This window comes from Mustela putorius, unplaced genomic scaffold (assembly GCF_011764305.1).
Source record: "Mustela putorius furo isolate JIRA1106 unplaced genomic scaffold, ASM1176430v1.1 tig00000698_pilon_pilon_pilon, whole genome shotgun sequence".
Lineage (NCBI taxonomy): Eukaryota > Metazoa > Chordata > Mammalia > Carnivora > Mustelidae > Mustela > Mustela putorius.
Window position 1 is genome coordinate 10,518,419 of NW_025421449.1, and position 72,089 is coordinate 10,590,507.

The following is a 72,089-nucleotide window of genomic DNA, read 5'->3' on the forward strand; positions in this document are numbered from 1 at the left end:
AGATAACAATGGGCAAATTAGATCATAACATTTCCTACATGGCCTCCACTTTGGAAATTAAGAAACACTCTGATGATTATTTTTATTATCTTTTGTTGTTTCATTGTTCTCATTCACTGGCTGCAGATACTATCAGTGAAATTATAAAATACTGAGATCTCAGTGTTGTGAAGGAAAAGGGAGTGGGAGGGAAATTAAAAGAAATAAATGATTATTTATTAAGTAACGCCTATGTTCCAGGAACTGTAGGAGGCCTTTTTACAAATTAAATTCTCATACTTGTGAAGGAGATGTGGAACACTGTACTACCTATTCCATATATTTCTTTCTTTCTTTCTTTTTTTTTTTTTTAAGATTTTATTTATTTATTTGACAGACAGAGATCACAAGTAGTCAGAGAGGCAGGTAGAAAGAGAGAGAGGAGGAAGCAGGCTATCCGCGGAGCGGACAGCCCGATGCGGGGCTCGATCCCAGGACCCTGGGATCATGACCTGAGCCGAAGGCAGAGGCTTTAACCCACTGAGCCACCCAGGTGCCACCATATATTTATTTCTTCTCCCCCTCCCCCGAGGCCAGTCTCTGCAGGACCCTCCTGGACCTTTCCAAGGGAAGAGTCTTCTTGACTGGTTCTCTTGTTGAGTTAGGCTTGATCATATGACTTGCTTTGGCCACAGGAACTTGAGTGTAAATGATGTGTGCCTTCTTCTAGCAAAAGCTCTGCAAGTCGTTCTGCCCTCACTCTTTCCATCTGTCTTAGAGTAACAGGTTGCAGATATAAGACCTGTCCTTCAGCTTAGATCCTAGAATGAAGAAGACTTGGGGAGCAGAGCCATAGTTGATCTGCCACCAACATGAGCATGAATGAGAAATAAACCCTAGCTGCTGTAAGTCCCTGGGATTTGCAGGTCTGTTATAATAGGAAAACTTAATAAAACTTTGCCCAGTATAAAAATTAGTACCAGAAGAGCGGTGCTGCATAACAGCAAAAGCAACATAGAATCTAAAATATATGGCAATGCTAAAACACTTGGTAAAACTATTGCCTACAACAGATTGACTTGAAGGAGGTCATTGAGAAGATGGGACCACTGCCTGGGAGCTGGATTCTGGCTATTAGAGGATCCTCATCCCTTCTCTGTCCTTGAAATGTCTGTTCTGCTCACAGTTCCCACAATAGGAGCCCTCTCAAGGATATGGTTGGAAAGAACAAGGTCTTGTTGTGACCAACTGGGTGATACATGTGCATGAACCCAGGGGAAGCCTCCATATAAACTTGAAGATTGTGACAGGAAGTGTAGACTTCTGTTCCTCTTCAAGTTGTCCAGAACAAGCTTTGTAAGTTAAGTTCCCTTGCTCTTTAAACCTGCCACCTACCCATCTAGAGCGGCTTGCTTCTATCTTCACTCTCTCTGTGTATGGGGACCAGTTTGTGAACTAATAGCTTAGAAAGTAGATAATGAATGAAATGGACTCATGGTTTTAGGAGAAACTGGGAAAACAGAATGTGAGTTGGCTGCTCTTGGAAATGTGCAGAAGCAATGAGGTTAGCTCAGAAAAGAATTGGCAAATCTGTAAGCAGAATCGAAAGGGAATATGATGTCTAGAAATTCTAGGATGTTCATGATTGAAAGATGCGTTTAATTTTCATTTAAGAAGTTGAGACATGCTTTGGTATGTCTCAAAAAAGACTTGTGGGTGCCACTTATATGTGTTGTCAACCGAAGAAATGAATAGCTATGTTTTTGAGAGAGTGTTATTGCCAAAAAAAGATATCATCTTGGATTAAAGAGACTGAGACCTTTAAAGACTTATTTATTTATTTTTTTTAGATTTTATTTATTTATTTGACAGAGTGAGAAAGAAATCACAAGTAGGCAGAGAGGCAGGCGCAGTTGGAGGGTGGGAGCAGGCTCCCTGCCGAGCAGAAAGCCTGATGCGGGACTTGATCCCAGGACCCTGAGATCATGACCTGAGCCAAAGGCAGAGGCTTTAACCCACTGAGCCACCCAGGTGCTCCACATTTAAAGACTTACAATGGCCTTAGGACACCTAATTTTCTATAAGAAGAAATAATTTTTCAGTCCACAAGAGGGTCATATTCTCCAGCACCATCCTCAGAGGTGCAATTGAAAAGGGAGGATTTTCAAGAGGGCACAGCTATGAGGCACAAAGAATTCCCAATCTCAGGTTAAAGGGTGTTTTAGACATCTGTCCCATAGGACTTCAGAATTTTGTGGACCAGTGACTAATGTGTGTCTATCCTTTCCCTTTCCACATGGGAGTATTTTTTTTGGTTACCCTGTCCTTGACCCATTGTGTGCCACTTGTAGTTGAGCAGGTGTATGTGTGGTCATGGTGGTGCAGGTGACTTGTCTCTAGTTCATAGTTTTCCATGTCAGGAGGAGCCACACAGACTGGGTGCAGAAGTACTTCAAAAGATATTTTGGACTTTGGGTCTGAAGCCATTATTAGATAGGACTTTGGGAGAGACTTTTCCTTGATGTTCAGAGGTGGGTATATTTCATGCAAAAGGGAAAAAAGTGAATATTTGTGATCAAGAGAGAAGATCATGAAATATTGTATAATTTGTGCATAGTATTTGCTCTTCTCCTTTCAGATGTCTATATGAGCCCTCTCTTTGTACTCTTCTATTCATTTATATCAGGCTTGGACACATGACTTGCATTAATCAATGGAGCATGACTAGAGGTGGGTGTGCTGCTTTGTAGCAGAAACTTTGAGAACTGTTGCTGTTTCCAGTACTGGGCTTTTCTTGATGACAGATAGCAATACATCCCTATTAGGAGTATGGAACCCAGAGGGTGGAAATGTGGAGCAATGCCATGGCCAAGTGCACAGGCTGAAATGTACCAGGAGTAATAAACCTTAATTGATGTAAGCCATAGAGATTTAGGCATTGTTTATGACCACAATACGACCTAATGAAAGCTGACAGACAAAGAAAATGAGACTCATATATGTGACAGTTTTAACTGCCAAGAGCAATGTGAGAAGGCACTGATGGAACTGCACTCTTGCCAACCTTGGCTTTCATTCCATTTGTTTTCGTATTTAACATCTTGATAGCCACACAGAATATTTTATCCCAGTACTCTCCAATTCCATGACTATTAGAGAAGTCAACAGCTTTCCACATACTTACACTTGAATTTGGGGAACTTATTTTCTTTGCAGACCATCCATGTCAACTCCCCATTTTCTATTACTATTCCTTTCCTCATGAATCATAAGATTTTTTTTTAGCTTATTAAAGATATCCTTTCTTTACCACAGACATTGCAAATAGCTTTTTCTAGTTTGCTTCTAAATATTGCATATGATGACTTTCTATATACAGACGTTTCAACATCTCATGTAGCTCCAATGCATGCACCCGGTAGTGCCAGTAAACATTTGTTTAATGAATCAATGAATCAATAAACAGCTTATTTCTTTGCTTTTATGTATTTAAAATGTCCCCCTCATATTTACATGAGAAAATTTCACCTGAATTTTCCTCTCATTTTATTTCATATGTTTTGTTACAAACTCTGGATTAAGAGTTCCAGCTCGAGTTGAATGTTGGTATCAATAATAGTTGGGGAGGGGAGGAGTCAAGATGGCGGAGAAGTAGCAGGCTGAGACAACATCAGGTAGCAGACATCAGCTAGATAGTTTATCAAACCATTGGGAACACCTACAAATCCAACAGGAGATTGAAGAGAAGAAGAGCAACAATTCTAGAAACAGAAAATCGACCACTTTCTGAAAGGTAGGACCAACAGAGAAGTGAATCCAAAGCGACGGGAAGATAGACCACAGGAGGAGGGGTTGGCTCCTGGCAAGTGGCGGGACAACAGAGCACAAAATCAGGACTTTTAAAAGTCTGCTCTACTGAGGGAGATTGCTCCAGAGGCTAAACCGGGGTGAAGCCCACGTGGGGTTGGCGTGGCCCCAGGTCCTGTGGGGTCACAGGAGGATTGGGGGTATCTGAGTGTCGCAGAGCTCACAGGTATTAGAGCAGGGAAGCTGGCAACAGAGACAGAGCTGAGGAGTGAGCTCTCAACTAGGGGTTACCTTGAACCGGTCACAGGCTACGTGAACTTGGAGTGTGGCTGGAGGCCAGGAAGATGGGAGTGATTGAGTACTTTTCTCTGAAGGCGCACTGAGGAGTGGGGCCCTGAGCTCTTGGCTCCTCTGGGCCAGAGATTGGGAGGCTGCCAATCTCTACGTCCTCCGGAACTCTACGGAAAGTGTTTAGGGAACAAAACCTCCGGAAATTGAACCCGAGCAGATTATTAGCCCGGCCCCTGGTATGGGCGATGCAATTCTGCCTTGGGCAAAGACACTTAAGAATCACTACAACAGGCCCTTCCCCCAGAATATCAACAAGAAATCCAGCCAATACCAAGTTCACTTACCAAGGAGAACAGCAGAATTCCAGAGGAAGAGAAAGCAAAGCATGGAATTCATGGCTTTCTTCCCATGTTTCTTTAGACTTGCAGTTAATTAATATTTAAATTTTTTTTTCTTCTGCTAATTTTTTTTAACTTTTACCCTTTCCTCTTTTAATGTTTTTTAACTAGTTTATCTTAATAACTTTCATAAAAAATAATCTTTTATGAACCTTCATTATTATAGTCATATTTTATCCTTCATTGTATCTAACTTTAGGGTTTTTTTTCTAAAGAATTTGGGGTGCAACTTCTTCTAATAGATCAACATATACCCTAAATCTAGCTCCAGGCTTGTTCTAGTCTCCAGCCTGAGCAAATTCTACCTTCTTTTTCTTTATTCTCCCAACCAACTAACTTTATCAACTCTTTTTTTAGAAATTAAAAAAAAATTTTTTTTTTCATCTTTACAGGCATATTCCATCCCTTTATTGTGTTTACCCTTATAGATGTTTTTCATTTTTTAAAGCTTTGGGAGGTAGTTTCTTCTAAGAGACTAAAATATTCCCAAAATTAAGAGGGTGATCCTGTTCTAGTCATCAGTCTAATCTATCTGTCTATCTATCTATCTATCTATCTATATATTTTTTCTTTATTTGTTTTCTTTAAAAATTTTTTTTCTGAACTTCTTTTTATCCCCTTTCTCCCTCCCATGATTTGGGGTCTCTTCTGATTTGGTTAAGCACATTTTCCTGGGGTCTTTGCCACCCTTTTAGTATTTTATTTGCTTCTTCATATATTTTTATCTGGACAAAATTACAAGGCAGAAAAACTCACCACAAAAGAAAGAACAAGAGGCAGTACCAAAGACTAGGGACCTAATCAATATAGACATTGGTAATGTGTCAGATCTAGAGTTCAGAATGACAATTTTCAAGGTTCTAGCTGGGCTCGAAAAAGGCATGGATGATATTAGAGAAACCCTCTCTGGAAAGATAAAAGCCCTTTCTGGAGAAATAAAAGAAATAAAATCTAACCAAGTTGAAATAAAAAAAATCTTTAAATGAGGTGCAATAAAAAAATGGAGGCTCTTACTGCTAGGATAAATGAGGCTGAAGAAAGAACTAGTGATATAGAAGACCAAATGACAGAGAATAAAGAAGCTGAGCAAAAGAGAAACAAACAAATACTGGACCACAAGAGGAGAATTTGAGAGATAAGTGACACCATAGAACAAGACAACATTAGAATAATTGGGATCCCAGAAGAAGAAGAAAGAGAGAGGGGAGCAGAAGGTATATTGGAGAGAATTATTGTAGAGAATGTTCCTAATATAGCAAAGAGAACAAGCATAAAAATCCAGGAGGTGCAGAGAACTGCCCTCAAAATCAATAAGAATAGGTCCACACCTGTCACCAATAGTAAAATTTACAAGTTTTAGTGACAAAGAGAAAATCTTGAAAGCAACCTGGGAAAAGAAGTCTGTAACATAACAATGGTAAAAATATTAGATTGGCAGCTGACTTATCCACAGAGACCCGGCAGACCCGAAAGAACTGACATGATATATTCAGAGCACTAAATGAGAAAAACATGCAGCCAAGAATACTATATTCAGCTAGGCTATCATTGAAAATAGAAGGAGAGATAAAAAGCTTCCAGGACAAACAAAAACTGAAAGAATTTGCAAACACCAAACCAGCTCTACAGGAAATATTGAAAGGGTCCTCTAAGCAAAGAGAGAGCCTAAAAGTAGTAGATCAGAAAGAACAGAGATAATATACAGTAACAGTCACCTTACAGGCAATACAATGGCACTAAATTCATATCTCTCAATAGTTACCCTGAATGTAAGTGGGCTAAATGCCCCAATCAAAAGACAGAGGGTATCAGAATGGATATAAAACCAAAACCCATCAATATGCTGTCTACAAGAAACTCATTTTAGACCCAAAGACACCTCCAGATTTAAAATGAGGCAGTGGAAAGCAATTTACCATGCTAATGGACATCAGAAGAAAGCTGGGGTGGCAATCCTTATATCAGATCAATTAGATGTTAAGCCAAAGACTATAATAAGAGATGGGGAAGGATACTATATCATACTCAGAGGTAGTATCCAACAAGAAGATCTAACAATTTTAAATATCTATGCCCCTAACATGGGAGCAGCCAATTATATAAACCAATTAATAACAAAATCAAAGAAACACATTGACAATAATACAATAATAGTAGGGGACTTTAACACTCCCTTCACTGAAATGGACAGATGATCCAAGCAAAAGATCAACAAGGAAATAAAGGCCTTAAATGACACACTGGACCAGATGGACATCACAGATATATTCAGAACATTCCATCCCTAAGCAACAGAATACAGATTCTTCTCTAGTGCACATGGAACATTCTCCAGAATAGATCACATCCTGGGTCATAAATCAGGTCTCAACTGGTATCAAAAGTTTGGGATCATTCCCTGCATATTTTTAGATCACAATGCTCTGAAGCTAGAACTCAATCACAAGAGGAAATTTGGAAAGAACCCAAATACATGGACACTAAACAGCATCCTTCTAAAGAATGAATTGGTCAACCAGGAAATTAAAGAGGAATTGAAAAAATTCATGGAAACAAATGATAACATTTGTTATCAGTTCAAAATCTGTGGGACACAGCAAAGGCAGTTCTGAGAGGAAAATATATAGTGATACAAGCCTTTCTTAAGAAACAAGAAAGGTCTTAAATACACAACCTAACCCTACACCTAAAGGAGCTGGAGAAAGAACAACAAAAAGCCTAAACCCAGCAGGAGAAGAGAAATCATAAAGGTCAGAGCAGAAATCAATGAAATAGAAGCCAAACAAACAAACAAACAAACAAACAAAAAAAACAAAAAAAAAACCCAATAGAACAAATCAACGAAACTAGGAGCTGGTTTTTTGAAAGGAATTAATAAGATTGATAAACCCTGGTCAAAAGAAAAGAGAAAGGACCCAAATAAATAAAGTCATGAATGAAAGAGGAGAGATCACACCAACACCAAAGAAATACAAACAGTTAGAAGAACATACTATGAGAAAATCTACATCAGCAAATTTGACAATCTGGAAGAAATGGATGCCTTCCTAGAGACATATAAACTACCACACCTGAACCAGGAAGAAATAGAAAACCTGAACAGACCCATAGCCAGTAAGGAGAATGAAACAGTCATCAAAATCTCCAAACAAATAAAAGCCCAGGGCCAGACAGCTTCCCAGGGGAATTCTACCAAACATTCAAAGAAAGAATTAATTCCTATTCTCCTGAAACTGTTCCAAAAAATAGAAATGGAAGGGAAACTTCCAAACTCATTTTATGAGGCCAGCATCACCTTGATCTCAAAACCAGACAAGGATCCCATCAAAAAGAATTATACACCAATATCCTTGATGAACACAAATGCGAAAATTCTCAACAAAATACTAGCCAATAGGATCCAACAGTACATTAAAAGGATTATTCACCATGACTAAGTGAGATTTATTCCAGGGCTGCAAGCTTGGTTCAACATCCGCAAATCAATCAATGTGATACAATACATTAATAAAAGAAAGAACAAGAACCATATGATACTCTCAATAGGTGCTGAAAAAGCATTTGACAAAGTACAGCATTTTTTCCTGATCAAAACTCTTCAAAGTATAGGGATAGAGGGCACATATCTCAGTATTATCAAAGCCATCTATGAAAAACCCACTGCGAATATCATTCTCAATGGATAAAAACTGAAAGCTTTTCTGCTAAGGTCAGGAACACGGCAAGGATGTCCATTATCACCACTGCTATTCAACATAGTACTAGAAGTCCTAGCATCAGCAATCAGACAACAAAAAGAAATTAAAGGCATCCATATTGGCAAAGAAGAAGTCAAACTATCACTCTTTGCAGATGATATGATACTTTTGGAAAACCCAAAAGACTCCACTCCAAATCTGCTAGAACTTATACAGGAATTCAGTAAAGAGTCAGGAATCAATGCACAGAAATCAGTTGCATTTCTTTACAGCAACAAGACAGAAGAAAGAGAAATTAAGGAGTTAATCCCATTTACAACTGCATCCAAAACCATAAGATAACTAGGAATAAACCTAACAAAAGAATCTATACTTAGAAAATTATAAAGTACTCATGAAAGAAATTGAGCAAGACACAAAGAAATGGAAAAATGTTCTATGCTCATGGATTGGAAGAACAAATATTGTGAAAATGTCTATGATACCTAAAGCAATCTACACAATTAAGGCAATCCCTATCAAAATCCCATCCATTTTTTTTCAAATAAATAGAACAAATTATCCTAAAATTTATATGGAACCAGAAAAGACCTCAAATAGCCAAAGGAATATTGAAAAAGAAAGCCAAAGTTGGTGACATCACAATTCCGGACTTCAAGTTCTAATACAAAGCTGTCATCATCAAGATGGTATGGTAGTGGCACAAAAACAGACACATAGATCATTGGAACAGAATAGAGAGCCCAGAAATAGGTCCTCAACTCTATGGTCAACTAATCTTCAACAAAGCAGGAAAGAATGTCCAACGGAAAAAAGACAGCTTCTTCAACAAATGGTGTTTGAAAATTGGACAGCCACATGCAGAAAAATGAATATGGACCATTTCCTTACACCACACATGAAAATAGACTCAAAATGGATGAAGAACCTCAATGTGAGAAAAGAATCCATCAAAATCCTTGAGGAAAACACAGACAGCAATCTCTTCGACCTCAGCCACAGCAACATCTTCCTAGGAACATTGTCAAAGGCAAGGGAAGCAAGGGCAAAAATGAACTATTGGGGCTTCCTCAAGATCAAAAGCTTTTGCACAGCAAAGGATACAGTGAACAAAACCAAAAGATAGCTTACAGAATGGGAGAAGATATTTGCAAACAACATATCAGATAAAGGGCTAGTGTCCAAAATCTGTAAAGAGCTTAGCAAACTCAACACCCAAAGAACCAATAATCCAATCAAGAAATGGGTGGAGGACATGAGCAGACATTTCTGCAAAGAAGACATCCAGATGGCCAACAGACACATGAAAAAATGCTCCACATCACTCGGCATCAGGGAAATACAAATCAAAACCACAATTCGGTACCACCTCATGCCCGTCAGAATGGCTAAAATTAACAAGTCAGGAAATGAGAGACGCTAGCGAGGATGTGGAGAAAGGGGAACCCTCCTACACTGTTGGTGGGAATGCAAGATGGTGCAACCACTCTTGAAATTAGCATGGAGGTTTCTCAAAAAGTTGATAATAGAGCTACCCTATGACCCAGCAATCGCACTACTGGGTATTTACCCTAAAGATACAAACGTATTGATCTGAAGGGGCACGTGCACCCAAATGTTTATAGCAGCAATGTCCACAATAGCCAAATTATGGAAAGAACCTAGATGTCCATCAATAGATGAATGGATAAAGAAGAGGTGGTATATATACACAATGGAATACTATGCAGCCAGCAAAAGAAATGATGTCTTGCCATTTGCGATGACGTGGATGGAACTAGAGGGTATTATGCCTAACAAAATAAGTTAATTGGAGAAAGACAACTATCATATGATCTCCCTGATATGAGGGAGTGGAGATGCAATGTGGGAGGTTTGGGGGGTAGGAAAAGAATAAATAAAACAAGATGGGATTGGAAGGGAGACAAACCAAAAGAGACTCTCAATCTCACAAAACAAACTGAGGGTTGCTGGGGGAAATGGGGTCAGAAGAAGGTGGTGGGGTTATGGACATTGGGGAGGGTATGTGCCATGGTGAGTGCTGTGAAGTGTGTAAATCTGGTAATTCACAGACCTGTACTCCTGGGGCTAAAAATACATTATATGTTTATAAAAAATAAAAATTAAAAAAATAATAGTTGGGGAACTTTAGAAAAGCACAGCTTTCATATTCTCTGAGGGTATGATGTGGGATCTGTACTTGCACACAGCCCCCTTCTCTCTCCCAGGGTTTTCAAATGCAGTTAGTCTGCATTTTGGAGAGTGCTTTGATACAGTCCGGTTCACCTACTTTTTCTTTTGTTGCTTCTGCTTTTGGTGTGTTATCAAAGAAACTTAATCTTAAACCAAGATTAGGAAGATTAACTTGTATTTTTTTTCTCCTAAAGGATTTGCAGTTTTATCTCTTGCATTTGGGTCTATGATTTCTTTCAGTTGATTGGTGTGAATTAAGGGTCCAACTTCATTTTGTGGATAGTCAATGATCCCAACATCATTTTTGGAGGATATCAAGCCCCCTGTCCCTTTAATTTTCTTGGCATGCTTGTCAAAAGTCAGTTGTCCATAAATATGAGGGTTTCTTTCTAGACCCTCAGTTTTACCCGATTGATCTATTTATCTACACGTATGCCAGTATCACGCAGCTTTGTGTAGCTATGTAGTAAACTGTACAATTGGGAAATGTGGGTTCTTCACATTTGTTCTTTTTATTATTTTAAATATTTTTTTCCATTTTATTTTATTTCTTTACTTTGTTCCAGCATTCATTGTTTATGCACCACACCCAGTGGTCCATGCAATATGTGTCCTCCATAATACCTACCACCAAGCTCAACCATCCCCCCAACCCCCTCCCCCTCAGTTTGTTTCTCAGAGTCCACAGTCTCTCGTGGTTCATCTCCCTGTCCAATTTCCTCCAACTCCCTTCTCCACTCCATTTCCCAATGTTCTCCGTGTTTTTCCTCATGCTCCACAAATAAGTGAAAGCATATGATACTTGACTCTCTCTGCTTGACTTATTTCCTCTGCATAATCTCTTCCTGTGCCGTATATTTTGATACAAAAAGTTGGGTATTCATCCTTTCTGATGGAGCCATAATACTTCATTGAATATATGGACCACATCTTCTTTATCCATTTGTCTGTTGAGGGGCATCTTGGTTCTTTCCACAGTTTGAAGACTGTGGCCATTGCTACTATGAACACTGGGCTACGTTTGGCCATTCTTTTCAGTACATCTGTATCTTTGGGGTAAATACCCAGTAGTGCAATTGCAGGGTCATAGGGAAGCTCCATTTTTAATTTCTTAAGGAACCTCCCCACACTGTTTTCCAAAGTGGTTGCATCCCCACCAACAGTGTAAGAGGGTTCCCTTTTCTCCACATCCTCTCCAACACATGTTTTTTCTGTCTTATTAATTTTGGCCATTGTGACTGATATAAGGTGGTATCTCAATGTGATTTTGATTTGAATCTTCCTGATGGCTAATGACGATGAACATTTTTTCATGTGTCTGATAGCCATTTGTATGTCTTCTTTGGAGAAGTGTCTGTTTATATCTTTTGCCCATTTTTTGACGTGATTATCAGTTTTGTGAGTGTTGAGTTTGAGGAATTCTTTATAGATCTTAGATATCAGCCCTTTGTCTGTGGTGTCATTTGTGAATATCTTCTCCCATTCTGTGGATTGCCTCTTTGTTTTGTTGACTATTTCCTGTGCTGTGCAGAAGCTTTTGATCTTGATGAAGTCCGAAAAGTTCATTTTGGCTTTTGTTTCCTTTGCCTTTGGAGACATATCTTGAAAGAAGTTGCTGTGGCTGATGTTGAAGAGATTACTGCCTATGTTCACCTGTATGATTTTGATAGATTCCTTCTTCACACTGAGATCTTTTAGTCATTTTGAGTTTATCTTTTTGTGTGGTGTAAGAGAATGTTTGAGTTTCATTCTTCTACATGTAGCTGTCCAGTTTTCCCCAGCACCACTTATTGAAGAGACTGTCTTTTTTTCCACTGTATATTTTTTCTTGCTTTGTTTTTTTTAATTAAATTTATTTATTTTCAGCATAACAGTATTCATAATTTTTTCACCACACCCAATGCTCCATGAAATCCGTGCCCTTTATAATACCCACCACCTGGTACCCCAACCTCCCACCCCTCTGCCACTTCAAACCCCTCAGATTGTTTTTCAGAGTCCATAGTCTCTCGTGATTCACCTCCCCTTCCAATTTGCCCCAACTTTCTCCTCTCTAACTCCCCATGTCCTCCATGCTATTTGTTATGCTCAACAAATAAGTGAAACCATATGATAATTGACTCTCACTGCTTGACTTATTTCACTCAGCATAATCTCTCCCAGTCTCATCCATGTTGCTACAAAAGTTGGGTATTCATCCTTTCTGATGGAGGCATAATACTCCACAGGGTATATGGATCACATCTTCCTTATCCATTCGTCCGTTGAAAGGCATCTTGGTTCTTTCCATAGTTTGGCGACCATGGCCATTGCTGCTATAAACATTGGGGTACAGATGGCCCTTCTTTTCACTACATCTGTATCTTTGGGGTAAATACCCAGGAGTGCAATGGCAGGGTCATAGAGAAGTTCTATTTTTAATTTCTTGAGGATTCTCCACACTGTTCTCCAAATAGGCTGCACCAACCTGCATTCCCACCAACAGTGTAAGAGGGTTCCCCTTTCTCCACATCCCCTCCAACACATGTTGTTTCCTGTCTTGTTAATTTTGGCCATTCTAACTGGTGTAAGGTGATATCTCAATGTGGTTTTAATTTGAATCTCCCTGAGGGCTAGTGATGATGAACATTTTTTCATGTGTCTGATAGCCATTTGTATGTCTTCATTGGAGAAATCTTTGTTCATATCTTCTGTCCATTTTTTTCTATATGATTGCCTATTTGTGTGTGTTGAGTTTGAGGAGTTCATTATAGATCCTGGATATCAACCTTTCATCTGTACTGTCATTTGCAAATATCTTCACCCATTCCGTGGGTTGCCTCTTTGTTTTTTTGATTGTTTTCTTTGCTGTGTGGAAGCTTTTGATTTTGATGAAGTCCCAAAAGTTTATTTTCGCTTTTGTTTCCTTTGTCTTTGGAGACATTTCTTGAAAGAAGTTCCTGTGGCTGATATCGAAGAGATTACTGCCTATATTCTCCTCTAGGATTCTGATGGATTCCTGTCTCACGTTGAGGTCTTTTATCCGTTTTGAGTTTATCTTTGTGTACAGTGTAAGAGAATGGTCAAGTTTCATTCTTCTACATATAGCTGTCCAGTTTTCCCAGCACCATTTATTGAAGAAACTGTCTTTTTTCCACTGTATATTTTTTCCTGTTTTGTCGAAGATTAATTGACCATAGAGTTGAGGGTCCATATCTGGGCTCTCTACTCTGTTCCACTGGTCTATGTGTCTGTTTTTATGCCAGTACCATGCTGTCTTGGTGACCACAGCTTTGTAATAAAGCTTGAAATCAGGTAACGTGATGCCCCCAGTTTTATTTTTGTTTTTCAACATTTCCTTAGCGATTCAGAGTCTCTTTTGATTTCATACAAATTTCTGGATTATTTACTCCAGCTCTTTGAAGAATACCAGTGGAATTTTGATTGGAATGGCATTAAAAGTATAGATTGCTCTAGGCAGTATAGACATTTTAACAATGTTTATTCTTCCAATCCAAGAGCATGGAATGGTCTTCCATCTTTTTGTGTCTTCTTCAATTTCCTTCATGAGTGTTCTGTAGTTCCTCAAGTACAGATCCTTTACCTCTTTGGTTAGGTTTATTCCCAGGTATCTTATGGTTCTTGGTGCTATAGTAAATGGAATCGATTCTCTAATTTTCCCTTCTGTATTTTCATTGTTAGTGTATAAGAAAGCCACTGATTTCTGCACATTGACTTTGTATCCTGCCACGTTGCTGAATTGCAGTATGAGTTCTAGTAGTTTGGGGGTGGAGTATTTTGGGTCTCCATATAAAGAATCATGTCATCTGCGAAGAGAGAGAGAGTTTGACTTCTTCATTGCCTATTTGGATACCTTTTATTTCTCTTTGTTGTCTGATTGCTGTTGCTAGGATTTCTAATACTATGTTGAACAAGAGTGGTGAGAGTGGGCATCCTTATCTTGTTCATGATCAGAACGGGAAGGCTGTGAGCTTTTTCCCATTGAGGATGATATTTGCTGTGTGTCTTTCATAGATAGATTTGATGAAATTCAGGAATGTTCCCTCTATCCCTATACTTTGAAGCGTTTTAATCAGGAACGGATGCTGGATTTTGTCAAATGCTTTTTCTGCATCAGTTGAGAGGATCATGTGGTTCTTCTCTCTTCTCTTATTGATTTGTTCTATCACATTGATTGATTTGCAAATGTTGAACCATCCTTGTAGCCCAGGGATGAATCCCACCTGGTCATGGTGGAAAATCTTTTTAATGTGCTGTTGGATCCTGTTTGCTAGGATCTTGTTGAGAATCTTAGCATCCTTATTCATCAGTGATATTGGTCTGAAATTCTCCTTTTTGGTAGGTTCTTTGCCTGGTTTGGGGATCAGGGTAATGCTGGCTTCATAGAAAGAGTCTGGAAGTTTTCCTTCTGCTTCAATTTTTTGAAACATCTACAGGAGAATAGGTGTTATTTCTTCTTTGAAAGTTAGAATTCCCCAGGGAATCCTTCAGGTCCTGGGCTCTTGTTTTTTGGAGGTTTTTGATCACTGCTTCAATCTCATTACTAGATAATGGTCTATTCAGGTTGTCGATTTCTTCCTGGTTCAATTTTGGGAGTTTACAGTTTTCCAGGAATGCATCCATTTCATCTAGGTTGCTAAGCTTATTGGCATATACCTGTTGATAATAACTTCTGATGATTGTTTCTACTTCCTTGGTGTTCGTTGTGATCTCTCCCTTTTCATTCATTATTTTATGAATTTTGGCTTTCTCTCTTTTCTTTTGGATTAGTGTGGCCAGTGGTTTATCGAACTTTGTTTGCTTGTATGTTTTTTTTTTTAAAGATTTTATTTATTTATTTGACAGACAGAGATCACAAGTAGGCAGAGAGGCAGGCAGAGAGAGAGGAGGAAGCAGGTTCCCTGCTAAACAGAGAGCCCGATGTGGGGCTCGATCCCAGGACCCTGAGATCATGACCTGAGCCAAAGGCAGCGGCTTAACCCACTGAGCCACCCAGGCGCCCAACTTGTATGTTTTTTTTAAAGATTTTATTTATTTGTTTGACAGAGAGAGATCACAAGTAGGCAGAGAGGCAGGCAGAGAGAGAGGGGGAAGCAGGCTCCCTGCTGAGCAGAGAGCCCGATGTGGGGCTCGATCCCAGGACCCTGGGATAATGACCTGAGCCGAAAGCAGAGGCTTTAACCCACTGAGCCACCCAGGTGCCCCTGGTTTATCGATCTTATTGATTCTTTCAAAAAACCAGCTTCTAGTTTCATTGATACTTTCTACTGTATCTCTGGTTTCTACCTCATTGATCTCAGCTCTAATCTTGATGATTTCCCTTTTTATGTGTGGAGTTGGTTTGATTTGTTGTTGGTTCTCCAGTTCTTTCAGGTGTAGAGACAGCTGCTGTGTTCTGGATTTTTCAATTTTTTTTGAGGGAGGCTTGGATGGCTATATATTTCCCCCTTAGGACCACCTTTGCTGTATCCCATAGGTTTTGGACCCAAGTGTCTTCATTCCCATTGGTTTCCATGAATTGTTTCAGTTCTTCTTTGATCTCTTGGTTGATCCAAGCATTCTTAAGCAAGGTGGTCTTTAGTTTCCAGGTGTTTGAGTTCCTTCGGAACTTTTCCTTGTGATTGAGCTCCAGTTTCAAAGCACTGTGATCTGAGAATATGCAGGGAATCATCTCAGTCTTTTGGTATTGGTTGAGTCCTGATTTGTGACCCAGTATGTGGTCTATTCTGGAGAAGGTTCTGTGTGCACTTGAGAAGAATGAGTATTCTGTTGTTTTAGGGTGGAATGTTCTGTATATATCTATGAGGTCCATCTTGTCCAGTGTGTCATTCAATGCTCTTGTTTCTTTATTGCTTTTCTGCTTCGATGATCTGTCTATTTCTGAGAGAGGCATGTTAAGATCTCCTACGATTAGTGTATTCATATCAATATGACTCTTTATCTTGATTAACAGTTTTCTTAAGTAATTGGCTGCTCCCATATTGGGGGCATAGATATTTACAATTGTTAGATCATCTTGGTGGATAATATAGGATCATGTAGTGTCCTTCTGTATCTCTGACTACAGTCTTTAGTTTAAAATCTAATTTATCTGTTATGAGAATCGCTACCTCAGCCTTCTTTTGAGTCCCATTGGCATGAAAGATGCTTCTCCACCCCTTCACTTTCATTCTGGGTGTATCTTTAGGTTAAAAATGGGTCTCTTGTAGACAACATATGGATGGGTCCTGTCGTTTTATTCAACTTGCAACCCTGTCCCATTTTATGGGCGCATTTAGGCCATTCACATTGAGAGTGATTATTGATAGATACGTTTTATTGACATCGAGTAAGTTTTGAAGTCTTTCTTTCTTTAGATTTTCTCTATATATCTGTTCAATGTTATTCTTAGGATTTTCCTCTTTTATAGAACCCCCCTTAATATTTCCTGCAGTGTTGGCTTGGTGGTTGCATAGTCTTTTAAGCCTTGCCGGTCTTGGAAATTCTTTATCTCTCCATCCATTTTGAATGTCAGCCTTCTGGATAAAGTATTCTTGGCTGCATGTTCTTCTCATTTAGTGCCCTGAATATATCTTGCCACCCTTTTCTGGCTTGCCAGGTCTCTCTGGACTGGTCTGATGTTATTCTGATGGGCTTTCCTCTGTAAGTAAGGAGCCTCTTTTCCCTAGCAGCTTTCAAGAGATTATTCCTACAATTATAATTCCTCAATTTGACTATCAGGTGTCGTGATGTTTTTTTGGAATGTATAATCTTGGGTGGAGACTGTTCAGCCTCTAGTACATGAACGCTGGTTCCATTCACGAGATTGGGAATATTTTCATAAAGGACTTGTTCCACTATATCTATAGACTTCTTTCTTTCTCTTCCCCTTCAGGGATTCCAATAATTCTGACGTTGGAACGTTTTATGGCATCATTTATTTCCCTGATTCTGTTCTCGTGGTTTCTAAGCTGTTTGTTCTAGGTTTCCTCCTGATCCTTTCTCTCTATCTGTTTGTCCTCCAGATCACTAATTCTATCTTCTGTCTCAGTTACCCTAGCTTTGAGAGAGTTTAGATTAGATTTGAACTCATTGAGAGCATTGTGAACCTCCTCCCTGGTAGCTTTTAAGCTCCGCCCTAACATTGTGAACATCCTGTCTGGTCGCTTTCAGCTTGGCCCTAATCAATTCTGTTTGGTCTTTTTCCTGCTTTGTTAAAGATTATTTGACCATAGAGTTGAGGGTCCATATCTGGGCTCTCTACTCTGTTCCACTGGTCTATGTGTCTGTTTTTCTGCCAGTACCATGCTGTCTTGGTGATCACAGCTTTGTAGTAATGCTTGAAATTAGACAATGTGATGGCCCCAGTTTTTTTTTTTTTTTCTTTTTTAACATTTCCTCAGCAATGCAGGGGTATCTTCTGGTTCCATACACATTTTAGGATTGTTTGTTCCAGCTCTTTGAAAAATGCCAGTGGAATTTTGATCAGGATGGCATTGAAAATATAGATTGCTCTAGGCAATATAGACATTTTAACACTGTTTAGTCTTCCAATCCATGAACATGGAATGGTCTTCCATCTTTTTGCGTCTTCTTCAGTTTCTTTCTTAAGTCTCCTGTAAATGAAATGGGTGCATTCCTGGAAACCTATAAACTTCCAAAACTGAATCAGGAAGAAGTTGACAACCTGAATACACTAATATCTAGTAACGAGATTGAAGCAATGACCAAAAACCTCCCCCAAAACAAGAGCCCAGGACCTCACAGATTCCTGGAGAATTCTACCAAGAATTCAAAGAATCAATAATACCTATTCTCCTGAAGCTTTTTCAAAAAATTGAAGCAGAAGAAAAACTTCCAGACTCTTTTTATGAAGCCAGCATTACCCTGATCCCCAAACCAGGGAAAGACCCCACCAAAAGGGAGAATTTTAGGCCAATATCCCTGATGAATATGGATGCTTAGATTCTCAAAAAGATCCTAGCTAATAGGTTCCAACAGTACATTAAAAAGATTATCCACCATGACCAGGGTTTTACCCATGGGATTCAAGGGTGGTTCAACACTTTTGTGTTTTGTAATAGAACAAATCAATAAGAGAAGAGAGAAGAACCACATGGTCCTCTCAACTGATGCAAAAAAAGCCCTTGACAAGATACAGCATCAGTTCCTGATTAAAATGCTTCAAAGTATAGGGATAGAGGGAACATTCCTGAACTTCATCAAATCTATTTATAAAAAACCCACTGCGAATATCATCTTCAATGGGGAAAAGCTTACAGCCTTCCCGTTGAGATCAGGAACAGGACAAGAATGCCCACTCTCACCACTCTTGTTCAACATAGTATTAGAAGTCCTAGCAACAGCAATCAGACAACAAAAAGCAATAAAAGATATTCGAATTGGCAATGAAGAAGTCAAACTCTCTCTCTTCGCAGATGACATGATACCTTATATGGAAGACCCAAAAGACTCCACCCCCAAACTACTAGAACTCATACAGCAATTCAGTAACGTGGCAGGATACAAAATCAATGTACAGAAATCAGTTGCTTTCTTATATACTAACAATGAAAATACAGAACAGGAAATTAGAGAATCGATTCCATTTACTATAGCACCAAGAACCATAAGATACCTGGGCATAAACCTAACTAAAGAGGTAAAGGATCTGTACTTGAGGAACTATTTTAAATATTTTATTTATTTATTTGTCAGAAAGAGTGAGAGAGCAAGCAGAAGCAGGGGGAGCAGTAGGCAGAGGGAGAAGCAGGCTCCCCGCTGAGCAAAGAGTCTGATGTGGGACTTGATCCTAGGATGCTGGGATCATGACATCAGCTGAAGGCAGAAGCTTAACCAACTGAGCCACCCAAGCATCTCGCCTTTGTTGTTGTTGTTGCTGTTCTTCTTCTTCTTCTTTTTTTTTTTTTTTAAACATTTTGCTTATTTATTAATTTGACAGAAAGCATGCAAGAGAGCACAAATAGGCAGAGCTGCGGGCAGAGAGAGGGGGAGAAGCAGGCTCTCTGCTGAGCAGGGACCCTGATGCAGGGCTCTATTCTAGGACACTGGGATCATGACCTGAGCCTAAGGCAGACGCTTAACCATCTGAGCCACCCAGGTGACCCCAACCTTTGTTTTTAAAGATTATTTGGACTCTTCTGGGTCCATACAAATTTCCTTATAGATTTTAAGATCAACTTTTTTCTGCTGCTGCAAAAACCACTGATGATCCATTTCTGCTCCCACCCCTATCACAGTGTTCTTCTTTTCCCCTGGCCACAGGTGTGGTCAGGTCTGACATGTTTTTTACTAACATGAATTGTTAGTAAGGAGATAAGGAGGTTAGAATAGCTTTGAGTTCCACAGTGTTATGGAAAACCTAAAGACTTAATCTCTCAGGATTCAATTCTCTCTCTACAACTAGGAGGTGGGAACAGATCAGTAAGCCCAAGTGCCTGTGTACACATTGACAGACTAGTTAGAGCTTTACCATTTGCTCCTTTCTACTCAATTCAGCAGTGATTCCTGGCTATGCTCCTCCTCCTCCTTCTCCTTCTTCTTCTTCTTCTTTTTTTTTTTGGTCACTTTTCTTCTCCCTGCATGTGTGCTGATGTCCCCTGGACTAGATCTTTTCTCAGGTTCCTTGGGCATTTTGAGGACTGTGATTCGATGAAGAGGTCAGCATTCCCCGTTTCTCAAGAGCTGAAAGCCATTTCCAACTACTGGGTCTACACAGTTTGTTCCAGTGTTATATTGCTTGGAGACCTAATGTGTTGGCTTCTATGGAAATGGTCATCAACTAAAGACTGTGTCTTTGCCTCAGGGACTTTAGTTACATCGTGCAGCATGAGTAGAGCAAGCATCAAGGGATAATATTTTATTTTCTTAGCACTGCATGCTAATTTGTATTATTAATACTAGGTTGTCTTTGAATCACCCATAAAAGAGTTAAATGTAAATGGGATTTGCAGCTCTGAGAAGGGAAAAGAAACAGGCTCTAAGTGTATCTTTTTAGTCTGTTGGTGGGCTAAAGGACTCTGTACCACGGAATCTGGCCTCTAACCACCCTGAAGAATTCCTCTAGCTATGAACCTCTCATCTAATTTTTACTTCTCCATCTGTGACAGCACAGTAGTATTAGTGCATGGTATCTAATAGGAGCTTAATAAATATTCATTGGATGAATAAATGGATGATTAATTCTATGATTGAATCTTGCCTTATGCCAAGTATCATGCCATGCACATTTCACTTAACCTGCACTATAACCCCATAAATTCTTAATCCATTGACTGAGGTTAATATTTGTCATCTGGACAACACTGCCACATTCCTTATATTCTTTGAATCTCATAATATCCTGAGATCGTCACAATTGGCTTTATCCCTATTTTACAGATACAGGGTATAGAGACACAGAAGATGTTTAATGCTTCAAATCAGTATTTCTCCAGCTTAAATGTTACACAAGTCAGCTGCGATTCTCATTAAAACAGAGATTCTGATTCAGCAGAAGATCTTGGTGGGCCTGAGAGTAGTAGTTCTAATGAACTGACAGGGGATACTGTTGCTGCTTTCCTACAAATCATACTTGGAGTAGCAAGGCTTTAAATAGAGTTTTCCTTTGCTTTTGTGAAGAAGAGGGATTAAAAAAATATGCAAGACAAACAAACACTATCTCCTCCCATCCCAAAATAGAGCTAGGAACTAAGAAACCTAAAAGCAAGGTATATTCATAAAGAGCACTCAAATGAAACCCTAAAGATAAGGCCTGATAAATCAGTAATCCTTTGAGACTATAGTATAGTAGAGCATAGAAGATATTGAAGACTAACAAAGTTGGATTCATTCTTTTGGTTCCAACATGCACTACAAAGTTACTTTTAAAATCCAAAACAGCGGGGTGCCTGGGTGACTCAGTGGGTTACGGCCTCTGCCTTTGGCTCAGGTCATGATCTCAGGGTCCTGGGATCGAGCTCCGAATCCGGCTCTCTGCTCAGCGGGGAGCCCGCTTCCTCCTCTCCCTCTGCCTCACTCTCTGCCTACTTGTGATCTCTGTCTGCCAAATAAATAAATAAAATCTTTAAAAAAAAAAAAAATCCAAAACCGGGATGCCTGGGTGGCTCAGTCAGTGATGCGTCTGCCTTTGGCTCAGGTCATGATCCCAGAGTCCTGGGAGGGAGCTCATGCTCCCTGCTCAGTGGAGAGCCTACTTTTCCCTCTCCCTCTGCCTGCCCCTTGCCCCTGTTTGTGCTTTCTCTCTCTCTTTCTCATGAATAAATAGAATCTTTAAAATAAACAAATGAAATCTAAAACTAAAGTTATAAATAGGAGATAGAAGACCCTGTCATTATCTCTAGAAAAGACTGGTTTTGACCCATATAGTGCAGATTAACTCCATAATATGCCTAGATATTTCCTTACAAAAAGGGGCTTGCAAGTTGTATATAGTAAAAACTGTTTGTTTATTACACGTGGAAACAGAAACATTAACATCACGCTTAGGAAATCTTGATCATCTTCTTGGGCTGCCTAAGAAAGCAAGGTTGTCCCAAAGCATGAAGATAAAGGCTGGCTATTTATGGCTGTGCACTCTATCAGTTATTGCAGCTTTCTATGTGGGACTCAGCAGACATTCATCACTACTGCTACCTCTCACAATCAGGATACCTCATCTGCCTAGACCAGATAATTTCATATCTCTTTGGGTACTAAAGAGCTCACCATTTTCCATGGCTTTTGCTCCTTGAAACAAGTAGATACTTGGGGACGTTAAGAGCAGGAGGCAATGAAGAGATGTGGGCAGCAGATATCCTAGTCCTGGGCTAGCAGTTATAGCAGAAAGCAGAACTCTAAGTGACAACTATTGGATTATTGGTTTTTGCCTACTGTGCAAAGATTTTTTATTTTTATTTATTTTTTAGAGAGAGAGAGAGCATGTGCAAGGGGGAGTACAGAGAGAGGGAAAGAATCCTAAGTAGGAACCACACTTAGCTGATCCCACAACACTGAGATCATGACCTCAGCCAAAATCAAGTCAGGCACTTAACCAATTGAGCCACCCAGATGTCCAAAGATTTTAAAGCTAAAGATTTTAAAGCTAAAGGTCATTGCATCCTTTTTCATCATAGTAATTGCTAGAGTTGTTTTGCAGCTAGTAGGCATCCATGTTCCAGATCATGGGTATGTCCCTGATTGAAGTAAAATGGGACAATGTCACCTTCAGGAGGTTGGGATCCTGGTGACTGGAGCTGAAATGATGGGGGGACTATGGACTGACGATCAGTAGACATCTTTATTTCTTACAATCACTTCTTTTATACCTTTCACAAGATACGATTACAGGGATGCCTGAGTGGCTCAGTGGGTTAAACCACTGCCTTAGGCTCAGGTCATGATCCTAGGGTCTTGGGATCCAGTCCCGCATCTGGCTCCTTGCTCAGCAGGGAGCCTGCTTCTCTCTCTGCCTCTGCCTGCCACTCTGTCTGCTTGTGCACGCTCTCTCTCTCTCTCTCTGACAAATAAATAAGTAAAAATCTTTAAAAAAGATCTGATTACAAACAGGATATTGATTTATGTGCAGGGCGTGGGCTACGTGGGAGATGTGATTTACGTGTAGGCAATCAAGTGAACAAGTGAACAACGATGATCTCTTAGCTTTAAATGACAAGAGCAAGTTAAGGATTCTCCACACTTAATCAGATCCATCTAAAGGAGGACATGAAAACACTGCAGGGTCCTCCCATGTTTAATCCAGGCATTGGCCCAGGAAGACTCTTGTCCTCCATCTCCTGGAGTTTTCTCACAGGATTCAACATGACCCCAGTCACATTGGCAAGGATCTGGGTTGTGTTCCAACAGGACAACCCTTAAAGGTACTTGGGATTGAAAGATTTGGAAGAATTATTGGCTCGGAGGATTCAGAGGGAAGAGCATAATTAGAAATCAAACTTGAATTTCTAGTTTAAGATGGCATATAAATCCCATGAATGAGTTCTCCCTGAATCCTGAATTCTATCAAATGACTAACAGAACACAGGAAACCATCAAAAGGTGCTGCTCATTTGCCAGAATGTTGGAGACTTTTTGCATGATAATGTGTAGCCAAGACCACACCGAGTAGTCTGATTAATTTGTGAGACACTGCATCAAAAATAAAGTCTGCATGAGAATTAATGGATGGTATTTCTGGTAAAAGCTTTCTAATGTTAATGAGAGATGAGAGCAGAAGGGCTAGAGGTACCTATTATGTGTGGGGCACTTGGAGGTAATTTTCAACCCTACTTAAAAATCCCAAGGCAAATTTGCACTGACAGAGATCCCTAACATGGCTGCCTTTGGTGCTTACTCTCAGTGAGACCAGCTGAGTTCTCTTGAACACTTGGCTCAGCAGAGATTCTCTGTGAACTGGAGACCACAGGGATGGCCAAACTGTCAAGGAGGTCATTGTTCAAGTTAGAGAAGAACCACACTTCTCTTTGGATTGCAGTTATAAACAAGGGGAAGTAACCTGCTCTATGTAGGAGAAGCACAATGTCATCGGGCTACCTCTTTGGATGCTAGCTCCCTTCTTTCCAGAGCAAAGCAGATTTCTCATCTGACAAGGTACAATTACAGTACTTGAGTATTCAGCAGGAGATGTCAGAGGGACAGTTGATTACGTGAATCTGGGCCATAAAGAGATCTGGGTAGAGTCAGCCGTCCATGGGTGGTGACTGAGAGCTTGCTGTGGGTGAAGTCACTGGAGAGGGATTAGGCTCTGCAAAGGAAGGGCCTAGAACTGAGCCCAGAAGAATTCCAGCATTGAGAAGGATCTCTCGGAGACTGGACTGAGGGAAGAACTACAAAGCACTGTGAGGGCAGGCTCCAGAGAGGGAGGAAGAGAATCAGGATTATGGAGTATTTTGGATAAACAGACATGAGTGTTTGAAGAAAAGAGTGGTCATTTGTATTAAATGCTACTGGAAGATCAAATAAGAAGACTCTGACAAATCTTTGTATTTCACAGCATCCATGTCTATGTGAAATGAAGAACTAGTTCATCTGAAGAGAAAGAGTGTGTGTGTGTGTGTGTGTGTGTGTGTGTGTGTGTGAAGGATGGTAGCAAGGAGTGGGGAGGATTATTATAGTAGTTAGAGTTCTCCAGAGAAACATAGCCAACAGTGTGTCCCCATGTAGAGAGACAGGGAGAAACAGAGATGCAGAAGGAAACAGAGAGAAATCCAAAACCCACAGGGCATACTGGCTGATTGGAGACTTAGGGAAGAGTGGATATTTTACCTTGCATCTGAAGGAAGTCAGCTAGTAGGATTTCCTGTTCCTCGGAGGACTTCACAGTTTTTCCTTTAAGGACTTCAACTGATTGGATGAGATCCACCCACATAATCTGTGTTACTCAAAGTCTACGTGTTTAAATGCTACTCTTGGGGCACCTGGGTGGCACAGTCAGTTAAGTGTCCAGGTCTTGGTTTTGGCTCAGTTTGTGATCTCAGAATTGTGAGATCAAGCCCAGAGTTGGGCTCTGCTCTCAGTGTGGCGTCTGCCTGTGACTCTCCCACTCCATCTATCCCTCCTGCCTACTCCCAATGTTCTCTATCAAACAAACAAAAACACAAACAAATAAATAAATGCTACTCTCATCTAAAGAGTACCTTCAAATTAGCATCCAAATACGTCTGACCAAATACCTGGGTACCATGGCCTAGCCCCGTTAACACCTACAATTGACCGTGACCGTGGTGCGGTTTGGATGAGGGTGGAGACATTCTGAAGTGTTCGTGGAAGAGACGCAGGGCCAGAGTAGTGTAGAAAGCGAGCCTGGAGTGTCACAGGCCCGCCTGAGGGAGGCAATCGTGAATTTATGGCAATTCCTCTTTGTCCAGGTGTCTGAGTTCTCTGGCAGCAATTAGCTGTCTGAGTGTGGGAGGCAGAGAAGAATGGTTGTCACCAAAATAAAAATTCAAATTTTGTACTTCATGTGTGGGGAGGAATTTATCTTTTAACAGGTATGTCATTTTGTGTGTGTGTGTGTGTGTGTGTGTTTACGCACTGGAAAGCCTTTCTTTCTGGACTGATTGCAATGCTCTTGCATCTTCTTTCTGCCCCGTTGTTATGTCTGGTACTTTCCCCCTTTCTTGACTTTGTCTTCATTGGCTTATCTAATGACTCCTTGCACATCTTAAAGCACATCAAATAGGTATTGCAATGAAGTCATAAGATAAAACCTGAAAGTGTAGAATAAAATATCTACCCAGCCCCAAACTCTTCCCGCACTACCCCAAATCTCTGCTTCTTTTTCCATGTTTACTTGTCACACTTTTAGGAGGCAGGCAGGGTGGGTTTTAAGGGTTACAATAGTTCCCAAGGTTAGCTTGTCCATAACTCACTTACAATTCAAATCTAGGGATCCTGGCCCTAAATCTTTCTATACCACCCCAATGTCTTTAAGATTTATTAAAAAAATTAAACAATGCAGATTTGTTGATCTTGGGATTGAGAGGTACAGGAATAAAGGAGAAAGAAAATGGATGAATTTTCCATTGTCTGATGAAATATCAGGAGCAGGTAGCTCCACAGGTCTCCTAAATCCTGTGGAGGCACCAGGGTGTAGGGACTGTAGAGGGCTCTCTTGGCGGTAGGATTTGGGCACAGCTCCAAGTCTAGGTTCTGCAACCACCATGTTACAAGTGAATTTATAGGGAGGAAAGTCTTACAACTGTCTTTTTTTTCAAATAGAAAACAATAAAGATTTTTAAAGGACAGTAAAGGTTGATATGGGTCAATTTTCTTTTCTTTTCCTATAGAGTCTTGTAATATTTTGACAGAAGTAGAAAGGAAAAAAAAAAGATCGAAGGAAGGTTATTGACATTCTCTTCTCTGTTTCTGTAAAATTCACCACTGGTCTGAATGCCACAGTGTCACAGTTGACTCCTTACATTTTGCTGGGACATTCCTTGAAGGAATCACTATCTAGGATGTCCACTTCCATCTTGGAACAGAGCTTCCTTCTCGAAGGAGAGAATACATCATGATTTACATAGAAACATCTACAGTTGCATAGTTTTTCATTTTGCAGATATTTTAAACATCAGAAGAGATATAAATGGTACACATGCATGCATACAGTTTTCTTTGGTACTTCTAAGTAAACCTCAATGTATTAGTGCCTCCTTTGTTTTCTGATTAATTTATTATGCTTTTGATGATGAAAATCTTAGTTTTGGCCTACTAGATACAGACCAAAAGTGAAAGCAATGCCTTTTCTGAGTCTCAGTTTGCCCATTTGTCAAATGAGGATGACTTTATGGAAGGTCTTTGACGACTAGGCCACACAATAAAGCTCTAGAAGTGTAAGAATTGATGCAGGTACTGCACCAGGCTCTTGTACTCATAGTCTGAATGTTTATTTCCCTCTGAGATTCATATGTTGAAAACTAAGCCCTGAGTGATGGTGTTAGGTGGTGAGGACTTTTGGGGGGTGATTAGATCAGGTCATGATGGGGGAGCCCTTCTGAATGGCCTTAGTGACCTCATATAGAAAGCCCCTTCCATGTATGAAGCCCAATGAGAAGATGGCTACCTAGCAGGTCAGTTCTCATCAGACATCAAGTGTGTTGGTGCTTTGATCTTGGACTTCTCAGCCCCCAGAACTGTGAGGCACAAATTCCTCTCATTGATAAGCCACCAGTCTCTGCTATTTTGTTGTAACAACCAGAATGGACCTTGTGACTGACAGGAGTTGGCAAAGAGTGCTGTTATCTGTTCAGCACCGGAGAGCCACGGCTGTGCTAGGGTTGGGGGGAGGTCCTCTGTGTGGTGTGCCATGGACCCTGGGTCCAGATTTCCCCCAGCGAGGGGTTCTGGAGGAGTGCAGGATGATGAATGAGGTTGACACAGCACGCTTGTCAGGGAACCTAGCCTATGTCCGGGGCAGCCATCCATGGTGCCCAGTAAAGGAGGAAAAGGAGGAGGCTGGGCCTGCCCTCCTCACCCTGGCCCACCTTTGTTTGCACTTTGAAAATAGAAAGCTCATTTTCTGAATCACTCAATGTCTTTTCTGAAACCTTGAGCTGCAGTGTTTTTTGTTTGCATTGGAGTGCTGCGCACGGCTGTTTTGTTGCATTCACTCCTCTACGAAAATAGTCTTTCACAATATTTACTTAACTAAACATTCATCTGATCTAGCATTAAAATGTGGATAGAACAAATCAAGCCTTGGGATAATTTCCAGGCCGGGTGCTGAGCTCCTTGTTGACGGGATGACATCAGAAGCAGTATACCCTGCCCTTGCCCCATGGTCTTCTTAGATGTGAGGCCCCATTCAGAGAAACACACAGGCATGCAGCCTCTGGTTCTCCTGCTTTTGCTCTCCCTCGTGCACCCTGGCACATGGTGCCGGATGAGTGGACCCCTGGGCCCAACGTGTCCCTGAGTTTCTGCACTATGACCTCCAGAAACATGCCTTCTTTTGGGAGTTCATTTTCAAGCGCTCTAAGTCTTAACCTAACCAGCTGAAAATCTTTAAGCTTTGTGATGAAGAGGTAGAACTTCCCCCTAATTTTGAATTCTGGAGCAGGTTTTCCAGTTTTTCAACGGGTTTGGTCCTACCATTTACCTTGAAGTACGGAAGGCATTGGAATATTATTTTTTAAGTCTCGTGGGCCTCTCGTGGGCTCATCTTTCATTAGGGTTTTGTGGTATTTCCCACCTTGCCTGTCTACCCCAAACAGTGTGAGATCTCACGGGCAGAGACCCAGGCTCATGCATGTCTGACACTTCAGTATACATTTATTAAAACATACCTGGCACTTGTATGCTGAAAACCACAAAGCCCAGTTTTTATTTCATTCATTTTCTCTTTTATCTCTCTATTTTTCCCTCTGTTTCATTGATTTCTGCTGTTTGTTATTTTCTTCCTCTTGCTTGCAGTGGGTTTATTTTTGCTCTTTCTTTCTTTCTTTTTTTTTTTATTCTTAAGGTGGGACTTTAGATTATTATTATTATTTTTAAAGATTTATGTATTTATTTTAGAAAGAGAGAAGGAGAGTGTGAGAGTATGTAGAGCATGTGGGAGCGATGGAGGCGGGAGAGGGAAGGAGACAGCACCCCCACCCCGCAGACTCCCTGCTGAGTGCGGAGCCTGAATGGGGGCTGGATCTCACAACCCTGAGATCATGACCTGAGCTGAAATCAAGGCTGAATGTCTAACCCACTGAGCCACCCAGGCGCTCCAGGACTTTAGATTATTGATTTGAGACTTTCTTTCTCTCTCTCTCTCTTTTTTTAATACATGCCTTTAGAACTGGGATTTCCTTCTAGTCATGCTACAGCTATGTCATACAAATTTTTATATGCTGTATTTCCTCTTTCATTCACTTTGCCATATATATTTTTAAATTAGCCTTTGACCCATGGATTATTTAGAAGGATGTTGTTTAGTTTCCAAAGTATCTGGCAACTTCCTATTTTCATTCAGGTACTGACTTCTGGTTTGCTTTCACTGTGCTTGGAGAACATACGCGGTATGATTTCCATTCTTTTACCTTTGCTTTTGGTTTGTTCTGTGGCCCGGCGTATGGTCTATCTTGCTATGCATTTTGTGGGCACTTGACCATAACGCATATTTGGCTGTTGTCTGATGGTGTGTTCTGTAAATGTCAGCAGGATCTTGTGGGTCAGTCGTGTTGTTGGGCTCTGGATCCTTGTGATTTTCCATCAAGCTCTTCCACCAGTTGATGTGAAAGCAGTGTTGATGTCTCCAGCCATATCTCTGGATTTGTCTCTTCTCCTTTCATTGTATCAGCTTTTCCTTCACATATTGTCTTGATGTTTGGTGAATGTGCATTAAAGATTGCTACATCTTCTTCATGGACTGACCCTGTTGTCATTCTATAATGTTCCTCTTTTTCTATGTTAATTTTCTTATTCTGAAGAACAAAAGAAACTTCTCTGATATTAGTATCAGCATACCTGCTTTTCTTTGGTTAATGTTTGCATAAGATACTTTTCCCATCCTTTTACTTTCAACATGCTTGTATTATTATATCTGAAGTGATTCTTTTTTATAGACAGCATAAAGTTGGTCATATTTTTAAATCTACCAATCACTAAATGGGATGTAGAATACATGTAGAATACATAATGACATGAAAATGTTCAAAAGTCATTGTTAAGTTTAAGACAGCAAGTGAAAAACCATGTTTAGAGTGATTCCATTAAAAATATTTGAAATGGTACATATGGGGGCTCCTGGGTGGCTTAGTTGGTTAAGTGTCCAACTTTTGATTTTTGGCTCAGGTCATAATCTCAGGGTCGTGAGATTGAGCCCTTTGCGATCATGCTGGGCGTGGAACCTGTTTAAGATAAGATTCTCTGTCTCCTCCCTCTGTCCCCCCTGATCATGCAGAGTCTCTCTCTCCCTCTCTCAAAAAAAAAAAAAAAAAGTGCATACAGATCTGATTCGACCTATGATGGGGTTATGTATGTCTTGATAAACCCAGGGTAACTTGAAAATATCATTAAGTCAAAGTCCATTTAATACACTTAACCTACCAAATAGCCTAGCTCAGCCTGGCCTACCTTGAATGCGCTCAGAAGCATACATTAGTCTATAGTCAGGCAAAATCATCTAACAAAAAGGCTCTTGCATAAGAAAGTATGGAGTATCTAGTAATTTATGGAATGTTGTATTGAAAGTGAGAAACATAATGGCTGTGTGGGTCCAGATGGTTGTAAGATTAGTGGTTGTTTACCCTTGTGATCTCATGGCTATCAGGGAGCTTTGGCTCACTGCTCCTGCCCAGCAAAACAACAGGATTGTGCCATATATTGCTAGCCCAGGAAAAGATCAAAACTGACAATGCAAAGTGCGATTTCTACTGAATGCATATTGCTTTCACACCAATTATACAGTCAAAAAGTTTTAAGTTGAACCACCATAAATCAGAGACTGCCTGTATTGGAATCTTAGGCCCATTTAAATCTAGCTCTGTAATCTTCAGCCAATTATTAATATATTTATACTTCAGTTTTATTTCTTATGAGATGGGGATGGTGATAAAATTTCCTTTGTGAGGTTTTTGTGAGAAATTAGTGATTAATATTCATCAAGATTTCAGAATAGCTCCTGGCACAGAGTAAGTGATACAAAGAAGTTAAATCATTATTGCCATTATTACCACTATGACTGAAAGGTATACTGTAGGTCAAGATGTTTGACAATAGTTACAATGACCTGGGTGTAAGATGCCAAGGTGTTTCTTTCTGCACTTATTTTTATTTCTAAATTTTTTACGAATGCTATAAGAAAAAGTTCTTAAAAGAAAACAAACATGCATAAATCTGCCAATATTTGAGGAAAATACTGGTAAATGTTATATAATTGTGCTTGTAGATATGGGTGCATGTGTGTTAGAAAAATAAAAGTCCAAGTCACTCATAAATCTTAAAGTTTGATTCACCAACCCTTGCCCTCCCTCTCTCTTATTTTTTCAGAGGAATGTCTGTGCATAGTTATATGAATGGATATGCAGAGTGGAAGCATATTAATCTTGCTTTCTCACAACTTATTATTCTTATATTTTAATGTTGTTAGAAAGTATACACATGATATTTTACATAATAAAATAGTTATTTATGGAGTAGATATAGCATACACTAATCTCACAGACAGGCTTCTATTATTATTGTAATCTTTGGATATTTACAATTCAAACCACTATAATTATCTTATACCTGTCAGCTCTTTCTGTATTCTGAATACAAAGAAGTCAGATTATTGGCCCAACTCTAAGACTTAAAAAAAAACCAAAAACCCTGTGAAATTTATTGCCAAATTTCTTTCCAGAAGCCTATATCAATTTATACTGCCTCCAGAAAAAGCAGGAGTGTCCCGAATGTTCCATATCCTCTGAGAGCCTTGGATACCTTTTTTTAAAGTTTTGCTAATTATTAGGTGAGAACTGGTAACTTGTTATTATTTACATTTCTGTGCTTCCTATGGGGTCCCCAGCTGGTTAGTTCACAAGTTATATTTTCTCCTTTGTAAATCTGCTGATGGTCATTTATCTTGATGTTTTTCTCATTGATAGGCATACCAGATAGAGACTGTTTAATAAGGGCACTTACCTGGGGCGCCTGGGTGGCTCAGTGGGTTAAAGTCTCTGCTTTCAGCTCAGGTCATGATGCCAGGGTCCTGGGATAGAGCCCCACATTGGGCTCTCTGCTCAGCAGGGAGCCTGCTTCCTCCTCTCTCTCTGTCTGCCTCTCTGCCTACTTGTGATCTCTGTCAAATAAATAAATAAATCTTTAAAAAAAAAAATAAGAGCACTTACCCTTGTCACATTTCCTGCAAGCATTTTTTTTCATTCTGCTGTTTGTCTTCATATTTTAGTTGCTTTTTATGTGCAGAAGTTAAAATTTTTCTTGGTGGTCAGATCCTTCAGTATTTTCCTTTGTTTTTTTCTTGTGTTACTGCTAGGTTCAGAAAATGATGTTTTTTTGAGAGCCTTGAAAAATATGTCACTATGTTTTTTTCTAGCTTTTTCATTGATATTTTTCCTCAAGGAAAATATTTAACTCTTTAATCTACCTGAAATCTGTCTTGATGAATTGAGAGGGGTGGAAGCAAACCTCTTGAATGAACAGAGAAGAATAAAAACTTAACGAGAATGTGATATTAAATGAATGAGAAATATCTTCCTTGGATACTGCCCAGATTTTCCTTGGAGAGCGGTTTTTATTTCATTCTAGACTCATTGGCCCGAGTTCGGAGAAAAATGCCTAGGGACGACAAAGGGAACGCAGTCTGTGCATTATGAGAAAGGGTTTGAAGACCCTAAAATCAAATGATGGTAGTTTACTAATGGATGCTAGCCAACATGTTGTGTAGTCTTTAAGAGCTGATGCTCTCAGGACACAGGGACTTGGACACATGTCTCGGCTTTGCCACTTATGGAATATATGCTTTAGGGATAGATGCAGATCCATGTTAAGCCTCAAGATCTTCGTCTGTTAAATGGGAATAATAATGACCTTCCTCACAGTGATGGCCATTATAAAGACAAAATGAGAAAATGCAGGTAGGCATTTCATGAGGTGCTTGGGTCAGAGAAGCCACTCGAGATACCGGTTATTGGTATCATGAATTTCGGTTTTTATTTTGTTTTGTACAAACCAAAGAAGAGAATGAGGATGAAGAATGACAGATTTTAGCTTGTATGAGGCAGGATTTTATAAGATTCTGGGTTGTTTCAGGGGACAATGGCTGTTTCATCATGGCGCATTTCCAGGCAATGCGATAGGGCCAAGGCTTTCACAGAGTGGCTAGATCATGTGATTTTCCTCAGTCTTCCCAGCTCCCTTTCTGTGAGGCTATCTTCACCAGAGGCCCTGCAGAGCAGTAGGAAGATTCGTTTCTTCCTGCCCCTGCATTCCCTTGGCATGTTAGCTCAGGGATATAAATGAAATTGAGGCTTAGACGAGCCAGTGCAGAGTATTGAATGCTAATTAGCTTGTCAACACTGCAGGTGTTTTTGAAAAGAGGAAGGTATGGTGCAACCTATACTTTCAGAGGAAAATGCAGGGTGGATTGCTTGGGAGACAGTTGTGAGTCTGAGGGACATAAAGGAGGTGGCTATTCCATTGGTGGCAACGCTGAAGACTGAGGGGAGAGGGCAGAGGTGGGGTCTTGGGTCAGATACATGACATAATGACATAATGAAGAGGAGACCTGACAGGATTTGACCACATTCTCCTGGGGGCAGACTTGTGTGTGTGTGTGTGTGTGTGTGTGTGTAAGAAAGATAAACAAAGCCAGACAATAAAGTGGTGAAAACAGATTTGATTCAGTAACTGCTGACAGTAGGGGAAAGAGCCGAGCACCATTCTGGTTTATCCAGAGCTGACAGTGTTTTAGAAGAAAAATGAGCAAACAGTGAGGGGGAGTGAGCCGGGCTCAAGAAGAGCCAGGGAAGTAAACAATCACAAAAAGCCTGTTGCAAGGTGGGCCAGTATAACTGTGACTAGACCTGTCTGCTGGCAGACTTATCTAAGTTAGTATTCTATCCTCCCACAGAGACAGGGACACAGAGGCCTCATCCTTCCTGATGATTGCATTTCAAAGGAATGATTTTCAAGTCCTTGAGAAAGATAGTCTTGGGTTGTAGGAGACACAGACATACGCATCTGAAAGGGGTAGAGGACAGATTTATAATTGTAAGCTTTATTCTTTAAATAGGAGAGTGTCTGGGGTCAGTGCTAGCTATGGTCAGGCGCTGGCTAGAATAAAATATGCATTTTTCTGACAGCCTTGAGCTTTTTTAGTTAGGAACTCGAAGTCTCAGCTATCGCCCCAGGGATGTGGCCTTGGGCTGGAAGAAGGCATGCTAGGTCTGTCAAGCCTCTTAGTGTGGGGGTTTGGAGGGGGTCGCTGTGTGACAAGAGTTCTTGTGCGGTTCTCCACACCACGGTGTCGAGGAGCCCTCTGCCTCTGCACAGGGTATGGGGCAGTAAACATGGGTGCCGGGATGGAATGCTAGGTGCTACTCCTGTCTCTGTGATTCCTGAGTGAGAAAAACATTGCTTCCCTTATGTTGTGATGGTCACAAAGGTCACAAAGGATAATACATGTGAGAGGACTTGGAAATTAAAGTCCTTATTTTTGATACTGGAAATCCTAATTGGAGAACTTGGATCCCTCTCAGATGGTGAAGGCATGTAGCAGCGGAAATGGCCAGGGTCTGGGAGGGAGGGATTTTGAGGGGGAGACTGCTAGGCTCTGCTTTGTAATTCTCTTTTTAAAGTGATTACTTTTTGCCTGATGCTTGTTTCCTTCATTTTCTTTAAGACGGGCTTTCTCAGTTTAAGGCTCAAATTCACTGCCCACAGAGAAAATTCTCTGAACAGAATGCTCTGTACAATCAAGGGGTGACCAGCATTATTAGTTTTTTTTTTTTTAATTTTAAAGGCTTTCTCAGTATGAAAGATAGAGTTTTATATTTCTCACTACTTTTCTGTCCTGTATCCAGGAATATATCACTTTGAAACATTCAGTTCCTGGGCAAAGGCTGTGACTCGATTTCTCCCTTTATAGGACTGGTGGAAACGGTTGAATGATGTAATAGTATATGAACTTCAGATCTTAATTAATGTAAAACACCTTTTAAATTTGGATGAAAACGCTAGTTGGAGTTTTGTTTTTGCTTTGTACTTAATCTGCTTTCCCCAGAGGGCTGGTGGCTGAAAGCTTTCAGAAAGGAATGCGAAGAGATAATATCCCGAGTTTTGATAATGCCTTCATCTTTTCCAAGTGCTTTTCATGATCTCATTTGAAGGCCATGACACACTGCAGGGCCTGGAGCAAAGGCAACTGTGCCAAGTGCATGCATCAGGACTCAGAGGCCCGGGGACGTGGGAGCCTATTAACTTGAGTGCCCCAGAGTACTGCCACCCCAGTCAAAGGAAACGAAATTCGTATGGGCCACAGGCATAGCAGGTGCCTTGTAAATCCAGCACAACTTCCTCGTTAGGCTGTACAGGTCCAGTTGAAGACTGGGGAATCCTTGTTTGGGGTTCAAGTAAGACTACTGTTCAATACTAAGAATAGCATTGAACAGAAATATAGAGACAATCTACAGAAAGAAAGACTTCAAAGGTAACACGATGTCAATAAAAACGTATCTATCAATAATCACTCTCAATGTGAATGGCCTAAATGCGCCCATAAAACGGCACAGGGTTGCAGATTGGATAAAATGACAGGACCCATCCATATGTTGTCTACAAGAGACCCATTTTGAACCTAAAGATACACCCAGACTGAAAGTGAAGGGATGGAGAAGCATCTTTCATGCCAATGGGACTCAAAAGAAGGCTGGGGTAGCGATTCTCATAACAGATAAATTAGATTTTAAACTAAAGACTGTAGTCAGAGATACAGAAGATCACAACATAATCCTATATTATCCACCAAGATGATCTAACAATTGTAAATATCTATGCCCCCAATATGGGAGCAGCCAATTACTTAAGAAAACTGTTAATCAAGATAAAGAGTCATATTGATATGAATACACTAATCGTAGGAGATCTTAACATGCCTCTCTCAGAAATAGACAGATCATCGAAGCAGAAAAGCAATAAAGAAACAAGAGCATTGAATGACACACTGGACAAGATAGACCTCATAGATATATACAGAACATTCCACCCTAAAACAACAGAATACTCATTCTTCTCAAGTGCACACAGAACCTTCTCCAGAATAGACCACATACTGGGTCACAAATCAGGACTCAACCGATACCAAAAGACTGAGATGATTCCCTGCATATTCTCAGATCACAATGCTTTGAAACTGGAGCTCAATCACAAGGAAAAGTTCCGAAGGAACTCAAACACCTGGAAGCTAAAAGACCACCTTGCTTAAGAATGTTTGGATCAACCAAGAGATCAAAGAAGAACTGAAACAATTCATGGAAACGAATGAGAATGAAGACACTTGGGTCCAAAACCTATGGGATACAGCAAAGGTGGTCCTAAGGGGGAAATACATAGCCATCCAAGCCTCCCTCAAAAAAAATTGAAAAATCCAGAACACAGCAGCTGTCTCTACACCTTAAAGAACTGGAGAATCAACAACAAATCAAACCAACTCCACACATAAGAAGGGAAATCATCAAGATTAGAGCTGAGATCAATGAGGTAGAAACCAGAGATACAGTAGAAAGTATCAATGAAACCAGAAGCTGGTTTTTTGAAAGAATAAAAAGATAAACCAGGGGCGCCTGGGTGGCTCAGTGGGTTAAAGCCTCTGCTTTCGGCTCAGGTCATGATCCCAGGGTCCTGGGATCGAGCCCCACATCGGGCTCTCTGCTCAGCAGGGAGCCTGCTCCCCCCCGCCCCGCCCGCCTCTCTGCCTACTTGTGATCTCTCTCTGTCAAATAAATAAATAAATAAATAAAATCTTTAAAAAACAAACAAACAAACAAACAAAGATCGATAAACTACTGGCCACACTAATCCAAAAGAAAAGTCAGAAAGCCCAAATTCATAAAATTATGAATGAAAAGGGAGAGATCAGAACTAACACCAAGGAAGTAGAAACAATCATCAGAAGTTATTATCAACAGTTATATGCCAATAAGCTAAGCAACCTAGATGAAATGGATGCATTCCTGGAAAACTATAAACTCCCAAAATAGAACCAGGAAGAAATTGACAACTTGAATAGACCGATATCTAGTAACGAGATTGAAGCGGTGATCAAAAACCTCCCAAAAAACAAGAGCCCAGGACCTGACAGATTCCCTAGGGAATCTACCAGACTTTCAAAGAAGAAATAACACCTATTCTCCTGAAGCTGTTTCAAAAAATTGAAGCAGAAGGAAAACTTCCAGACTCTTTCTATGAAGCCAGCATTACCCTGATCCCCAAACCAGGCTTGGATCTTCCGATCCAAGAGCATGGAATGGTCTTCCATCTTTTTGTGTCTTCTTCAGTTTCTTTCATGAGTGTTCTGTAGTTACTCAAGTACAGATCCTTTACCTCTTTGGTTAGGTTTATTCCCAGGTATCTTATGGTTCTTGGTGCTATAGTAAATGGAATCGATTCTCTAATTTTCCTTTTCTGTATTTTCATTGTTAGTGTATAAGAAAGCCACTGATTTCTGCACATTGACTTTGTATCCTGCCACATTGCTGAATTGCCATATGAGTTTTAGTAGTTTGGGGGTGGAGTCTTTTGGGTTTTCCATATAAAGGATCATGTCATCTGCGAAGAGAGAGAGTTTGACTTCTTCATTGCCAATTTGGATACCTTTTATTTCTCTTTGTTGTCTGATTGCTGTTGCTAGAACTTCTAATACTATGTTGAACAAGAGTGGTGAGAGTGGGCATTCTTGTCTTGTTCCTGATCTCAACGGGAAGGCTGTAAGCTTTTTCCCATTGAGGATGATATTTGCTGTGGGTCTTTCATAGATAGATTTGATGAGGTTCAGGAATGTTCCCTCTATCCCTCTACTTTGAAGCGTTTTAATCAGGAACGGATGCTGGATTTTGTCAAATGCTTTTTCTGCATCAATTGAGAGGACCATGTGGTTCTTCTCTCTTCTCATATTAATTTGTTCTATCACATTGATTGATTTGCGAATGTTGAACCATCCTTATACCCCAGGGATGAATCCCACCTGATCATGGTGGATAATCTTTTTAATGTGCTGTTGGATCCTGTTTGCTAGGATCTTGTTGAGAATCTTAGCATCCATATTCATCAGTGATATTGGTCTGAAATTCTCCTTTTTGGTAGGTTCTTTGCCTGGTTTGGGGATCAGGGTAATGCTGGCTTCATAGAAAGAGTCTGGAAGTTTTCCTTCTGCTTCAATTTTTTGAAACAGCTTCAGGAGAATAGGTGTTATTTCTTCTATGAGTGTTTGGTAGAATTCCCCAGGGAATTCGTCAGGTCCTGGGCTCTTGTTTTTTGGGAGTTTTTTTTTTTTTTTAAATTAATTAAATTTATTTATTTTCAGCATAACAGTATTCATTATTTTTGCACCACACCCAGTGCTCCATGCAATCTGTGCCCTCTATAATACCCACCACCTGGTACCCCAACCTCCCACCCCGCCACCACTTCATTCCTTTTTGGGAGGTTTTTGATCACTGCTTCAATCTCGTTACTAGATATTGGTCTATTCAGGTTGTCTATTTCTTCCTGGTTCAATTTTGAGAGTTTATAGTTTTCCAGGAATGCATCCATTTCATCAAGGTTGCTAAGCTTATTGGCATATAACTGTTGATAATAACTTCTGATGATTGTTTCTACTTCCTTGGTGTTAGTTCTGATCTCTCCCTTTTCATTCATAATTTTATGAATTTGGGTTTTCTCTCTTTTCTTTTGGATTAGTGTGGCCAATGGTTTATCGATCTTATTGATTCTTTCAAAAAAAATAAAAACCAGCTTCTGGTTTCATTGATACTTTCTACTGTATCTCTGGTTTCTACCTCATTGATCTCAGCTCTAATCTTGATGATTTCCCTTCTTATGTGTGGAGTTGGTTTGATTTGTTGTTGATTCTCCAGTTCTTTAAGGTGTAGAGACAGCTGCTGTGTTCTGGATTTTTCAATTTTTTTTGAGGGAGGCTTGGATGGCTATGTATTTCCCCCTTAGGACCACCTTTGCTGTATCCCATAGGTTTTGGACCCAAGTGTCTTCATTCTCATTCGTTTCCATGAATTGTTTCAGTTCTTCTTTGATCTCTTGGTTGATCCAAACATTCTTAAGCAAGGTGGTCTTTTAGCTTCCAGGTGTTTGAGTTCCTTCGGAACTTTTCCTTGTGATTGAGCTCCAGTTTCAAAGCATTGTGATCTGAGAATATGCAGGGAATCATCTCAGTCTTTTGGTATCGGTTGAGTCCTGATTTGTGACCCAGTATGTGGTCTATTCTGGAGAAGGTTCTGTGTGCACTTGAGAAGAATGAGTATTCTGTTGTTTTAGGGTGCAATGTTCTGTATATATCTATGAGGTCCATCTTGTCCAGTGTGTCATTCAATGCTCTTGTTTCTTTATTGCTTTTCTGCTTCGATGATCTGTCTATTTCTGAGAGAGGCATGTTAAGATCTCCTACGATTAGTGTATTCATATCAATATGACTCTTTATCTTGATTAACAGTTTTCTTAAGTAATTGGCTGCTCCCATATTGGGGGCATAGATATTTACAATTGTTAGATCATCTTGGTGGATAATATAGGATTATGTTGTGATCTTCTGTATCTCTGACTACAGTCTTTAGTTTAAAATCTAATTTATCTGTTATGAGAATCGCTACCCCAGCCTTCTTTTGAGTCCCATTGGCATGAAAGATGCTTCTCCATCCCTTCACTTTCAGTCTGGGTGTATCTTTAGGTTCAAAATGGGTCTCTTGTAGACAACATATGGATGGGTCCTGTCGTTTTATCCAATCTGCAACCCTGTGCCATTTTATGGGCGCATTTAGGCCATTCACATTGAGAGTGATTATTGATAGACACGTTTTTATTGACATCGAGTTACTGTTGAAGTCTTTCTTTCTGTAGACTGTCTGTATATTTTTGTTCAATGCTATTCTTAGGATTTTTCCTCTTTTATAACCCCCCCATTAATATTTCCTGCAGTGTAGGCTTGGTGGTTGCATAGTCTTTTAAGCCTTGCCGGTCTTGGAAACTCTTTATCTCTCCATCCATTTTGAATGTCAGTCTTGCTGGATAAAGTATTCTTGGCTGCATGTTCTTCTCATTTAGTGCCCTGAATATATCTTGCCAATCTTTTCTGGCTTGCCAGGTCTCTGTGGACAGGTCTGACATTATTCTGATGGGCTTTCCTCTGTAAGTAAGGAGCCTCTTTGCCCTGGCAGCTTTCAAGAGATTATACCTACAGTTATAATTCCTCAATTTGACTATCAGGTGTCGTGATTTTTTTTGGAATGTATAATCTTGGGTGGAGACCGTTCAGCCTCTATTACATGAACGCTGGTTCCATTCGCGAGATTGGGAATATTTTCATGAAGGACTTATTCCACTATATCTTCTAGACTTCTTTCTTTTTCCTCCCCTTCAGGGATTCTAATAATTCTGACATTGGAACGCTTCGTGGCATCATTTATTTCCCTGATTCTGTTTTCGTGGTTTCTAAGCTGTTTGTTCCAGGCTTCCTCCTGATCCTTTCTCTCTATCTGTTTTTCCTCCAGATCACTAATTCTATCTTCTGTCTCAGTTACCCTAGCTTTGAGAGAGTTTAGATTAGATTGGAACTCATTGAGAGCATTGTGAACCTCCTCCCTGGTAGCTTTTAAGCTCCGCCCTAACATTGTGAACATCCTGTCTGGTCGCTTTCAGTTTGGCCCTAATCAATTCCTTTTGGTCATCCATGGCTTTCTCCAACCTAGCTACTGCCTGGATAATTGTTAGCCTGAATTCTCTTTCCAACATATTGTCTATGTGGATAGCCGTTAGCTCTGTTGCAGAAGGTCCATCCTCTGTATATTTCTTCTTTGGGCATTCCTCCTCCTAGTCATTTTGGTGGGAGATGACTGAACAGATGTAGCTGGATGTATCAATTGTGTTGCAGTCAAGATCTCCTGGAACACTTCTGAGCAATCAGGATTCCCCACCCAAACGAGAGACAAAAGAAAAGAAAAAAAAAAAAAGAAAAGAAAAAAGAGAGAGAGAGACAGAGACAGGAAAGAAAGGGAAGATGAAAGAGAAGGTTCAGCCCAGATGGGCCCCAAGGTAAGATTTATGAAGTAGACAAACAAAAACAGACAAACAAAAAGACTGATACAAGTATATGACAAGGGGAAAAATATATATATGTTCAAATAAAGGAAGAACCTTGTCAAAAAGAACCCCAAGTGTAAGATTTATATGCTATCAGGACAAACACAAAAACACAGAAACACTGATGGAAGAAGATGGGAGAGTGGTTATCAATTCTCAGTGTGTGCGAGGAAGGTTGTTTTGATTCTTCCTGGATGTATCTTAATATTTTTGTTAAAGGACTCAACTTTCCTAAGATAAAGGGGAAAAAAAATTGGTTTACCTATAGGGGTAGTATTGATTGGGGAAAGGGGATTACTTTGAAGCTTAACTCTATATGAATATTAGAGGATAAAAATAAAAAGGAATAAACTAGACTAAACTAAAATTAAAAAAGAGGATTTCAAAAAATAAAAATGCAAAAGAAAAACCTAGGTGTATGTATCAAAAAGTTCAAATTAGAAGGATATTATGGAATTTGATGTACTGTACAGCTCGCTGTGATGGTAAATAGGTTAAAAAAATTACCTATGTGGTAAAAAAAAAATGAACCAGAATAGTGGGAACGAGTGAAAAATAAAAATTTTCCTATGAAGTAGTGGTTGTTCCTTCGTAGTCCTTTTTTTTCCTCTCTCTCTCTCTTTTTTTTTTCTTTCTTGGTTTGTTTTCTGGGGGAGGGGCCTGCCACGTGGGTTGTCAGTCAATGATGTTTCCTGAGTTAAGTACTTCCGCCCCCCTCAAGGGGGTGGGCTCTGAGGAAACTGTTTTTTTTTTTTTTTTTCAGGCTTTTGTTCTCTGGTGTTTTTTATGTTTGTTCACTTTTTTTTTTCTCTCACCTTGACCGCTTTTGATGGTTTTTGTAGTTTTAGAGGAAAACAAACCGCACCCTGATCTCCCTCTCAGAGAGAAGCCTCAGTCTGGGTGCAGAGCCTAGATAAGTTCCCCCTTGGCCACTGGCAGAGCAGGTTCCAAGTTGCAGACCCTAGGGATGCAGGATCTTTTGCTTGTACCCAAAGCCAAGGCAGTGGCGGCTGTCTGGGAGCTCCCGACCATCAGAGAGGTTCCATGCAGCAATTGCACACTGAGATTTTCCCTCTGGGCGGGGCTGGGAGTACCTGGTCTTGCTGGGTCTAAGAGTGCCCAGCTTGTGAGCACCTCTTTCTTGGGCGGCTATGGGTCGCACGCGCATCTCAGGCACTGAGAATGGGGCGCAGGTCCGAAAGCACCAGGCTGGGCTTTTGCGCACCTCTGTCAGGGGAGAGTTTGGGGTGCGCGGCTTAAACTCTGAAACAATGGTGCGGGTGAAAGAGCGCAGGCCGGGCCTTTGTAACTCTCTCAGGGGAGCATGAGGGATGTGGGCGCATATCTCAGGCTTTGTAGCAGTGCTTGCACGTTCTGCCCACTGGCATGGCTCCCATCCCCTCACAGGAGCCAGAACCTATGCATTCTCTGGTGCACTGGCGGCTTAGGGACCAAGACCTGGTTTCTCCGCCACACTCTCTCTGCTTCAGCACCAGGGGAGGCTGTCCTGGGACAGGGACTTAAGCCCCTGTCCCTAGCTGCCCTGATTCCCACAATTTACCCCGCGATCCTTTGCTCTTTTGGAGTGCTTTCAACCAGTCTCCAAGTTAATGCTGGTCCCCAGACGCAGGGCACTCTCTCTTGTATGGGGTATTACTTTCCAACTGGTAGCCTCTCACCCCCTTTTGTTTATCTCCCTCCCCCTTTTGTTTATCTTCTGATATCTTCAGATATCGCCGTTCCCACTCCGTTTTACCTGCCCACAGGCGTCTTCTGCCCCTGTAGAGATCCAGACGTGTATAATTCTGATCTCAGGCTGATTTCATGGGTGAACGGAGTTCTTTGGTAGGTAATCAGCTCACTTTGGGGTAGAGGCTGAAAAGGCACCTCCTCCTACTTCCCCGCCATCTTGTTCCCCCCAGCAGTCTATACTTTTAATGCCATTCTGATCAAAATTCCACCGGTATTGGGGCACTTAGGTGGCTCAGTGGGTTAAAGCCTCTGCTTTCGAATCGGGTCATGATCCCAGGGTCCTGGGATCGAGCCCCGCATTGGGATCTCTGCTCAGCAGGGAGCCTGCTTCGCCCTCTCTCCCTGCCTGCCTCTCTGCCCACTTGTGATCTCTGTCTGTCAAATAAATAATAAACAAAATCTTAAAAAAAAAAAAAAAAACCAAACATTTCCACCGGTATTCTTCAAAGAGCTGGAGCAAATAATCCAAACATTTGTATGGAACCAGAAGAGACCCCGAATCGCTAAGGAAATGTTGAAAAACAAAAATAAAACTGGGGGCATCACGCTATCTGATTTCAAGCTTTACTACAAAGCTGTGATCACCAAGACAGCATGGTACTGGCATAAAAACAGACACATAGACCAGTGGAACAGAGTAGAGAGCCCAGATATGGACCCTCAACTCTATGGGCAATATGTTGTCTAATATCCAATATGGGGGGGAACCACTTTTTTTTTACTTTCTTTCTCTGTAGATTTTCTTGTAGTGGATTTTCATGTGAATGGAATCATAGGACATGTGGACTTTTGTGACTGTTTTCTTTGGCCTCATATTGTCAAGGTTCATCGATGTTGTTGCCTGCATGAGTATTTCCTTCCTACTTATGGCTGGAAGGTGGTCCGTCATAGGGGTACATCATACCTTGTTCCTCCCTTCATCAGTTGGTAGTAGATTTTTGGGTCATTTCCACCTTTAGGCTGTCATGAATAATGCTGCTATACATTTTTTAGGTAAAAGTTTGTGTGGGCACAGGAATCCCCTCTTCTCCACCTGCGGTCAACCGTCAGGTAGCAGATAATCCTCCCCACATATCATCAGAGGGTCAGTAATATCCTAATGCTACGTCCCAATACTTAGGGCATTCACCTCACTTCCTCTCATCACATGGGCATTTTATCATCTCACATTGACCATTTATACATTAAACTTTATCATGGGTATGTATGTAAAGGAAAAATGTAGTATATATCTTGTTGGTACTATGAGGTGTCCCCAGGAAGTCTTAGAATGTATCTCCAGTGGATAAGAGAGCTACTATACATGTGTTCTAATTTCTATTAACTAAATACCTACAGACAAAATTTCTGGGTCATATGATAACTCTGTCTGAGGAAGTGCTAGACTTTTCTGAAGTGGTTTTATTATTTTATGTTCCCGCTAACAATGTATGAGGGTTACATTTCTCGATATCGTCTCAAATACTCATTATATGATATTTTGAGTCTAGATATCCCAGTGGATGTAAAGTGGTATTTCATTGTGGTTTTGATTAGTATTTTCTTGATGATTGGTGATAGAGTGATGTGAACATCTTTTCATGTGCTTATAGGCCATTTGTATATCTTCCTTGGAAAAATGCCTATTCTGATCTTTTGCCCAATTTTTTACTGGGTTATCTGTCTTTGTCATTGAGTTGTTAGAGTTCTTTAAGTATGCTAGATACAAATACCTTATCAGATATATGATTTATAAATACTTTCTCTTTTTCTGTGGGTTTTCACCTTCTTGATGGTGTCCTTGACATCTAACACTTTTTAAAAATGTATCAAGTATAATTTATCTGTTTTCTCTTCTTGCTCATGTTTTGGATGTTATATCTGAGAATCCAATACAAATCCAAGATGATGAAGATTTCCCCATATGTTCTCTTCTAAGAGTTTTAACTTTTTATCTCTTTCATGTAGGTCTTCGAGTCATTTTGAGTTAATTTCTATATAGGGTGTGAACTAAGAATTCAAACTCATTTTTTTTTATATGTGAATATCCATTTTCCTACTATTATTTGTTGAAAAGAATATTCTTTCCCCATGCTCTTGGCATTCTTTTTAAAAATCAGTTGGTTATAGATGTATGGGTTAATTTCTTGACTCACAATTCTATTCCTTTCTTTTATATGTCTATCTTTATCCCAATACCACAATGTCTTGACCACAATGTCCCAAAACCACAATGTCTTTTATACTAAGTTTTGAAATTAAGAAGTATGAATCCACCTTCTCTCTTTCTCTCTCTCTTTTTTCAAGATTGTTCAGCTTTTCTGGGTTCCTTCAATTCCATACAAATTTTAGAATCAACCTGTCAATTTCTATAAAGAAATCAGTTAGGATTCTGATAGGGATTGCGTGGACTTTGTAGATCAGTTTTGGGAGTATTGCCATCTAACAGCGTTAAATCATCTGATCTATGAACATGTGATATTTTCCTACTTACTAAGATCTTATTTAATATCAACAATATTTTGTAGTCTTCAGGGTATAAGTTTTGAGCTTCTTTTGCTCAGTTTATTCCCAAACATTTTATTACTTCTGATGCTATTGTGAATGGAATTGTTTCCTTAGTTTCATTTTCAAATTGTTAATTTGTAAATATGCAAAAATATGCTTGATATTTCTATGTTGATCTTGTATCCTGCAACCTTATTTAACTTATTAATTCTAAATAGTTTTTTAGTGTGCTCCTTAGGATTTTCTCTCTCTCTGTTTTTTAAAGATTTTATTTATTTATTATTTTAGAGGAAGTTAGCACAAGCAGGGGAAGGGCAGAGAGAGAAGGAGAGGGAAACTCAAGCAGACTGCACTGAGCACAGAGCCTCATGTGGGTCTCCATCTCATGACCCTAAGATCATAACCTGAGCCAAAATCAAGAGTCAGACGCTCAAGAATCAATGGGCCACCCAGTTGTCCTCCTTAGGATTTTCTATGTATCCCACCTGATGATATGCTGTGCATAGAGGTCTACTTTTTCCTTTCCTTTTATTTCTTTTTCTTGTACTTGACCCAGCTAGAACCTCCACTACACTCTCACATAGAAGTGATGAAAGCAGACATTCTTCTCTTATTTTCATCTTACTTAAGTGTTTCTCTTATATTTGAAATTGTTTTGCCTATTTTAATCAGATCTGGGATAAGGCAGGGGTGGGATTTGAAGACTTTCATTGAAATGATCACCTTTATCACTCCCAAGTTATGTTCCATAATTACTGTGCATGTGAAAGACAGAGAGAGAGAGAGAGAGAGAGAGAGAGAGAGGAGGAGGAAAAGGGAGGGAGAGAGTGAAACTGGTTTTGATGTGTCCTTCGTGTCCTTCTGTGCATCATCGTCTTTGGTCTGGCTTGTTTTTTCTTCTCTCTCCCTTTTTTATCACTTTATTTACAGCACTCTTTTAAAGAGATACTCTGTTAAAGAGGACAATATTTCATTGTAGTCTCTCAGCGAGCCCACGAGCCATTTATTTTGTATTTAGACTTGATCCTTAAAAGAGACTGAGTCATTAGAGGCATTGTATGCTTCAGATTATTAAACAAAATGATCACATCATAATAACTTGTAATAATTGGTTCTATTATATATGTACTTAACTTGTAGTTGAGTGTACTCAAAGGCAGTATTTGACTTTTCAACCTTTTAAATACTTAAGTACAACAAACATGTAATTTCCACATGGGCCAAGAGAAAGCAGAAAAAGATTTTTCTGCACAGAATTATTTTAAAATAAATTTTAATCCCTAACTAAATGATAGATAACTACTTTATTGATTACTCCAATTTACAGCCTGTCTTTACATTAAAAATAGTCTGACACTCTTATTATCCAAGAAAGTAAGTCATATTCACTTTAAAGATGGTAACAGAAATTGACCTGGAATATCTGTTTCTGGCTGCCTTCTATTCTCATCACTTTCTGTCTGGCTTCTGAATCTTGCTTCGTGATCCCATTTGTGATTTTTGAGGCTGCCTTTTAGACTTGGCATTTTTATACGATCCCACCAGTTTTTTTATTTTGGGCTTCTTCTCATGGTCATTAGCTCTGACATACTTTGTTCTGTTTTGGATTATGATAAAGGTTCATTCTTCCAATAAATGTCCAAAAGAGAGGGGATTTATTGCTTCTTTTTTATTTGGGAGCAAAGAGACAACTGGATTCAGAGCATGTCTACATAGATTAGGTAAGAAAATACCTATAGATATCCTATAGGATATTGTAGAGAAAATAAATGGGTTTGGAATGAAAAGAATATGAAGATAATACGTGGAAAAGGGTGTAAGAGATAAATAAAATAAAAGTTAGAACTTGTGCACAGGTAGAGAAGTCTCTCGTATCAAACAAAACATCAAAAAGTGGACAGTTCTACAATATCAAGAAAGAGTTTTTCCATAAGGGCGTTAATTATCAGAGATAAATAATTAGTTCTTAAGATATTATGTTTTTTTAAAAAAATGAGGTCATAATTTTTTGTACATACATCATGGGGTACAATGGGATCTGATATCCTTCTTGAATTTCTTTTACCTAAAAGGTTGGTAATAATCTCTCAACTGCCAGTATGAGCAAGGGAACATTCACAAAATTGATTACCTCATTAAGGGAAAAGGAAAAGTCAAATGATTATCTCAATTAGAGATCAAAATGTTCTTTGAGCAAGCTCCATATCCATTTCTAATAAAAATAACTTAAAAACTGGGAATAAAATTATATTTTAAATGATATTTTATCTATCTTAAAGATATGATAAATTGGCAGTACGTATCAAATCCCGAAAGATGTGCTTATCTTTTGCCTCAATAATTCTATTTCTAAGAATTGATCTAAGGAATAATTCAGAAATGTACACAATATTTCTTCAAAGTTGTTATCTGTGATATTAAAATTTGAACATGACTCCCATACTCATCATTTATATCTTAGATCTTGACAGTATAGCCACACACACAAAAAAAATCACTATTCAGCATTTGGAAGTCATTCTATAGAACGGGAATTGTCCAACTTTTTCTGTAAAGAGCCAGGTGCCATAAATATTTTAGGCTTTGATGCTGTATGGTCTCTATTGCAACAATTTGATTTTGCTTTTGTAATGGGAAAGCAGCCATACATAATACATAAGTGAATGAGCTTGGCTCTGTTCCAATAAAACTTTAATTCTGGACCCTGACGTTTGAACTTCATATGATTTACTTGTGTCACAAAATAATATTCTTCTTTTCATCACCCTTTACCATCTAAAAATGTAAAAACCATCCTTAGCTTGCAAGCCATACAGAAATATGCAGCAGGCAGGATTTTATCCCAGCTATAGAGGAATACATATGTTATATTAGCAAACAGATTGATCACATATTGAAAATGATAAAAACAAGTTAGGAAAAAGTATGTGAAGTATTGTCTTCATTTTCTAAATAAAAATTACGTACTATGGTAAGGCCTGGGCTGAAGAAGAGAAGAAGTCAGGACTCATCTCCGAGAGCAGTGCATGTAAGCGAGCACCAGACGTTGGCAGACTTGGCACAACCTGAGGTTTGAAAAACATACACATATTTCTTTCTTTTCTGGATCACGTCACTGTCATAAGGAAATGCCCAGGCTAGCCTGTTCGAGGGATGTGAGACATGTAGGAGGGCCAAGATGTCCTCGTCAAAGCTATCCTAGACCAGCCAGTCCCCCACAACCTAGCGGCTTAATCTCAAAGCAGCAGCGATCCCCAAATGAGTCCTTGAAGCCCAGCCCAGATCAGCAGACCTGGTCGATAGACTTACAAGAACTTAAAAGCCCATGTTGCTTTCAGCCATTAAGTTTTGCCCGTTGGTTGGGCATCAGTGCTAACTGAATTGGACAGTCTTCAGAGATGGTGCTGAAATCTACATGTGTAGATGATCCAATAGGACAAAGAGAGGCAGGAAGACCAAGGTCAGAGTTTGTGGTATGGGCACTGGGGATACCAGCTTGGAGCAGAGCGTAGGGCCCTACACCTGGGGTAAGGGCAATACGCACCTTGGTATTGTTCGTTCGTTCTTTCTTTCTTTCTTTCTTCCTTCCTTTCTTTCTTTTAAATATTTTATTTATTTATTTCAGAGGGAGAGATCACAAGCAGGCAGAGAGGCAGGCAGAGAGAGAGGGGGATGCAGGCTCTCTGCTGAGTAGAGAGCCCGATGCAGGGCTCGTTCCAGGACCCTGAGATCATGACCTGGGCAGAAGGCAGAGGCTTTAACCCACTGAGCCACCCAGACACACGGTATTGTTCATTCAGTGGCCAGAAAATGACCTTACTAGCCAAGAACTGTCTTTTCAGGTGGTAAACTATGTTTGTTTACAATTCTCCTTGCTGAGACAGAACCATGGAAGCTTTCCAGGCATCCTGGCTGCAATGTTGGCTTCTGGGTGTAACTGGAATGGCCCCAAATCCCCACATGCTCTTTTTACAGTTTCTTCAGCTCTTACATACCTGAGTGTCCTTGGGCTTATCACAAATACTTTAGAATTCCTAAGATGGGTGTGCATGTATTCCTAAGATGGCTGTGATCCTTGACTGTTTTGACTTGGTCAGAAATAGTACCTTTTATTATTCTGTGTCCAAGGGAAGGCCCCTGACAGTGCTTTTTATACCTACACAATGAATTCAGTAACTTGAAATTGCTTTGGTGAGTACAAGCCTCGTCTTTTCTATCCAGGATCTACGGTGAATTATGGGATTCTTCCTCTGCTGAGTAGAAAGAACTTTACACCCTTCACTTGTGCATAGCTCTTTATAAAACCCCTTCATGTGAATGACCCCATTTATTCTCCTTAAAATCCTAGGTGATACACATTATTATTCACACTTTAAATAAGAAGACAGTGATGATAAGAGAGGAGAATAACGTATTTCAGGTTCAAGTTCATTAAGTGGTAGAAATGGCACACAAAACTCAGGTCCCTTGAATTAAGTCCAAATCCCTCTCCCTGGCAGCACAGCTGTCTCCCTGAACACATCTTCTTAGGTGAGTTGTATATGGTTGATTTAACCAATTTTATCCCTCCAAGGCATAGGAGCTGGTTACTTCAGAACATCCCTTGCAGTTTCCAGGGATCCTAGCTACAGAGCCAGTGAGGAGATTGGTTGCCTATGAGGCAGTCCTTCAAAACATCTGCAAAACTCATCTGCGTACTGTAGGAATGTGATTTAGATGAAACAATTTAGAATTATACTCTAGAGGTCCTTTGTGGGATGTGCGCTAACTGAATTGTGGAGCTATCCTAGACCCTTTTTACTTTTATTTCTTTCCATGTTCCATACTTCCTTTAATAGCATCGTTATTCTTCTGGTCCCCTAGGACTTTGAGCCACATTTTACTTTTCCTTTCATTCTCATCTACAAATGGCATCTAACGAATGGTAGCATCTAACTAAATGCAAACCATGTGGGTCCCATCATGTGGCATCACTGATTTCCCTTCCTTCCATTCCTGAGGCTATGGCCTTGTCAAACCCCTTGTTATCTTCTCCGTAGACCACCTGGAGAGCAATCACAGGGGATTCTGCTTCCTTCCCCTCCCTACCCTCCCATGTTTATTGTGATTACCTCAGAATGACTTTTGGAGGCAGAGTTACATCATTCCTTTGCTTATTGAAATCTGAGGAACACTGATGCTTAGAAATAAAATACTGACTGTAAGTAGGCTCTGTCTATATATTTTCTCCTTTTAAATAGGTTTTAAAGCAGTTTTAAGCTCACAGCCAAATTGAGCAGAAAGTACAAAGAATTTCCATGTACCCTACCTGTTTAAATGCACAGCCACCTACTGTAATCCCTGTACACCAGAATGATACATTTATTACAATTGCTCAACCTACATCAATGTACCATTATCACTCAAAGTCCATAGTTGACATTAGCATTAACTTTTGATGTTTTTGATGGTTAATTTTATGTGTCAACTTGACTGGGCTAAGAGATTCCCGGAGAGCTGGTAAAACATTTCTGCGTCTGTCTGTGAGAGTGTTTCCAGAAAAGATTAGTATTCTTATCAATAGACTATCTAAAGAATATTTATGTTCATCAGGGTGGATGGGTATCATCTAATTCTTTGGGGCCTGACTAGAATAAAACAAATGAAGCATGAATCCTCTTTTTTTCTTCTTGAGTGGGGCACCTATCCTCTCCTACCTTTGCTCACTGGAGCTCTTGGTTCTCGGGTCTCTGGACTTGGATTTGGGCTAAATTTTATCACCAGCCTTTCTGATTCTCCAGCTTGCAGATGGCAAACCCAAATACCCAAAACACTACTCATATTCCCTGGCCCAACTTCTTTGTCTTTTCCTTCAGGCATTGCCAGATCACTCACCTGGAATTGCATCTTTCCACTGAACAAATACTTGTAACTCTTAATCCTCATGTGTTGTTTCTACTAGTAGGTTGGAGAGCTCCTGAGTGTGGAATTTACTTCTGATTTAACATTTATTCCCAGTGCCATTTAACCTATCCCAACATTTCATATTAACACAAAATGGGGAAAATTATGAGAGCAAGCAGAGACCTTGGAAATCTCTCCTTATCTTCTTTGCTGCTGGGAGTTTGACATTGTCTTAAGATGCCAGAGCTCGAGTCCCAGACATAAGTGTTCCTTTGGCTCATCCCTTTGTCAATTAATTTTTATGGTGCATCTCTGTTGTCTCTTACATCATTCCAGGGCATAATAATTGAGGTTAGATTTTGGTATGTAAATGTTGAGCAATTTTGAATCTTCAAAAGGATGACAGAAGCCTTCATTTTAGAAATCCAGGAGACTTCAACATATGAAGGTTGCATTTGGAACAAATACCACAGGGTATGAAGGTCCTAGTTCTGTAATAGTGCCCAGACAAGGCCTTGCAAATCAAAATGTGTGGTACTTCCATGGTCAAGGAATAGGAAGCTGCTTTGGTTCTGAGTAATGCACAGGATTCTTTATTTTCAAATACTTTTTATTCTTCTTTAGGAATTTAGCTATTAAGTCCCCACTGGTTTAAATAGCTATGAAACATTGAACATTCATTTGCGTTTGAGCCCTAAGTGAATAGCCAAGAGGATCTATTCCTTTAGAAAATATATATTTATTCTGCCCATTGCATCTAAATGAATCTACTGCAAAGCTGTGTTTACCCGCATCCATATGCAAATATTGACTTAAGCATTACAAGGATGTAAGCTTGGTAGGTTTTGGAAGAAAAACATAACACAGATAAACATTTATAAGCAATTCAAATATTAAAGAGCTTAAACATTTCAAAAGGCATCCACATCTGAGTTTTTCTGGGACCTCGTTATGGTGCTGCAGTCAATTGCAAAATATAGTTACTGAACTACATAGTTTTTACGTGTGAAAGTATGTGTTTATTTCTGACAGCAATAAAATCAATATGTTAGGTATTCATACCATCCTTTATAATAGTCCCTCGGGAGATATACTCAGCTCTGTGTTTTCTTTTTAGGTGATACTATAGTGAAATGGGACAGTAAATTTCATAAACTCTCAGAAGTGTTGCTAAATATTTCCAGTAATCGCGGAATAAGGATTGTATTAAATGTTTATTCTGATGCTTAGAGGTATATAACTTGGCAGCAGGAGATGTCATTTTAGGCTTCTCACATGTGTTATTTGTTCATCTAAGATGACTTTTATTAAAATGTCATCGCCCTTGGTTAGTATACATGTTACTCTTGAATTTTGATGGCTATTTTCTATTTTTCCCCTTTTATATAAAAACAATTATATTAAAGTGCAGTTTTAACTTACTTTGAGTTCTGAGGAATGCCCACAACTGGTAAACTCACACCTCAAAATAAACATTAGAAATGCCAGAGAAATTCCCAAAGTTCTGCTACTACCCCTAGCTCTACCCTTCAACGTCCTTGGGACAAATTCTTCATAATGATGCTTTATGGTAAAATACTCAGTTCTATCATTGATTAATTATTAATTAATAACTATGTAAGTCAAGAGTGAGAACCTAAACTTCATTCAAAACTCTTCTGTTGTGACTTTTATTAAATAAACTACTGTTATTGAATGACATAAGAATGGCATTCACAGAAAATTCTTCCAGCTTTTTTTTTTTTTTTAAGATTTTATTTGTTTATTTGACAGAGATCACAAGTAGGCAGAGAGGCAGGCAGAGAGAGAGAGGAGGAAGCAGGCTCCCTGCTGAGCAGAGAGCCCCATGTGGGACTGGATCCCAGGACCCTGAGATCATGACCTGAGCCGAAGGCAGCGGCTTAACCCACTGAGCCACCCAGGCTCCCTCTTCCAGCTTTTAATAGTAAAAACGCAGAGAGACTAGGATTAAGTGACCATGAAATATGATAGTTCACAAAATCTTTATGGTTAATTAATTTATTCAATAATGTTTTTTTGTGGGGGAAAAAAAAAACTTATTTGTAAAAGTCACCGGCTAAGAACTGTTTAGCATATGTTGTTTCATGAGACTGAGAGGCAGCTCTCAAGGAAATTATGGTCTTCAAGGTGAGTTACGACTTATGTATACCTATCAACAGAACACAACGATAAAATGTTACTGCTACACGGAACTACAAACAAGGGCTGAAAGAAGGTCAAGAAGGGCGGGACCACTTTTGCTGAGGTGATCCAGACGGATGTCATAGAAGAGGCAGCCTTTAAGATGGTCTTTGAAAAATGACAGAAATTCAGTAGATGTGGGGATGGTGGCTTAGGAAGTTGAAGTGGCGAGGTGCCTGGGTGGCTTGGTCAATGAAGCATCTGCCTTTCAGCTCAGATTCTGATCCCAGGGGTGCTGGAATCTTGTGTAGGGCTCCTTGCTCAGCATGGGGTCGGCTCCTCCCTTTGCCCTTCCCCAACTTGTGTTCTCTCTCTTGCTTACCCTCTCATATAAATACATAACATCTTTTTTTTAAAACAAGGAAGGGGAAGTGACATGAGTGGAGGTGTGGGAGGTGGTCAAGGTAAAGCTTGGTTGGGTACTATTCTGTGGTCCTTACTGGCTTCCAGCAAAGGGTTCTTGAAGGCAAATAATGGACAATAAGACTGGAAATGGTCAATTGTGAGGGGTCTCTACTTTTCTTTTCCCCAAGAGTTGTTTTATTAATTAATTTTATTCAATAAATACTGTATAAAGTTCTCAGTATGTGCTTGATGCCATGTCAGGACAGATAGGGCAGTTGTGTTCATGGTGTGAAAAGCAGAGTGAGGGAACCAGGTAGTTACCCAAGTTGGAGGGAGCGCCTGGTGTCACCCATCTCCTTACTGTTCCACTCTCCACCACCTCGATTCACTTTGTTTTGGGCTCTGACTTCTGTGGAATGAAGGAGAAGACTTGTTCCAGGCTTCTGGGTTCACATCAGAGGTAGAAAGAGGGTGAGGTTGGGATATTTATTCGCCTGGCTTTCTCCCTGCTGGGTCACTTTGAATTGGTTGTGTCCCCCCATTGAAGGCCATGTTTCCTCTTGGAGAGCTCCCTTTATTCAGATATTTTTTGAGGCCGGAGCTGTTTCCTTTCCTTGTCACCTCAGAAGTGGTAGAAGCAAATTATTGTCATTAGTCTTGGGCTACTATACCCTCCTTTATTTAGCTCTTCTCATGAGCCAGCTTACTGTGTAATCCTCTGTCTCACAGGCCTCTGACTGAGCGAACTATGAGAGTGTATTAGCTTCCTGAGGCTGCTGCCACCACAAATGTGGTGGCATAAAACAAGAGAAATTTGTTCTTTTATAGTACCGGAGACCAAAAGTTTGGAATCAGTGTCACTGGGCTGAAATCATGGTGTGGTAGGCTGTATTCCCTCTGGAAACTCTAGTGAAGAATCCATTCTTTCCTTTTCCGGGTTCCATTTTCACACCCCCTTTCCTCTTCTGTCTATATGAAATTTCCTTCTGCTTTCCTCTTGTAAAGAACCTTGTGATGGTATTTAAGACTCACCTAGATAATCCAGGACAATCTCCCCATCCCAAGACCCTCATATCTGCAAAGACATTTTTTGCCATAAGGTAAGATTTACCTTATAAGCTAAGGTTCTAGACCTATGTAACCTTCTATAGAGGACTATTCTAGACCTCTATAACCTTACCTTATGAAGGTAAGGTTCTAGAGATTAGGGTCTGATATCTTTGAGGGGTTTTCATTCACCAACTTCAGATAGTGAGGTGCAGGGTGCTAGGAAGCACAACTAATTTTGTATGTACAGTGATGCTTTCCCAAAGAATAAGGACTATTACAACTGAGACTTGTACATAACAGAAATTATCTAGGCAAAAGGAACCATGGATGCAGTTGGGTGGGGGACTGTATAAAGCAATGAGTAACTGGAAAAGCAACAGAGCATGCATCACCCACTTGGCATTTGAAGACTTGACTGGCTAGTGTGTAGAGTTAAGTGAGTAGGAGAGGTTGACAAGGGGGTGGCTGGCAGGAGATGGGGCCAGAAAATGAAAGATTTTATCAATGAAGTTGGGGAGTTCGGATGTAGTCCAGTTGGCACAGAGCACACGCTGCATATTTTTTTAATGAGGGAATGAAATGATAAAAGTGGGGCTTCAGAAAGATTAATTTAGTGTTAGAATACAGGGCAGATTGCAGCAGGGAGAGCCTGGAGGCAGGGAACCCAGTTGAGCAATGAGATGAAAATTTCACTGATGTTGGCCGCTTGGTAAATATCTGAGGGTATTAGACTCAGAGTAGAGTATGCTCAGTGTCATCAATCATTGATGAATATTTATTATCTTTGAACAGCATGTGAGATTGTGACTAGTTGAAAAAGATGGAAGAAAGGCCTAGTGGTCTGGGAGCATATATAAGGTTTGCAATTTAATTGCACTGAGCTTTCTTTTTCTCAAAATATTACTTCCTGTTTACTGTTTAGGAAATAATTGATCTACTTGTTATCTTGAATGTTTTGCTAGATACCACATTACTGATTCTACAAAGAAAGGTTAGTTTCTGAAATTTAATCCTGGAGGTCATCGGCTAGGAAGAAAACATCTGTGGGCTCTAAGACACCATTTCCAAAGAAACTTTCATTGACATTAACTAGAAAACTGTTAAGCAGAAGCCTGTGATTTTGAGTCACACTAAAAAATACTGGAAGAAAACAAATGTAGTGCGAGAGCTCTGTGTAATTTTAGAAATGTAATTTGGAATATCTGACAATTTCTTATGCTCTGTAGTAATGGATAAACACAAAAGAATGTTCAAAATAGGTTGATTTGGTGAATGTGAACAATTCACTTGTTACTAAGTTACTTTTTTACCTATTGAAATATACTCTCCTGGAATAAAACAAGTAGATCAAAAAATCTTGATAATTTTAAGTTTGAAAAATGTAGTACTAAGATGTCCCAATTCTACCCCTTCCCCCTCCAAGTCATACTGTCCAAACAGCTTTTTTCTTAAGGGGAACATTTTTCTATATTCAGTAGTCTATTATTCATTCTTAATAATTTCTTAATTAGACAAGAGGGATATCTACCAGAATGTAGTTAATATGCAAGCTCAGCTCTTCCAAAGAGATAAGTTGATAAGTTTGTTGTATATGGATAGTATGAAACTATATCCAATTTTTAAAAAATTAAAACATTATGAAGTGATAATGGAAAAGTAGCTATAATCATGCCCAGATATGTGTCTATAGCCAGAGTTTAGAAGAGTTGAACTGAGATAGGAATATGCTTAGCCAAGACCCATGGAAAGAGCAATGTGCATTACAGAAATGTCCACACTTGACAGGGGAAAGCCATCAAGACTGGGTTACCTCATAACCTGACTGTCAAATAAGAGGGCAAGACAGGCATGCTAATGGAAGGTACTGCATTCCCAATTCTAAAAAGAATTGGAATGTATTCAGTACAGGTAACAGGTAGTTAATAAAGCCAATTTAAGTTTTGAACAAAGTGTATACTGATAGGGTTGAGATGAGGACTGAAGGGGTATAATTGTCCAGCGTTACTGGGAAATTGTGGAGGTTTGAGCAGTGTCAGTTAGCAAAGGTGGAATTACATTTCCCAGATTTCCCTTCTCTTTATGGTTCCAGGTTAGGATGGCCTTCCACAATAGCAATTTGTGTGAGATTTCCAAGTGGGAAGGGAAGTAATCCTTATGCTCAGTAGGTAGGGTGCTTTGTACCACTGTAGCTCACAGAAGTCAGAGAAGTGGGAGCTGGCGGGCTTCCACTGTTAGCCTTGGGCAATGGCCTGGCTGGCAGCTGCTCCAGATCTAACCAGACCTTCTCCTTCATCTTCTCTGAGTTCTGCAGAAGGCTTCTGTCCAACTGTGTGACCAAGAAGGCTCTTTTCTGCAGGTTCCTCACACCATTGGGTGTGGAGGCAGAGGAAAGACAGATTCAAGTTCTAGTCTATTCTCACGGGTTCCAGTTTGTTCTTATGAGTTTCGTTGTCTTTTCTACTTGCTCTTTCACTTCGACTTTTTCTTCCCAACTTCTGGGCCTGTTGGCCTATAGTGACATTGTGCTTAATACCAGATCCAGGGACAACAGCCTTCCATAGACTTCTTCACAGACTTCTCTTCTATTGACTTCTCCATGATTTACAACCATCCCCTCCTGGATCTCTACACCCTCAGCCTCATCACAGTTGTATAACATAGGATTCCTAAACTAAATCCTTTATTTGCTATCAGAGTGGTTCTGCTTCCCCATCAAACCCTAGTGGATATAGAAACATTAATCCCTCTCTTGCACCCATCATCTTCTACTATAAAGAAAATATGTTGCCTAATTAAAGATATTAAATCATATCATAGGATTTCAAAGGAGAATATACATACACACACATTCACATGTGATAAGCTCGGCATTAAGAGGTGAGGTGCTGTATTCCTCTGAAGCTTCCTACCCTGATGAACTTGACCCCTTTACCTCTCTCTCTCTCCTGCCATAGCTCTCTTCTAATGAGACTCCTCCATTCTAATACAATGAGACTCAAAACCCTCCGTGAAATTTCAAGAGCAGAAATAAAGAGGATGCATTTTTCCTTGGCCCATATTATAACTCTCCCCTGGATGGAACAGATTAAGCTATGCAGGTGGAAAAAGAATCAGAATTTGTGGCGGGTGTTGGATTGTATAGCTACATCCTGTAGACAATCAACTCTCGTTGACCAAGCAGACTCAACAACGAAAGCTGATGTAAAACAGTGGTGATACAATTCCTCTTAAAGAAAGGGACTGAAAGAGTGTCAGAAGTTTCCAGGGTGGGCTTTCATTACAGTACTTTATGAACCTTGTTCTTTTTCTATATCCATTTGAGACCAATGCTGCGAGGGATATAAGCTTTCAAGACCTTCACTTGGAGGTTGCTATCAAGTGCTTCTGAAATATGACAAAAAATATGTATATTATTTTTATTTCAAAGGCACTTTGTATACTAAGCCAAGAAACCATGCCTTATTCTATTCCCCAATTTTAAAGAACTCTCAGCTATGTCATCCAAAACGATTCAGCCAGTGGACTTATATAATGTCCCAGGTATAGTATAACACAGTGATCACCTTCTAGAGACATAAAATGCTCAACATATGATCATACCATATGAAATTAAACAGTACAAACCATTTCCCCTGAGGTTTCTTAAAGGAACCAGTAGGGTTCTCTGAGGTGTACCAAAATATTACACTCTTGACTTCTTTCTCTCCTCAGTCTCAGCCCGATTTCCATGGGAATTTGGTATGTGATAGGTCTCTTCAGGAACCTGTATTCTGGGACACCTTTCACTTCGTGTTCCCTCAGAATCTCCAAATCTGGATTATTTAAATCCTGAATCTTCATAGTGTCCTCCTTCTACACTTCTGAAGAGGCATGGGAATAAATAAATACAGTGTCAACAGTCAAAACGTGCGGCATTTAGTGCTTAAAATGTTATCAGTGAACATAAAATCATAAAAATATAAATAAATGACAAAAATCCTCAAGCAAAACCTAAGTATTACAGGGCACAGAGTTTGTAAGCCATGTTAACAAGGACAAGTAACACTTCCAACCTCAGTGTATCTTGAGACCCAGATTCACATTTTGTTTCTAACATTGGCAGACATCTAGCATCATGAGAGAAAGAATGAGGGCAGAGAAAATGGGAGTATAGAGAAAGACTAGAGATTTTCAGTTGTGTCAGTTTAGTCAATTTGTGACAGTTTTCTAAAATCTACCTTCTGGGAACTTAACACTCAGTTACAATAGGTCTCCCACTGAGAAAGTTGAGAAATGAAATTTCCCATATGGAGGAAGAAAAATTCTCAGTCTAACCACATGTCTTCTCTCTTAGAGCGTATGTATCATCACAGTCTAGAAATTCAAAATGGTTCCATGATCATTCTCTAGAATTTTCTTGAGTATCCCATCTTATCCCATTGCTGTTTGTTTTTTTCTACTCCCCTCTCCCTTTGGATGCCTTTCCATTCCTATTCATTGCTCTTCATTTCTAGAATCCGAATTTTATCTTGTTTGGGATTTTCCCACAGCTGTCATGAGGAATTGTATATTAATAACAGATAATCTATAGCAAAATCATGGCCTTGTGTTCCTCACAATGTCATCTATGACCAAGAAATCATGAAGGAAAAGTTCAGTTAGCAGAAATGTTTCCATCTACCAGTACATGCCACCAATAAAGAGTCTCACTTTCTCCCCAAGTCCATTCACTGAACTTATTGGTAAATCTCTTAACTTTGCATGTGTCTTAATAACCAGATACAATGCTGTTCTTGCTATTTAAATATACTTGCCTTGGAAAGGAGCACATCATGGTTACCTAAATCTCTTTGCCAAATTATCTCAGATATGAGCTGTAGTTACATGGTGAAACAGCAGGGCTATAATTCACAGATCTTACTGCCATCTGCTTTGCAGTTTTTCTTGTTCAAGTTCTTGAGAGTCCTGCAGAGGACCCTCAGGACAGAAACATACAATATTGTTCACTCATGCATGTAGCTCTCCAACCTCCCAAACTCTATTGGGTCATTTTGCTCCTGGCTTAAGCTAGCTACACTGTGTGAGTTCCGCAGTTTTCATTGCCCATTTGACTTTTCAATGCAGAAAAGAGTAACCTCTCCCTAGTCGGAAGAAGGTTTGGATATTGCTGACTACATCAGTTCTTAGGAGGAGACTCTACTCCTTCTTCCTCCCCGCAAAGGAACTCTACCTGGAAGGCATTTAAAGCTTTTTGTTGTGCAAAGTACATCTCCTGCAAATGGAATCCTGGTCTAATAGTGCTTGTTCTGTACCTCACATTCATTCAGTTATTCAACAAATACTGAGCATTCCAGGTTTCCATGACATAAGGCATATAGCAGTAAGTAAATAGACACATACCTTATTCTCTTGCAATCTGTAATCTGAATAGGTTAGACATCAAACAAATACATAACCAAATACATAATTATAAATTGTGCAGGGTCTTTAAAGGAAGAATGAAACTTGTGAATAGGGGTTCTAACAAAGTAACTTAATTTAGGAGAGGGAGATACAGGAGGATTCTCTGAAGAAGTGATAGAGATGAGGCAGGATTGATGAATTTGAATTAGGTAATCATAGAGTTGGGGGTGGTCATTGAGCATTCCAGGCAAAAAGAATAGTATATGCAAAGGTCCTGGGATCTCAGCCTCCTCAGAAGGTGACTGGGGTGGGGGGGGCGGCCAGTGAGTGATGCAGAAGTTAAAGTACATGGCTGAAGTTAAGGTACATGGCTAAATTCAGAGAATTTAGCCACTTGTAATCCATTGAAGTCATGCCAAGACACTTCAATATTTCTTGAACTCAAGTGCAGTTTTGCTTTTGACTTTCAAATTTGGGAAGACATGACAGTAAGGTAGACATAAAACACCCTTACTCGCTTTCTGTCTTCTAGAACATCAATAAACTCTCTGCTCTGTTGAGAGTGTCTCCTTGCATCTTTAAGGCTCTTCCAAATACTACCAATTTCATGACAAGTTTCTTTCTTAAATGGTGCTGGTGGGCTTGTTAGGTGGGTGGGGTATAACAGGCCTGCTGTCTTTAGTTAGAAGTCATGAAATATCCTTTGAGTTTTTTCATTTTTCTTCACCTTTGCCACTACGGGTCTAGCCCAAGACATTTTTACTTCTGCATTGAACTCCTTGCATACGTTCTTCTCTTCCTTCTGTTCCTCACCTTCCTGAAGCTACAGTGATGAAAAAGACATCTGAATGTATTGTAGTGCTGCTTAAAACCCACTGCCCGGCTTCCCCTTGCACCCTTCAACTTCTCAATTACTTTGTTTTAGTGATACTAGGTGATTTTTCAGTTTCTGGAAGGAATCATGCTCTCTGCCAACTCTGATCATCACACTTTGGCTTATTTCCACCTGGATGCTCCAAGAAGTATATAATGGAGATTCATCTTTTTGGGTGGCCCGGAAAGAGCTTTCTTCAGAGAAGGATACTTGAGATGAAATCTGAAGGACTATTTGGTTTAATTAGTAGAAGAAGGATTGGAAGTTTTACCCATGGAGTTTTGCATATGAAGAACACCCAGAGATGGGAGCTCATGTGACATGTGATGCTTCCCTAAGAAGTGTCTGGAGGGGTCAGGAGCATGGAGGAGGTCACACTAAGGATTTCAGTCTTTCATATCAAGGGCATTTGGAAGCCACCAGGGATAAAAACAAACAAACAAACAAACACATCCATTAGATTGCTCCATTGCCCAGATTTTGTAGCTAATGCCTAAACCCAGGGACTATTTACGAATAATCTAAGTTCAGAGATCTACCAGCTGATGGGTTCAGTCCCCTCACCATACAGTCTTTCGGAAGGGTTCAGTCTTGACTTAAGCCCGACCACCAACCCCAGCAATATACTAATAGAAAAGAAATGGGAGCTTCTTGGCCTTTCGGGTCCCAGCATTGCTCATGGAGAGAAGGGCAGGGAATTTCAGATAAAATTCTTTCTGAATAGAAGGGGTAGAAGGAGAGGAGGGAGATGGAGGGGTGCCTAGAGAAGGAGGCTGATGTTATACCTAACTTTTCACAGAAAAATATCAACCCTTCAAAGTTGCGAGAATTGTACAATGAACATCTGTAGAACTTTCACTTGGATTTATCAGTTGTCAACATCTTGTTACTTTTACTGGATTTCCCTCTCTTTCTATAAATGTGTGTGTGTGAATATTTATTTGTAAATGATTAGAGAGTTAGTTGAGAATTCGTAATGACACTTCACTGCTACATTCTTCAGTATGTTTCTCCTAAGACTAGGGGCATTTGCCTGGATCACCATAATACAAATATCATCCTCAGGAAATTTAGTATGAGTAGAATACTTTTCTTTCAACATAGAGAAAGATCCAGAAGGCTGACACTTGGATTGACACTGAAAAAAACTGAATGGATTATAGGTGATCTTTTGTTTTTGCCTTATGCTTTGTTATCCAAAATTTCTCAGTATTTGTTTAACTTATTTAAAATAAATACAAGTTATGTAAGTATGTAGAAATATAGCATTCAATATTAGGATACAATGAAACTTTTGATTTTGATATGAAATGTCTAAAACATATCAAAAAGGCAGGCAATAAACTCCATAAAACTGTGCACATTTGACCCAGAAAGCTCAATTCTGACAATTCATTCAAACGTATACCAAAACTAGGCTCAGAGATTTTCTCAACAGTGTTATATTTAGGCAACATATAGGGAACAACCTAAAAGCTATCCAGTAACAGTTTGGTCAAATAAATTATGATACATGTGCACTATATAATACTATGTAATTCATTTAAAATGCATGTTTTGTAAGAATTTTTAATGCCATGGTAAATAAAACTTATACTAAAAGAAGGAAGGGTAAAACCTTGGAAAAATTTTCAACGTAGGTATAATTTTGTATATACATGTATACACACATATACTCTTAAATAAAGAAAAAAAATTGGAAAGAATGAACCAAAATGTCCGAGGTGGTTATTTCTGGTTGGTGGAATCGGAACCATTTTAATGTTCTTACTTTTTTCATAAATTCCCCAATCTTTCCTCAGTGAATAGATAGGGCTTTTGTTTCTGAGTAAATTTCTATTATAAAGTGAAAGCATTTACATTGTAAAAAATGAAGTCAAAAGAAAAAAGGAAATTAAAGTTTCATGTTGGGGCACCTAGTAGCTGAGTGGGTTAAGCATCTGACTCTTGATTTCAGCTCAGGTCATGATCCCAGGGTCATGAAATCAAGCCCTGGGTTGGGCTTCAAGCTCAATGGGGAGTCTACTTGAGATTCTTTCTCTCCTTCTCCCTCTGCTCCCACTCCCCTGTGCTCACACTGTCTCTCTCTCTCAAACAGATAAACAAATCCTTAAAAATAAATAAAATAAAATAAAATCTCCTGTAATCTTGAGCATTTAAAGTTTTAAATATTATCTCTATATTTTATCATTATTTGTATAGTTATGCATTATTGTATGTTTGTAGAGGCAGCATATGTACATGTGTGTATATGGGCAAATGTGTATATGTCATACTCATCAATGACAGGGTTAAAATGTTATCAACAAAGATTCAGAATTATCCTCCCATAGTGATCAGACATGAGCCATTAATTGGAAATAAGAAATATATGGAGAAGGAAATGATAGGTGAATTGATCCGTTGGTATTAATTAGACACACAGACACACAAAAATACATAAATAAAACTTATCTTAAATAATACTCTGCAGAGTTTTATTTTTCATTAGTGACACACTGTGAGTCATTCTACATCATTCCATATTTTTTCTGATCCTGCTATATTCCATTGCAGGGTTTATACTTTTAAAGCAATGTTTCTTACACAAATTGATGTGAGCTCATCAAAGTATATTACTTATTAATGAGGAAACTACAAAGTATCCACGGCCCACAATGCTGGTTGGATATTTGAATCACCTGGAGAGTTCTCAAAAACATGGAAGCCTGGAGTTCACCTCCAGTGGTTCTGTTCTAGTTAGTCTGGGATGGGGTCCAGGAATAGTATTTTAAAAAAACATCCAGAAGTATTTCTAATGTGCATTCAGGATTATGAAGACATGCCAGTTTGATGTAATGTGGAGAAAAGGGGCTTACAAACATAAGATTTCTAACTCAGCACAGACTGCTGCTTTGCACTTTTACTTCCCTTGGCCATGATGTCACATGGATACAGTGACAAGAATAAATGTGCGGCATGGACCATTCCGAGCTACTCTCCCAAGATGATCAGACATGAACCATTAGCTGGAAATAACAAGGAGTATACAGAGATGCGAATGATAAGTAAACTGATCTGTAGCTATTAACTAGACATACCAAGCACCATGGAGTTATCTGACAGGCGCCAATTAGTAAATAGGTGACAACATGTGTCAAGTGAAGGTCAGCTAACAGAGCGGTGTCTTGCTTTTCCTGCAGCAGCTGCTGGAGGATTTCTCTAGCAAGTCCTCTGAGATGCTGGTCACTCTGTTTGCTTAAGCCTCCATTTTTTGGGAAGAGTTCCTTTTTCTGTAAAGTAGTATATTCAACCAACATAGTATATTACATCAACTCTCAGATGCACATTGTAATATTTTAACATCTGTGAAATTCAACACCATCTTACAATTGAGACGGTAAAAACATTGTTGTCATTGAATTAGTAGCACTGTTTCCTGTCTTACTGGTATATAGCATAGTGGGTACATAGAATCTTGAAACCATGGTGGAGTGAAATATAATCTGTTTTAAAGTTTTCACAATTGGACAAGTTCTTACCATCTTTTTTTCTTTTTTGAGATTTTATTTATTTACTCGAGAGAGAGAGAGAGAGAGAGAGGAGGGGAAGGAGCAGAGGGACAGGGACAAGCAGACTCCCTGTTGTGCACAGACCCCAGTGCGTTGCTCAATCCCATGACGCTGAGATCATGACCGGAACTGAAGTGATGAGTCAGACGATTCACCCACTGAGCCACCATTTCTCACCATCTTTAACAATATCTTCCCGTGCCGTGATAAGCCTCCATCATCTTTGGCCTACATTTTTGCAAAAACCTCCCAGTTTTTCATTCTACTTCCACCCTGTCTCCCTCTTCAGGGCATTCCTAACAGTGACAAAAGTGTTTCTGTTAAAACCATAGCCCCGCCTCCCCCTCAGGACCCGGCTTCCCCTGCAGCCATCCCAAGGAGGGTTCTTTTCTCTCCCTGCCATCACATCCTTAGAGGTGGGCTCCTCATTGCACCCTTCCTTTCTCCCTGCTTCCTCCATAAAAACCCTGAGCTTTGCACCTCCTTTGCATTAGACTGAGGTTAGGAAATCATTCCCCATCCTCACTGCAGCCTTCTGCAGCTGACCAATCACCTTCAGTGAATGCCTTAGCTTCTCTTTCTCAGTCATTTTTCACCAATGGTTTGCTATTGTAATTCCTAGTGTTTACATATACACTTGGATGATCCTTCCAATTCTCTGGCTTAGTGGTTTCTTAATCTCGTTTTTAGTAATCTTATTCTTTGCCCTATTTTAGCATTGTCCTTCATGGAAAACCTTGATCTAGTCCTGGAACTGTGTCCCCTTCAAACAGTCAATTTTAAGTACTCCGTAACTGTCCCCACCCTCCACTTTCTTGCTCATCCTGTTTAGTAGCTAACTTCCATAACTTGAGTCTCCACAGGGGGCTTTAATCCCCAGATGTTACCATCTGTCCATAACCATTGGCCCCTTCTTGAATTCTCTCCTTTGGACCTAAGCTTCAATTCTATGGTCGATCATTTTCAACATTTCCTTGCACATACCCTCAACTCTTTTGACCCCTTTCAGTCTGTTGTGCTGTTTGATGCAGCCACGAATGAACCTCCTCCCAGGCCTGGACCCACAATGGAAAGGGGCGATAGTAAACGTTCAAGTTTACTTGAAGGCTGCTGATTGCTCTCTCCATGCTGATGGTCAAGAACCTTAAGGTTAGCTCTAAAACTACTGGGTGATCACACCCTATTTTCCACATTTATGTTTTTTCTGCTATCTTAGATGGATATTTCTTACTTTATTATTCTGAGATCTCTCGAATTTTCTTCCCATCCCCACCTAGCTGTGATATTAAGAAGAGTGACTCCCTTTGAAAGGGCTTCCAAACTCCTGCTGTCACAGCTGACAGCTTACTTGCAACGGGCTCTATGTACATGTCACTCTGGATGAACTGTTTTGTGTTCCCAGCAGCTGCCAAGCTTTCTTCCCATGCCCAGATCCCCTTCTCTCCCACTTAACATTCCTTTGGTAAGTTCCCCATCTCTCCCCTGCCTCAACAGCTTTCCCCTGCCTTCTGGGTCATTCCCATAAATAGAGCAACATGTGGTTATTTCTTTCAACTTACAAAGAAGCAAACAAAAAATTTTTTTCTATTTAAAATTTTATTTAAAATTTATTGATTTATTTGAGAGAGAGAAAGCAAGAGTGACCACAGAGGGAGAGGGAGAAGCAGACTCACTGCTGACTGAGGGGAGAGCCTGACACAGGGCTCCATCTCAGGACCCTAAGAACATGGCCAGAGCCGAAGGCAGCCACTTAACTAACCGAGCCACCTAGGCACCCCCCAAATGAACTTTTTTGACACCTTCACCCAATTTCTTTCTCTTTCTATTTGTAGCAAAACTCCAGAAAGAGGTGTCTTTCCCTGTTGTTTAATTTCTCTTCAATTCCCTCTTGAACCTCCTCTAAACATGTCGCTCCCACCTTTCCCTCTAAATACTGTTCTCCATGATCACCAACGACTTCCAATGTTATTTGCACAATCCAATGTCCCTTCTCCACTTCCACCCTTCAGTGCACATAGATAGATCTCCTCTTAGACACTAACTTCTTCTGGTCCTTAGGATTCTACTTTTCCTGTTTTCCTCCCACTTCACCAGCTGCTTGTGCTCAGTCTCTTTTGCTGATGACTTCTCATTTTCCTAAACTTTAAATGTTGTCCCTGGAGGCTCCGTTTAAAGATCTATTTTTCTTTTTTTTTCTGTAAACAAGAAATCCCTAGATCATCTTATCCAGTACTATGCCTCTAAATATACCAAATGCTGATGATCCCCCAAATTATATCTCTAGCTCAGACCTTTCCCCTGAACTCCAGACTTGTATATCTGTCTTATTACTTAGTGTCTCCATTGGGATGTCTAGTAGGCATCTCAAAGTCCATAGATCCTAAATGGATCTCTAGATCTTTCTCCCCATCCTATCCTCCTCTGGAAAAAAACAAACAAACAGGTGTTTAGAAGAGTGTTGCACCTTATCTGGCAGAATAGGGAAGAAAAACAACGCCTTACTCAGGTAAAAACACTATGCTACTCATATTAGAGAGAGAGAGAGATAAAAAAAAATTAAACTTTAATTAATTCCGTGGGTGGATTTATATATTTGGAATTGTAGCAGTTCCACCAAACAAGGAAGTGTATTTTTACCTCCTCTAAACATCTGTGGGTTTAAAAATTCCATTTTAACGGGGAACTTAGAAAAAAAAAAGGATTTTTCTGTACTTGCTTTATCAGCTTTCTGTCTGACTTTTTTTTTGCAAGATGACTTATGCTATTTACTGAGTTATTTCTTTTAATTTAGGTGTTTGGGCCATTTTTGAATCCTTTGTATAATCTCAAGCAGTGCAAATTTTTCCTGTACTTTTCTTCCCAATTCAAAATGATAAACAGCGTGGGCAGGGGAAGGGTTAGGTCTGTGAAAGTTTCAATTCTTATTTATACAAAATTAAAAACATGTATAAAAACATTTTTAATATATGGAATTATCTGAAAAACTCTCAGGAAAAATTCATGGATTTTAGTTTAGTTCATCTAAAGGGTATGAATTGCTCGTGATTAAGTCGAAGCAAACACAACTCTGTCAAGTTCAGCACCATCTCCCTTCTCCTCTTGCTTACTAAAGAACAGTAAGTGCGTTAGTAATATTCCATCTCTTGTATCAGTAACTTTTTCCTTATTAGATTTTGTCATCATCACATAGAATGCTATATTATTTTCCAACTTAAAGTGAACAGATTCCCTTTATTCCTTTGCCTGTTCTGTTACTAATCCATATCTCTGTTTTATATAGAAAACTTTCTTGAATGTATTGTCCATACACCTTCCATTCTTACTGTCACCCACTTGTGTCCATTAGTATTAGACCTGGGTGCATATAATAGAAAATATAACATAAAAGGAAATTTAAAAGATGGAGGTCTTTTTTTTTTCCCCACACAAAATAAGGTCAGATTTAGTCTGATCAGGTTGGTATGGTGACTCCATGGACAGATGGAAGACATCTTTCTAATCTTGGCAGATGTGGCTTAGTGCTTCCAAGGCCACATGACCCACAGAAGCTGCTGGTGCTCCAGTCATCACTTTGGGTTTTAGTACTTTAGAAGGTATGAGTAGAAGGTGCAGTAGTCATTATTATTTGTGCAAAGTCTTTCTTATCTCCATTCCCCTGCCATGGTTCCCAGTTGATGGAGAATTAATAACCTTCATTGACTTTGGGCCCAATCATGTAAATTTTGGGGCTAATAGGTGGAAGTGACTTTGTAGGTTCTGAGCATTAGGAAGCTCCCTCCTCTGCCACGGAACAGCATATTTTTTTCTGTCAGCCTGGAACTGAAGCAGCCTTGAACCTGATCCAGAGCCTGGAGGGCAGCCTCTCTCAGCCGAGTCCAGGGAACTTAGTCCAGATCAGCCACAGCACTGATTGAGAAGAATGAAATGGAATGTATGCTGTAAGTCATTGAAATATTTTTGGGTTTGTTTCCTAGAACTATCACAATAAAAATCTGACTAGTGCAAAAGGGCAAAGGGTGCCTCCTGGCTCAATCAACTTCCTTTTCAGCCAGTTGCCGCCTAGAAATCCCTCACGCACTTCTACTTACTTATCATATATGGTCACACCCGGATGAAAGGAAGATTAGAAAGTACAGCTGTGTGCCTTTTACCCCAAATAAAACCAGAGTTCTTGTTCCTAAAGAAGAACAGTGCATGGCTGCTGGGTGGAAACCAGCAGCTGCTTCCACAAGCATCCAATCAGGCTTTTTCTTAGCCCTTTAAAGAAGCAGCCCTCCCCAAGTCAGCCCCACACTCCTGCCTGTCAGTGGCCTTTGCCACAGTTCACTCTCTGGAACGCTTTCCTACTTTTCTTTTGGGACAACTCTTGGTTCTTCTCCTCCCTCGTTGACCATGCCTTTCTGTTTCTTTTATGTGTTTGTCCTTTTCCCTGAGCTCTCAACATTGCTTGGAGCTCAGCCGGATAGCCATCTTCATTCATTGATCTTATCCAGTCCCAGAGTCTTAGATAACGTCTCTATACACTCCCAGATTCATTCCTTCAGCTCCGACTTCTCTTATAACTTCAGACTTACATAGACAACTGCATCCTTAATCTCACCACTAGATAATCTAACAGGTGTGTCTCATGGGAGCCAAACAGAGCTGTTTCCCATCCTTATTGAACTAAAATTGCTCCTTCTACAGCTTCCCCATGATAATTCCAAGACTTCTAGAAGCTCAGGCTAAAAAATGATTCCTATCTTTCTTTCAAACTCCATTTCCAGACCATCAGCAAATAACTATCAGCTATCTTTATAAATAAATCATGCTATATTCAGTGAAAAGGAATGAACTCACTGTGTATGTGGACAACATGGATTAATCTTACAGATCTAAATACTAAGTGAAATGTGCCAGGCCTAAAAGGATATATTTTATATTTTTGCATTTGTATGAAGTGCATAGACAGACAAATCTATAGTGAGAGAGGCTGGAATAGTGGTTATCTCTGGGGAGGATATTGACAGAGAAAGAAGAGACGGGATTCGGGAAGGTTACAACAGTATACACAAATGTGAAAATTAATCAGACGGTTCAATTAAGACTTGCACGCTTTAATATATGTAAGTTATACTTCAGTAAAAAAGAAATATTATTGGTTATTTGTACCAATAATTCACTAACTATACATTTGTTCTGATATATACAATGAAAAAAAAAAAGAATTCATTGAGAATATGCTTTGTGATTTATGTTTGTAATAGGAAATACATATTTATTTTTTATCCCTGCTTTGGGCACAGAAGTAAAACCCTTAGGATTTTTTAAGTGATGAGAACAAGGAAGGCGTTGTTTCTTATGTTAATAAGGTGACTTTTGGAACTCACCTAAGGATGGGGGCTGGTTGCCTGGAGAACCAGTCTTGGTGGTGAGAGGAGTAGAACTTTCAGTTCCACCCCCTTACGTCCTGGAGGGAAGCCAGTCTGGAGATTTGTTCAATCACTAATGGCCTGTGATTTAATCAGTCATGCTTATGAAAAACCCATGTCTCCGTAAAAAACCAAGAGAATGGGGTTTGGAGAACTTCCAGGTTGGTGAACTAGATCACATCCGTATGTCACCATGTGAGACCCCAAACTCCGTGAAGACAGAAGCTCCTTTGTTGGGGACCTTCCCCATCTGGCTTTAATATCCTTTGTAATAAATCAGTAATACAGTGAATAAATGGATTTCCTGATTCCTCTGAGCTGGCCTAGCAAATTGATCATACCCACGGAATGGGTCATCAGGACCTCTGTTTGCAGCCAGTCAGAAGCACAGGTGACTAGCTGGGTTTGTGATTGGCATCTGAATTGGGGGCGGTCTTGTGGGACTGAGCCCTTTGCTTGTGGAATCTGATGTTATCTCTGGGTAGATAGTGTCAGAATTGCTTGTTGAAGCCTCTGGACACACGCGCGGGCGTGCGCTCACACACACACACACACATACACACACACACACACTGGACTGGTTCCAGGAGCCCAATAAGATATTTTGTAGGTATATCTGTATCCATAGATTATCTTTACGGATTTGGCCACTGGATACATCCATTGCTCGATGATCCTGGTCCAAACCACCACAATGTCTTGACTGATTGTCAAAATAGCCTTTTAGTATCCCTACTTTCTCCTTCAGCTCCCCTTTGCTTTTTCATACAGCACTAAGATTATCTCTTCAAAATCCAGGTCAGGTCATATTTATCCTCTGCTGAAAATCCTCTAAAGATTTCCTGTTGTACTCAGAGTAAAAGCCAAAATTCATGTGGTTGTCCCCTTACTTCCTGAATGTCTCCCCTCAAAAGTTATCTAAGCCATGGAGACTTCCATCACCGTCCTATGTAAGTAGTATTCTCCCACATCGCTAACACTCTCCACTCCCTTTAACTGCTTTTTTTCTTTATAACCCCAATCACCTTCTTACAGAGTATCAGTTTAGGGGTATATTTTGTTTATTTTTGTCTCCCTCTTTCTCAGTGGAGTGTGCAGTGAGGTGTATGGTCCCTTCCTTTGAATCTGGAGGGGCTCTCTGACGGCTTGCCCAGTAGAATATGGTGGATGTGATGAGGTGCCATTTCCTGGCTCAGGCCTTGCGACACTGGTGGCTTCCTCTTTCTGTCTTTTGAACACTCTCTGGGATCTCTGAGTAACTCTACAAGAATTCCAATTGTTGGAAAGGTTATGTGCAGGCACGTCAGAGGACTTACCGCAGCAGAGCCTAGCCTTCTAGCTATGCCAGACAGGAGTGAGGCCATCTTCAGGCCTCTGGACCAGCCATCCTCCATCTGGATACCACCAAGCGACCTCAGCCCATGTGGTTGATGTGTTAAATCTCAACATTTTGGGTTAAGTTGTTAAACAGCAATAGCTAATCAGACAGAAGGTCTCTATGTATGTGTTGGGAGATACCAACTAGTAGATTTTATTTCGGGGTGTAAGTACAGGGAGCACGTAGACAGATGTCCTCCTGCCCCCACTGACATAACTAACAGGGCTTCACTCCATGGCACCAACACCCACACCCACACCACTGGCTCTCTCTAGGCAGATCACGTGATTTTGTTAAAGAAGAGATTTTAGACTTCAGTATGGGTGCTGATATGAACTACTGTCAGTCTCTCTATGTGCGGGGGTACGGGAGATACATCCTAGGTTGCCCCATATACCCTCCTCTATTTATCTTGATCACAGGTTGGACACTTTGAAGTATTGACAATAGAATAGCCTCTGAGTCCCTATGTCCTTTTCAGTGTCCTGCCTGCAGCTTCCTGCGACCTGTTGACACCTTCCTCTCCCCTTTCTTGCCTGTAGAAATTCATCCAAATGTCTGAGTCAACTCATGAGTCCCAGTCCTCCCCCAACTTTTTTTTTTTTTTTTTTTTAATCAGAGCAGAAACAGATTTATTCCTTTCTGTACCTTTTTGTTCATTTCTGTGGGATTTGGGAATGGTGGGAGGGAAACACCTATCTTTTGTTTTGTTTTGTTTTTTTCCCCCAAAACCCAAACATACATTTCTATATTAGAAAATACATGGCAGGAATTCTTCAAAGAAAAGAGATTTAAGGAAGTGTGTGTATAGGGGAAACTGAATTCTGATTGTTCAGAATATCCCTTGTTCAGATACACCCTCAGAGCTGTTGATCCAGCTAATCAGGAAATGCAAACTCATTTTCTCTGCCCACTGGGACCCGCTCCGCTCAGAGCTGCATGATCTCAAAGAAGGTGCAGGGACAACACTGTTCTCAGACCAAGTTCCCCTAAGGAACATTTCAGTCTGGGCCGTGAACCTGCCCCATAGTGTTGAACTTCATGGCATGAAAGTCTAGATGTAGCATATGTATGTTTTATTTTTCCTCAGACCCTATTCTTTTTTTTTTTTTTTTTT